The sequence below is a fragment of the Engystomops pustulosus genome, chromosome 2, assembly GCF_040894005.1.
Source record: "Engystomops pustulosus chromosome 2, aEngPut4.maternal, whole genome shotgun sequence".
NCBI lineage: Eukaryota > Metazoa > Chordata > Amphibia > Anura > Leptodactylidae > Engystomops > Engystomops pustulosus.
Window position 1 is genome coordinate 137,662,555 of NC_092412.1, and position 65,569 is coordinate 137,728,123.

The window sequence follows — 65,569 nt, forward strand, 5'->3', positions numbered from 1 at the left end:
AACCCAACAGATGGTAACACTCTGGGTGTACTGGGAGAAGGGGAAAAGCGGACCCCATGTCCAATTTTGCCATGAGAGCACCTCGTCCCACCTTGGGCAGCAGAACCACTGCCCTGTCAAAAAATATGTAAGACACTGACGACTCCTCGAGAGAGATGCCATCATTGACAGACACACCTTTAGAAAAAAAAAGATAATGTATGAGCCTAAACTTTCCCTGTTCCTTTTTGAGGACAACACCCAAGGGGGAAAATGCTTAAATTGCAAAACAGAGGGTAATGAAAAGGTCCCTCGATTCTGCCCAACGCCATTTCCTTACCTATCTTTTCCCTCAACACTATGGGGTGTTCTCTAGCTGAACTTAAATTGTCAGCTAAAGAACCCTCCCTGGACAACTGAAATGGTATAGGAAACCCAAAACTAAAACCAAAATGTAGGTCCTCCGATCCCTGTGTATTATGATACATGGCGAGCCACAGCTCCATCGTGGCCACGCTCTCTAAAGTCTCTTGGCTTAAGGCTTTGTCTGGCTGTTTACCTGCTGGCCTAGAACACTGTACTGAGGTGGGAGAAGCAGGATGAGCATTCGTGTTTATACTTACAGAGGCCGAAAAATCTACAGTGCCCTTTGTTGTACAACCAGCAGGCCCCTGGAAGCTTAATGGCCACTTCCCCAGAGGTAACTGCTCCAGTTACAGTGGCAACTAGCTGAAAGGGGGGTTTCTGAGCTACCATGAGGCGCAACCATACATCGGCAGCCTTAACCCCCAACCCATGTCAGGATTCAGGGCCAACCTCTTCCTAAAGTCCTCGTCGTAGCGCCACCAAATGGATCCACCATGTGACTTAAACGAGTAAATTACATCCATATATGCAAAAAGCTCCAAACAACGCTCCGGATGCTTCTGAAGCATACCCCTCCCGCCACCTCCAAGCACCATAAATGGTTGGATCCGGTTATTGATAGTCTTAGCTACCATCAGACCACACTCGCCTCTCCTAGTCTACCATATGCTGATCTACCGACACTAACAACCAAACATCAACATACGCATTGGACTATATTTTTTCCTTAACCTAGTTATCCAAAAGTGACCCCAAGGGGCTAACCGCACAATATACTGAATCTTTATGCACATCCGGGGGGGAGGAGAGGGGGAACAGCTGATGGCGCAACTGCACCAGGGCACTTTTCTAACACCTGCTTCAGAAACAACAAAATTTCGGAACCAAAACTAGTCCCTTGTTCCCCGCCTACCCAAGCATTAGTAAATGGAAACTCACCAGCCACTGCTGCACCAGGAGGAACCACTGGTGACTAAATCACAGCTGGAACCACCAGAGTAGATACCAGGCCGACGTCCCTGGACCGACTGTGGTCCCTCCTCCACCTGTGAGAATCTGGAACCTCTGCTTCCCTCTTTCTTCGACGCACCGCAGAGTCGCGGCGCAAGCGCCTGCGTGCATCCCGGTAGGACGATGATGAAAATTACCTGCTGCTGTTCCGCCGTGCTGCAGGCAACGCTGACACAGCAGATGCGCAGGGGAGGGATCTATAGGCGGGGCTGAGGTGAACGCACCACCCGACTGCACGACAGTAGCTTGTGGGAGGGTTACCTCTGATACCACTGAGCTGCACCTTCTGTGTCTGCTGATGAAGTATCTTAAGATGAGGCTGCAGTGCTCTGTTGTGCCCCCATGTTGCACGCTGGCAGTGGCTCTAGAAATGCGGAAGGGCTGCTAGGTGTGGCTGGAAGAAGGGGCAGGGCCGACACCGCACCAAGAACTGGTGTAGGGATCTGGGCAGCACTGCACCAAAAACTGGTGGAGGGATTGATCTAGCCGGGAGAACCAGTAGCGGGGCTAGGAAATGGCATGCGGCTGCCGGAAACTGCCGGAGGCTGCGGCCGAGTTATCGGCGCGCTGTGATGCGCACAAGCATTTTTCCCCCTAGTGTGAGGCACGGCCACCGGGCGGCAGCGATAAGCGAGCTTGCTGCCAGCATCGCAGGCACTGAGGCAGCCACAATCTGAGCGGGCAGGAACAGCTGGGAAAGCCATCTTGTCCCCTCCTGCTGTATGTGGTCCCTCAAGGCCGCAGTTGTTCGCCCATAATAATAACCTGGCTGTACAATGCACCAGGACTAGAGATGAGCGAACATACTCATCCGAGCTTGATGCTCGTTCGAACATTAGTGTACTTGCAACTGCTCGTTGCTCGGATGCAGTTAGGGATAGAGCTGCTGCTGGTCAGGGATATCGTTAGGGTGTTCTATTAGATTAGTGTTAGGCAGGAGTGATTCTACAAGAACCCAACAGCCCTTGTTAGGGCTACAATAGCGTTATTATTTTTTTTTTATTATTTGCTTGTGGCTGGGCTTGCTGGCACTAGTAGTGCAGCTACTACCATATTGTGACGAATATGCAGGGAGACTTGTGAACGTTATTTTTGGCTCTTAGTGACACACATATCCATTTCAAACAGCTAAGTGGGACAATTTATTGGGGGTTTGATTGAATTAGGCACAGTCTGCCGATTTTTTTTTTTTTATCAAAAGTGAAAGTGAAAGTCACAGCATAAAATCCTTTTGTGTGCTGTCAGTGGTGCAAATGCAATTTCATCTAGCTTAGTCTGCCTGCTACTGTTTTGCAAGCTAGTCTCCAGAAATCCCAATCCACATTCTCCGTATACGCTTTTTTGTTCACATTAGTACCCGGACATACAGCAATCCGCATTTCGGTTTGCTTTCTGATTTCTTCTGCGTGTTTCGTTCATAAAGAAATATTAAAAAATGCTGCCCCTGCTGTTTCCTGTCCATTTCCGTGGTGTTTCCATCATTTTCTGAGGTTTCCAGGTTTTTGGCCAAGCTTCCCTGTGCAGAGCCTTGGTCCCCTTGAAAAATGCTTGAGTCTCCCATTGACTTCAATGGGGTTCGTTAATCGAAACGAGCACTCGAGCGGAAGTTTGACTCGAATAACGAGCACTCGAGCATTTTAGTGCTCGCTCATCTCTGACCAGGACCCGATCCAAATACACACTCACCTGACAGCTTCCAGGCGAGGGCAAAGAGGAGGGCAAAGAGGACTGGTAAGCTGAGAGGGTGGGCTAGAAAGGCTAGTAGAAGGAGGGGGAAAGGGAGGAGGTAGACCATCATACACCCCCCCTGAAAGTGCAACACCTCTATTAACCTCTTATATTAACGAAGGCCACCCCCAGTCAGAGGGTTCCATCCCTAGACATTCATTTTCAGCACACAGTGGGAGGGGGAAGTGTTGTTTGCACACTGTTACAACATATGCAGCTGCAGTACGGAGACTCTATTGGGGCACCCAGAGTCTGGGGTATATATAATAAAATAATTTTATAATATAAGAGGATTTCCACAGTCACAGTGCCTGGATCTTTATTTGTTATCCATGGCCTCCTTCCTTCTAGAATTAATCTCCACCTGCTATAGTGAGATTACATTAGGCAGAGGAAGGGGGTAGAATATGATGGGGGCAGTTCAGAAGCGGAGCACACATTGGGGGGCAGAATATCAGTGGGAGCAGACCTGACACAGAATATGAGGGGGAGCAGACCTTGGGCGCTGAATATATGGGGGAGTATACCTAGGGGCTTACTATGAGGAGGGGGAGCAGACAAGGGGGCTGGTTATGTTGAGGGGGGAGCAAACATGGAGTGCTGACATTGTGAGGAGATAGTAGAAGACATGGGTATGGCTGTATGAGGAGAGCAGCATACATGAGGGGCGGTTACTGTGTGGAAGGGGGGGCATGGGGCTGCTGACTGGGTGTTAAGTAAAGGGACATGAGCATACAGGCAGTAGAAGAAGAGGACACTGGGGTGCAGGCCTAGATCAGTTCCCTAAGCATAGAGGTTGTCACGGGTGGTCCCGCGACCCATATCGCGGGTTGCGGGCTCACCCGTGCTCCCCGGGGCTCGCAGGCGCAGTGCCGGCGCGACTCACCTCTCCCCGCTCCGGAATCGCTGCTTGGTTCCGGACACGCGCGTCCCCGCCTCCTAGGGTGCGCGCGCGGCATCTTCAGGAAATTTAAAGGGCCAGTGCACTGCTAATTGGTGCACTGGCTGATCACTTTCCCTTTAAAAACCCTGCACCTTCCTTACACTCTTGCCGGATCTTTGTGCCTCACAGCCTAAGAGAAAGCTATTCTGCAATTTGCCTGCGATTCCTGCGTTCCTATGTCTTCTGCGTTCCTGTGTCTCCAGTGTTACCTGATCTCCTCCGTGTTCCTGTGTTACCTGAGCTCCTCCGTGTTCCCGTGTACCAGTGTTCCTCCGTGTTGCTGTCCTGTGTGCTGTGTTCCCGTACGCTTCTGCTTGGACCTCCTGTTGCTGACTCTGGACCGGACTCTGACGTTGCACCTCTGCCGCCTGCCCTGACCTTGTGCCTGGACTTTGACCACGAGATTGTCTGCCATGTCTGTACTTCTACCTTGGCCGCCACTGCAGACAAGTCACGCCTGAGGAACGACCTGGTGGTACCACGCCACAGCTTGACTAACCCAGCGGGCTCTGCTGTAAACCGGGTACCACTTAGACTCCGGTCCCAGGTAGTTGCTTACGTCATTGTCTGCAGTGATCCAGAGGATCCACACCTGGAAGCCTGACAGAGGTTTTGCACCCTCAGCTCCTGGCAGCTCCTTCTGGACCATAGGTTAGGCCACAAGCAACTCTGGATCCTGAGAAGGTGAGTAACCACTCAACAACAGGTACAGAACCCTTGTGGTCCATTATCCCATTACTTACACCATTGTAAGACCATCAGATCATGAAAAATATCAAAGTTTATACCTCTAAAAGTAAAATCTGAATAATCACTTTTAAAACTTTTATACTCAGGTTTCTAAGCTCTTCTGTGTACTATTTTTGGTACATGAAGGTAATGTGAAAATCTACCATCAATTTGACATGATACTTTTGATGGTAGAAGCTGTGATTGGGATCTTTTGGTGATTTTTTTGGACTTACTCCTGTGCTGCAGCTCCTTTATTTGGACTGAGACATTGCAACTTTCGATATACTATTACTGTATCCAATAACCTTCACATGAATGCAATCATGTCAGCAGATTCTCCCTTATTTGTACAGGGAATGATAGACTCCTCTCCACATGCTCCCCAGAATTTTCTCACCTATCTCGCATGTTTAAAAACAACATATTCCCTGTAACTGCACAACATATCAGGATTACATATAATGTCTATACACAGATAAGTCAATCCTTATTTATTATTGATGTGCTTAAATCACCACAAATCTGCTGCCAGGATTACTTTAAGCTCTTATTTACCAATGATAAAAGTATTTAAAGGAAACCTACCATTTGATTTGATACATTATGAAACAAACATACCATGAGTATGCTGTAGCTACACTGATGCAGAAACATATCTTAATTAATCCCTGTGCTGAGAGGTTTTGCTGAAAAACAATTATAAAATTATGATAATGAAGCTTTGTGGCTTCTGTGCTGGGCTTGGCGCTTTTCCCTTCATACTGCACCAGAGTATGATGCAATCAATGTTCTCCGTGCCAGGCAGAACAATCAATTGCTGCACTATCCCCCAGCTGCTGTGTATGAGTGATCCAGCTGAGGTTTATTAGTCCTGTCTTGGCTGTTCAGAAAGCTTGTGTGTAATGTGTGCAATGTGGATCCATCTTTTCCAAGGTCCTGATTTTTATAATTGTTTTTTCAGCAAAACCACTCGGCACAAGATTAAACAAGATATGATTCTGTATCAGTGTAGCTACAGGATTTTCAAGGTATGTTTGGTTCATAATGCATCAAATCAAATTTCCTGGAATGATAATTAAGATTAATGTTAAGGTTATACTTGGAAGTGCATTTACACATGTTGGAATTTATATATTGAGCTCAATTTCAGGTGCTGTATTTATGGTATTTGTACATAGGGGGCAGTATTATAGTTTTTATATTCTTGTATATGGGGGCTGAATTATAATAGTTATCTTCTTGAATTTAGGGGGCAGTATTATAGTAGTTATATTCTTGTACATAGGGAGCAGTATTATAATAGTTATCTTCTTGTATATAGAGTGCAGTATTATAGTAGTTATATTCTTGTACATAGGGAGCAGTATTATAATAGTTATCTTCTTGTATATAGAGTGCAGTATTATAGTAGTTATATTCTTGTACGTAGAGGACAGTATTATAGTAGTTATATTCTTGTACATAGGGGCAGTATTATAGTAGTTATATTCTTATACATAAGAGCACTATTATAGCAGTTATATTCTTGTACATAGGAGGCAATATTATAGTAGTTATCTTCTTGTATATAGGGGACAGTATTATAGTAGTTATATTCTTGTACATACGTGGCAGTATTATAGTAGTTATATTCTTATACTTAGGGGGCAGTATTATAGTAGTTATATTCTTATACATAGGGGGCAGTATTATAGTAGTTATATTCTTGTACATAGGGGGCAGTATTATAGTAGTTATATTCTTATAAATAGGGGGCAGTGTTATAGTAGTTATATTCTTGTACATAGTGGGCAGTATTATAGTAGTTATATTCTTGTACATAGGGGCAGTATTATAGTAGTTATATTCTTGTACATATGGTGCAGTATTATAGTAGTTACATTTTTGTACATAGTGGCATTATTATAGTAGTTATATTATTGTACATAGAGGACAGTATTATAGTACTTATATTCATGTACAATGGGGACATTGTTATAATAATTATTTCCTGGTCTTCCTTCAGGCAGCACAAGGGAAACAATGAGACTAGGTTACCTAGGTACAATCACATAAAGACACATTAGCAAGCAATGGTTAATTAATGATTCAGACTTCCTATAACAGGCAAAGAGAAGAAAAAACAACTTGTATTTTTTTATTTCTCTAGGAAAATCATGGAGACAAGACATGGATTTCGAGGTCCCTATGACCTACTCTTTTATGTGCTGTACACACTACATTGGAGTGTCCCTCTGTACTATGATTTTGCTTTTCCTAGGCAATGGTCAGGCACACGACCATTAAGTTGCCTTTTCTTCTACTTATCTGGAGATGTTTTCTGAGTGCAGGAGTGCATTTCGTTAGTTTCCATGACTGCAGATGTGCCGAAGTATGAGCGGTATGTACTGAGTGTATTTTGTGCTGGAAATGGTGTGCTGTCCAAATGTGATGTGGTGACCTCTCTGGGAGTTTCTTCTTGTCATGCTCCTGTTCGGCTCAAGCGCTACCGGAAGTGACTTTTTCAGTGGCCGCCATGACTTAAGTCTGCATCTCCAATGTATGTGCCATTATGCTTATATGTGCGGTTATCCCGGGCTCTGCTGTAAACCGGGTACCACTTAGACTCCGGTCCCAGGTAGTTGCTTACGTCATTGTCTGCAGTGGTCCAGAGGATCCACACCTGGAAGCCTGACAGAGGTTTTGCACCCTCAGCTCCTGGCAGCTCCTTCTGGACCATAGGTTAGGCCACAAGCAACTCTGGATCCTGAGAAGGTGAGTAACCACTCAACAACAGGTACAGAACCCTTGTGGTCCATTATCCCATTACTTACACCATTGTAAGACCATCAGATCATGAAAAATATCAAAGTTTATACCTCTAAAAGTAAAATCTGAATAATCACTTTTAAAACTTTTATACTCAGGTTTCTAAGCTCTTCTGTGTACTATTTTTGGTACATGAAGGTAATGTGAAAATCTACCATCAATTTGACATGATACTTTTGATGGTAGAAGCTGTGATTGGGATCTTTTGGTGATTTTTTTGGACTTACTCCTGTGCTGCAGCTCCTTTATTTGGACTGAGACATTGCAACTTTCGATATACTATTACTGTATCCAATAACCTTCACATGAATGCAATCATGTCAGCAGATTCTCCCTTATTTGTACAGGGAATGATAGACTCCTCTCCACATGCTCCCCAGAATTTTCTCACCTATCTCGCATGTTTAAAAACAACATATTCCCTGTAACTGCACAACATATCAGGATTACATATAATGTCTATACACAGATAAGTCAATCCTTATTTATTATTGATGTGCTTAAATCACCACAAATCTGCTGCCAGGATTACTTTAAGCTCTTATTTACCAATGATAAAAGTATTTAAAGGAAACCTACCATTTGATTTGATACATTATGAAACAAACATACCATGAGTATGCTGTAGCTACACTGATGCAGAAACATATCTTAATTAATCCCTGTGCTGAGAGGTTTTGCTGAAAAACAATTATAAAATTATGATAATGAAGCTTTGTGGCTTCTGTGCTGGGCTTGGCGCTTTTCCCTTCATACTGCACCAGAGTATGATGCAATCAATGTTCTCCGTGCCAGGCAGAACAATCAATTGCTGCACTATCCCCCAGCTGCTGTGTATGAGTGATCCAGCTCAGGTTTATTAGTCCTGTCTTGGCTGTTCAGAAAGCTTGTGTGTAATGTGTGCAATGTGGATCCATCTTTTCCAAGGTCCTGATTTTTATAATTGTTTTTTCAGCAAAACCACTCGGCACAAGATTAAACAAGATATGATTCTGTATCAGTGTAGCTACAGGATTTTCAAGGTATGTTTGGTTCATAATGCATCAAATCAAATTTCCTGGAATGATAATTAAGATTAATGTTAAGGTTATACTTGGAAGTGCATTTACACATGTTGGAATTTATATATTGAGCTCAATTTCAGGTGCTGTATTTATGGTATTTGTACATAGGGGGCAGTATTATAGTTTTTATATTCTTGTATATGGGGGCTGAATTATAATAGTTATCTTCTTGAATTTAGGGGGCAGTATTATAGTAGTTATATTCTTGTACATAGGGAGCAGTATTATAATAGTTATCTTCTTGTATATAGAGTGCAGTATTATAGTAGTTATATTCTTGTACATAGGGAGCAGTATTATAATAGTTATCTTCTTGTATATAGAGTGCAGTATTATAGTAGTTATATTCTTGTACGTAGAGGACAGTATTATAGTAGTTATATTCTTGTACATAGGGGCAGTATTATAGTAGTTATATTCTTATACATAAGAGCACTATTATAGCAGTTATATTCTTGTACATAGGAGGCAATATTATAGTAGTTATCTTCTTGTATATAGGGGACAGTATTATAGTAGTTATATTCTTGTACATACGTGGCAGTATTATAGTAGTTATATTCTTATACTTAGGGGGCAGTATTATAGTAGTTATATTCTTATACATAGGGGGCAGTATTATAGTAGTTATATTCTTGTACATAGGGGGCAGTATTATAGTAGTTATATTCTTATAAATAGGGGGCAGTGTTATAGTAGTTATATTCTTGTACATAGTGGGCAGTATTATAGTAGTTATATTCTTGTACATAGGGGCAGTATTATAGTAGTTATATTCTTGTACATATGGTGCAGTATTATAGTAGTTACATTTTTGTACATAGTGGCATTATTATAGTAGTTATATTATTGTACATAGAGGACAGTATTATAGTACTTATATTCATGTACAATGGGGACATTGTTATAATAATTATTTCCTGGTCTTCCTTCAGGCAGCACAAGGGAAACAATGAGACTAGGTTACCTAGGTACAATCACATAAAGACACATTAGCAAGCAATGGTTAATTAATGATTCAGACTTCCTATAACAGGCAAAGAGAAGAAAAAACAACTTGTATTTTTTTATTTCTCTAGGAAAATCATGGAGACAAGACATGGATTTCGAGGTCCCTATGACCTACTCTTTTATGTGCTGTACACACTACATTGGAGTGTCCCTCTGTACTATGATTTTGCTTTTCCTAGGCAATGGTCAGGCACACGACCATTAAGTTGCCTTTTCTTCTACTTATCTGGAGATGTTTTCTGAGTGCAGGAGTGCATTTCGTTAGTTTCCATGACTGCAGATGTGCCGAAGTATGAGCGGTATGTACTGAGTGTATTTTGTGCTGGAAATGGTGTGCTGTCCAAATGTGATGTGGTGACCTCTCTGGGAGTTTCTTCTTGTCATGCTCCTGTTCGGCTCAAGCGCTACCGGAAGTGACTTTTTCAGTGGCCACCATGACTTAAGTCTGCATCTCCAATGTATGTGCCATTATGCTTATATGTGCGGTTATCCCTGGCTGTTTGCCAGGTGTATCTCTTTACAATATTGCTATGCCTGCATTATCCGCCAGAGGTTGGGGCGGGTCGTAGTTGCAGCAGATTTTTAAGTTTTGGTGCACTCTGCCTCCCACTTGGACCCCTATGTACTTTCCGGCGCCTGGTTGGTGATCACTCCATAAAGATCTCTAGATGACTCTTGTTATCCTTTAAGATCACAGCTTTCTGCTGAACTTCGAGAACTCTCAGTTAACCTCCACTTGGGTTCTTGGGTTTTGTAATGGATTCCTTCAGCTGGAAAATGTTCCTGTCCCCAGAGAGGAGTTAGTCCACTCAAGAGGTGATTATCAATCTCACGTCTTAATTATCAGCCTCCATCAGAGAAGCAATAAGTGTTTTGGGGGAAAATGACATCATCCATAGATGCAGAACCATGGGCAAAAGCTTGAATGAGGTCTCTTTAGATAGATCTATTGAAGACCTTGGACCATGGCAGAAGATGTCTGGAAGACCTTGTCATTATTTCACAACAAACCCACCTGGACCTAGAATCATGGTTGACTTCCTCTACTCTCCTCAACAAGGTCCCTCTTCCCCAGAAGGTCCTCACCATGAAGGCCTCTTCCTGGGGTTGCGATGCACATGTAGAACCACATTGGGTGTGTTCCAGATGGAAGAAATCAAATCTTCTCTCTACGAATTACAAAGAACTGAAGGCAGTCAGCTTGGCTCTTCTGCACTCTCCCTCACTCTCCCAGTCTTCTTCAATCGGACTGGGTGGACCGGGAGCCAGGGGCGTAACGATCGTGATCACAGAAGAGGCAACCGCGGCTGGCCTGTTGCCCACAGAGGCCCGCACCTGACCCCTGCCGTTAACTTGGCGTAGCACATTTGCCACCCTGAATTGTGACAGCCGTGTGCCACCCTGTTCCAGGGAATGGACTTTTCAGCATCTGGTCCGTGTGCTGGATCATGGGGGCCAGCCTACCCCTATCAAATAATGGGATCCAACTGGGATGCATCCTAGCCTGTCCCACCTGCCTCCATCACGCAAGCCAATGCAGGCGCGTATAATGACGGCACTTGTGCTGGATTCCCAGAGAAGAGAAAGTGCAAAGGGGGAATAAGGTAAGTATTTTTTTGTTCTTTGTGTTCTTTGTGTTTTCCCACGAACATAAGTTAGGCCCTATCCACAGGATAGGGCCTAACTCGCTGATCGGTGGGGGTCTCATTGAAGAGAGACCCCCACAGACCACAAAAACGAGGGGTCCAATGGGGTCCCACATACCTCCATCGGACCCCAAGTCGATCTGTCAGAGTAATGGAGCAGGCGGCAGCACATGACCGTTCTGCTCCATTAATCTCTACGGAGCTGGCGGAAATTGCTGAGCGCCATGAAAAGAGGAAGTATTATAATGATAATATTCTGATCTCATTGATATGCTGACTTACCTACATGACTGCTTGACTAACCTAGTGTTTTATTCTATTAGCCAATATGTTCTTCCTTGAGCATTAGCGTTTTCTTATATCAAAAAAATTTGTGCCTGTTTTGCCTGCTTAGCGACCAGTTATTTATGTAGCTATGTCTAGCAGCTCACTAACTCTATCGTGGGGCCACTTTTATTTTTTCCTTCCAGGGCCATTTTAATTTCCCAGTCAACCCCTTCCTGGTTCTATAACTAAGTGCCCCTGGTTTATCATTCTTGATTTTTGATTTCCCTTAAATGGCACCTGTCTCCAGAGTTCTATTTTTATCATGGCACTGGATGCTATAGAGAAAGTACTGTATATGCCAAATATGCTTTTAAAAAATATCTGTTATAAAGTGTTTGAAATAAAGTTTACCTGGTAATAAATTTTACCCGACTCACAGCCAGTAAGCCCCAGAGAGGAAAATCTCAGATGACTTCTACTGTATAATATCTTCACTGCTCTCCTGGCTTGTGCCCCTCCTCTGTATGATAATGTATCAGCTCACTGCAGACAGACCATATCTCCCTGTGCAAGGAGAACATGTGGGAGGGATAAGCATGCACAAAGGGAAAGATTGTCGGCAGTGAACTGACACATCATCAGGGGGAGGAGGAGCAGGAGCCAGGAGAGCAGTCAATATATTATACAGCAGACAGAAGTTGTCATTTGAAGCAACTTGTCCCCTGATACAAATGGCACTCTGGTTCCATTTAAGCAGTAAATATAAATTGGGCTATAATTTTGTACCCTAAAGACTACTAACATTTATTTACCACCTGGCTGTCACATGCATATAGGGGAATAATTCTATAGTTGTCTTTTATATAACCACAAAAGTGTTATTATGTTATTTCAAAACACACATGATTGTGAATTATAAAAACTTTTAGCATGCAAATAAACAAACTTGAAATAAAAAAAGAGATTGATGCATCAAATGATAAATAGATTGATGAAAAGGGCATGCTAAGTAGTGATCGAAGACAAGATCCTACAAAAATTGATAGTGTAAGGTATAATAGGTGGAAATAGTCTCTCTTTCATAACAATCATGCTGCTTTAAGAATCTTCTATACAAAGAATGCAGGAATGAAATACATGTACTTCTGTATAGAAAAAGGATTTGTGAGCCTGTCATGTTTTTTAATCGAGTCTGAACACAATAGTGCAAGCAAACTAAAAGGCTCATTACAATTGAAATTTCTTAACACACAAACAATGGATAATAAAATTGGCTATAAACTGTCTTCCTTCCCCATGTGTCATAATAGTTGATGAGATTATTCACTGACAGTGTTCTGAATTTAGTGATATATAAATCTCCTGTAATCATTATGTTCCTATTTAATGCTGCAATACACCCAATGCACCTGACTAAATCTTTTCACAAGGTACCACTCCCCAAAAACAAAGTAAAAGGGAATTCTTTGTTATTAATTAACATAATGGTAAAAGGTTTTAATGTGAAAATTATGTAGAAAAGTAGGAAACAAAATAAAATGAGTATAACCTTCTGTCACAATATGTTTAATGGAATCATAGAAGAAATTGAGAGCTCTATTCACATTTACATTATGGTTCCCATTAAAAGCATAAACCTCAAAGCAGTGCTGAATGCGATGGGCAAACAGTTATGGAGGGCTCCACTAAAGTGTCCCTCATGTTAATAGAAAAATTGAGCCGCAGGCATATCCATAACTTAAAAGGGGTGCTTTAGGGATCCTGCAAAAACTCCTGAGAGTGTGGCTGTTGTCACCAAAAAAAAAAAGTGTAATTTCCCAACAATGGCTCTTGGTTCCAGTTCTTCAGCACTGCATGTGGGTCCATAAGTCCACATAGCAGTACTAGACCATGGACTACCTCCCAAATAAAGTAAAAACTTAAAGGCACAGGTACAGTTTAGGCCCAAATATTCGAGACTTTAGTCATACAGATACTGAACATGGGACATTAGAAAACACAGCTTCTTTTACCAATATGCTTCCTATAAATATTTTTTGTATCAGAAAATATAAGCAGTGAATATTATAAATTAAGGATTACAGCATAGCAATGAATGTGTAGAGATTTATAGTCAGATATAATGTTTGCCCTCTACAAAAACAGCAACACTTTGTGGTTCTGTACTTGTAATTAAATTATAAATATTATACCCTTGTTCCCAGAAACCCTTTAACTGTACGTGAATGCTATTCAATCTCTTAACCTGTGGTATTTAAAAAATAAAAAGAATATTTATCTATGCAATTTCCTAGCATTTAATGCAAAAAAAAGAAACTGTAATACATACAGGAAATAATCAGAAGAACTTAAAATGTGCATTGAATACAGAAAATAATTACCGGTAATAAGAGTTCCCATAAATGTACCGATAATGTGTAGCATTATCTGGTTGACTTCAGCACTGATGCATTCACTGAAAGCTGTATTTGGTCTGTGATTCACAGAGCATGTGCTGGCCAGATTTTATGGACCAACCAACAGTTCAGGGGGAGTGGGACTCCATGCATCAAAGTGATACATAGTGCAAGAAGTGGCCATGTGTATCATATATCAATTTTATGATGATTTCATGTGAACATGGGACTATGAGTTATGTATGAACCCTACACATGTTCATCTATTACATTTAAGAGGTGTTAGGCCCCTTTCACACTTGCGTTTTCAATGCAATTTCAATGCGTTTTTCACGCGTGTTTTCTGCGCGTGAAAGGACTCAGGACTAAGCTCTATCTTTTCTATGGCAATTGATGCGTGAAAAACGCATTGCACTTGCATTGCACTTGCAAGTGTCTCAGAGTGCAATGCGTTTTTGATGCATCTCCATAGACTTGTATGGTGCGTTTTTGCGTGTGTGCGTGAAAAAAAATGCAAGTCTGAAAAGGCCCATTGATTACAAGTTCTGCGCGTCAAAAGCACACGCAGAAAACGCGCATGAAAAACGCAAGTGTGAAAGGGGCCTTAAAGTCACTGTTCATTTTTCTTATAAAATTGTACACATTGGGGAGGGGGGGGGGGGGGGGCTAACCATGGAAGTGTGAAGTCGTACACAACCGAGCTCCTCCGTACACCCTTCCAGAGGGACAGACTCCCCACTGTACAGAACATCAAGTCCCTATACTCCTCCCTACCCACAAAGGAGGATATGTCACAATTTGCTTCTGAGATCCTAGCTGATCTGCTCTCTGATGTTACTACTACAGTAGATGACCTAGATCAAGCACAATCTTCTATTAAACTGGGTTTGGAGATCATGCAAGACACGATTCAACAGCACCACATACAAAAACGTATGTTACAGCAGTATATGGATGATATAGAGAATAGGAGCAGGCGCAACAACCTGTGCATTAAAGGTCTACCCGAATCTGTCCAACTCGCAGCTCTGTTACCCACCGTTACTAAAATTCTCAATGGGGTCCTGGGCTGGACCCATATCATGCGCATAGAAATTGAGAGAGCTCACTGAGCCCTCCTTCCCCCAGATCCGAATGCACAGAATCCAAAGGGAAGTAGTGTGCCAAATCCAGTATTAGTCCCTTAACCCCTTACTGATGCGAGCCCTCCCCAAAACCGGTAAGTCCTTGCTGCATATTGCATATGTGTGTAGTATGGCAGTACATCGTAGGATCGAGTACGAAAATGCCGATCAAAATATAATTTCACTGCGTTTAACCCCGTAATGGAAAATAGCGCCCAAAGTCAAAACTGCACTTTTTTGCCATTTTGAAAAGTATTAAAAAATTCTATAAAAAGTGATCAAAAAGGTTGCATTGCCCTAAAAATGGTAACATTGAAAACATCATCAAAAGTTGCACAGAATGACACCACCCACAGCTCCGTACACAAAGTTTGAAAAAGTTGTTTTTAATTTTTGTAAAGGTATGAAAACATCATAAAAACTTTACAAATTTGGTATCCCCGTGATCGTACCAATCCAAAGAATAAAGTAGCCGTAAAATTCAAGCCCACAAGAAAAAAAATGCAAATGCGTTTTTTCACCATTTTCACTGCAGAAAACAAGTTGTCACAGAGAAACTGGGGGCAGGTGGGGGGGGGGCACTACAGCTGGGGGCAGCCAGGGGGGGGCACTACAGCTGGGGGCAGCCAGGGGGGGGGCACTACAGCTGGGGGCAGGAGGGGTGAACTAGAACTGGGGGCAGAAGGGAGTGAGAACTAGGGGGCAGAATTATAGTAATTATATTATTGTGCATAAGGGTCAGTATTATAGTAGCTCTATTCCTGGACATAGGGGGCAGTATTATAGTAGCTCTATTCCTGGACATAGGGGGCAGTATTATTGTAGCTCTATTCCTGGACATAGGGGGCAGTATTATTGTAGCTCTATTCCTGGACATAGGGGGCAGTATTATTGTAGCTCTATTCCTGGACATAGGGGGCAGTATTATTGTAGCTCTATTCCTGGACATAGGGGGCAGTATTATTGTAGCTCTATTCCTGGACATAGGGGGCAGTATTATTGTAGCTCTATTCCTGGACATAGGGGGCAGTATTATTGTAGCTCTATTCCTGGACATAGGGGGCAGTATTATTGTAGCTCTATTCCTGGACATAGGGGGCAGTATTATTGTAGCTCTATTCCTGGACATAGGGGGCAGTATTATTGTAGCTCTATTCCTGGACATAGGGGGCAGTATTATTGTAGCTCTATTCCTGGACATAGGGGGCAGTATTATTGTAGCTCTATTCCTGGACATAGGGGGCAGTATTATTGTAGCTCTATTCCTGGACATAGGGGGCAGTATTATTGTAGCTCTATTCCTGGACATAGGGGGCAGTATTATTGTAGCTCTATTCCTGGACATAGGGGGCAGTATTATTGTAGCTCTATTCCTGGACATAGGGGGCAGTATTATTGTAGCTCTATTCCTGGACATAGGGGGCAGTATTATTGTAGCTCTATTCCTGGACATAGGGGGCAGTATTATTGTAGCTCTATTCCTGGACATAGGGGGCAGTATTATTGTAGCTCTATTCCTGGACATAGGGGGCAGTATTATTGTAGTTCTATTCCTGGACATAGGGGGGCAGTATTATTGTAGTTCTATTCTTGTACATGGTTTGGGGTCACCGCAACATGAGGAACTGTATTGCGGGGTCACAGCTTTAGAAAGGTTGAGAACCACTGCCCTAGGGCAGTGATGGCGAACCTTTTAGAGGCCAAGTGACCAAACTACAACCCAAAACCCTGCTTATTTATCGTGAGGTGCCAACCAAAAATTAAAGCAGTAATTTATTGCTCCCTGTTCAACAACTTTCAAGCATATTGGCCTCTAAAGACAGCAACACAGTAGAAAGATGCAAAATTTATCATTTTAGCTTCTTTCCAGTTTCCCTCTGTACACAGAGAATTGTGGGGCCAGCATGAGGTTCTCCAAAAATAACTCATCTAATTCTTTCTTCCTACAGTCCCAAGTAGCGAAGTCAGTTTCAAAATATGACTGAAACCAGCATCTTTTAAGTTGCTTGAAACTGCAGGAAAATTCTTTGAGTCCTGTCTGGTGTGCTGGGGCGATGGCCCGGGTGCCCACAAAAAGGGCTCCAAGTGCCGCCTCTGGCACCCGTGCCATAGGTTCGCCACCACTGCCCTAAGGGGTCTGAAAAATAGAAAAAAAAAAGTTTAAATGAACCTTTGAGATCACCCTTTTCCCAGTAACTTTTTTCTTATCGGAGGATTCAGGAATATGTGCTGGAGGAGTGTGAACTACTCTATTTTGTGAGTGACATATTGGAAGAAGAATGACACACGGAAGCAAGAGAATCGGGAGTTCTGATCACAACTTATTTTCTAGGTTTTACAATTTGGGTTTACTGGATCAACCCTTGACCGTTTGTAGCTCCATGAGAGAGGTGTGCAGCACAAAGTTGTTATTGTTGTATTTTTTGTTTATGCAAATGAGCCCGAGGAGCTCTACGCTCACAGTCCTTCACCCTGGTGGCAGATGTCCTTTAAAAGCTTTTAAAGTCTGGTCAGAAAGGGGTTAAAATGGTTTACTGTACTGGGGAAATATCACAATAGTTTGTTTGGTATGCTTGTACAGACACCGATTTTCATTTCATAAAAAAAACTTTTATAGGGAAACTACTTTTTATTGAAGACAGCTGTAAGCCATCTTGTCACTTGTATAATTCACCAACAGGCAGCCAATCATCCTACATAGTAAATCTGGATGCCATAGGAAGGCCTACGGTTTCCAGAGAAACTGTCACCCTGCGATTGCAGATTGCTCAGGAGAGGGAGACCCAATCCTCAAATTCCACCAGTAGACCCATGCGTTATTATGGCCTCTTTCAGACAAACGGAATTGTGACCAGTATCCAGCCGCACAATTTCCGTCCCCATTGTTGTAGTGAGCAAACGTAATCCGCCCCAGAGAAATATAGATCAGGTCCTATATTTTGCTGCATTGCGGCACTGGCCACTCACTTCTCTATGGCGAGCGGAGAGCAACTCCTCCTCTCCCCGGTGCATGGATGTATGCTTGCCCAGGCAAAAATACATTTGTCTGATTGTACCCTTAGCCTGAAGCCCCTAATTGACATATGTAAAAAAAAAAAAAAAAAAAAAAAAAAAAACCCTGTATGGGTTGTAACTAAGGGGTTATTTTCCTTCTCACAAGGATTCTACAGATTAAATAAGATGTGAAGAAACAAATCCATTTATAATTTCAGGTTTGAAGCAGAATATATTCTAGAATGATTGTCTTATGTTACAGGTGTACATTCAAGTAATAAAAAGCTGTAGTACAATGCATATTTAGAAAATACTGTAAATACTTCTATATCAAGGATTTCAACATAAAAAAGACAAACATACATAAACCTTCACTTTTTACATGAAATTTTATCAAACATCATATGAAAGCAGGAACTTTAGGTATTCTCTTTATACTGTCAGTAACCAAAATAGGGAAAGGAGTTGGGGCAATGAGTAGTTAAGTGGCAATGATAACGGAGGGTTTTTGGTAATGTTAGTGTTAATCCCGCCAATAGCCTCACATGGACTCATGCTGTATAGATGTAGGACGGTGCATGTAACTGATTTACACAAACATATGGCAGCCAACGAGAGGGAAGAACTGAAATGACAAGATATTTGTTTATGCAGTCCCCCACCCCAAATATGGTGGTCACCAGCACATTATATAAATAAAATTAAAGCATGAAGAAAAAAAAAATGCTTCCCATTTTCTTCAATAAAACTAAAACATACAGTAAGTGCAGTTTTCAATGAAGTGCGATAAGATAGGTGCATATAATATGAAATGTATGGTGTTGAAATACTGTATAGACCTAAACGTGAATACTAAGAAAAACTAGGATCAGCTGGTGGCCGAACAAAGGAAATTGACAGTCACAGGTCAGTCAGATGACTGAAATAACCGCCTTGCTACAGAAATCTAAGGTTTAGTCTAAAAAGTCAGAGAGCTAAGCATGGAAGACCATAGGCCTTGGCTGCCCACCACTGCATTCCCAAAAATATATCTGACATTAGTTAACCCGGAATTTATAGACCAGGTTACTGGTCTGGTACATTGAAAAAAGTTAAATACTGGTACAAATGTAACATCCTCAATTCCAAAGCGCAAACTGCATATGCAAGTTCTCTATGGGGGTTACAATGGAAAAGTTTCCTTTTCCCAAACTTCGTAAGCCACAGCATACCAATAGATTTAAAAATAACTCATTGGTCATCTTTCCTCCAATATTTTCTACAATATAAGACATGTTAAAGCTTTGGTTTTTATGGTCCCATGTCAAAAAGCATCATTTTCAGTGATTTTATTTGCAGGGACTATTGCACTGAAAAATGGAAGCAGATTTTATAAATGTCAGAAAGTAAACAGTTCGTCTCCATCTGAAGGGTTCAGCTCTACTCTGTCCCAAGTTGTGGGAGAGAAGCATTCGTCAGGCTGGATATCATTCTCGGTCACTCCAATGTCAAGAACCTGAGGATTGGTCCTGGACTCTGCAAGTCTAAGACAAGAGAAAACTTCAAGTTAATAAATATAAAGGCCATTTTACAGAAGTTATACCACTAAACTAACAGCCCCTCAGGTAGAGTATGAAATATCCCTTCTAGAATTCTCATGTTCAAAACGTAAATATGGGCACATACTGGTTTTTTTCCAGTTAAAGCAAGCCAATTCTCAGTTGTTTGGAGGCAACAAATACATATAACACAGGACTGGCAAACCAGGCAATGCCACACTCACAAGCAGCATATTAAGAGTGCAGGCCTCTGATGTGAAAGAAGCAGTGTTAAAGAGGGTGCACTTACTGTCAGAGCAATAAATGACACCAAGCCATGAGAATAGTCAACCGCATAACAATCCAGCTTAATATAATAGAAATACTGACTGTCCTTGTGTTACCTACAAGACAAGTAGAAACCTAAAGATCCAGAGTTGAATTTGTATGCAAGTAGATTATTTTTTCCTTGAGTTTCAACTATAAAGCCTTGTCAGTGACAATTGGATTTTGTGCCATCATGGGAACAAGGATTAACAAAACATTGTAGCCTGGGACTAAAAGCAAAGCATCCAGAGTTGCACAAGAGGTCACAATGGGCAGAAAGGTCTGTCTGTAACTAGGGGTCAACTAAGTAGGATGGCCTCAAGTCAGGGACCACATGTATCGACCTCCAAAATATTACCTTGAAAATGCCTCATCAAGACCATCATCAAGTTCCTGCCAAAAGAGAGAAAGAGCAAACAAAAAAACAAGTTTAGTTAATTCAATTTACATTGTAGAAAAAAGCCATCATATATTATAAAGTAAAATGGTGGGCAAACATGATTAATAGTGGGTGTGTGTGTCCAATGACAATATCATCCAAAACAATATAGACTGCAAAAAAAAAAAGGAAAAATTAAAATTCTGAACCAACATGCAGCAGCATTATTCACTATGTATTCAACACACTTGATTATTATCACTATGTTGACAGTCCCAGGGGGCCAAAAATGTCCTTTTTGTAGACCCACCCTTTTCAAATTCCTCATTTATAGCATAGACAGAATTCCAACTGAAGATGGAACCTTTTTTAGAACACCATGCACATGACAACGGTTAGCTTATCTCCCTTTGATCGCAGATCATGCTGAGATCTTTCCCCATAAATCTTAATGAGTGGTCAATATGATTGCCATATATGGCTTTCAGACAGATGTAATGCTTCCTTAAATTACATTACTAGAACTGAGGTTAGATGGCATCCCCCAAAATACTGTGCGGTTCTTTACCCTTGACACAATTTCACAGATTTTTCTGATCTTTTGGACATCTTTTCAATTGAGTGCAAGTATCAATATACACACTTAGCATAAATCCTAAGGTTTAGGATGAATCTTACTTACCCACATTACATTGTTGTTCTCATTGCGGGCACTTTGTTCAAATATATCCTCAAAATGATTGTCAACAGCATTAAATGTATCCAGGGTTTTCGATGCCTCTTCCAAATCTAGGAGATTACCTGTAGCTATATGTAGTTAAAAACCATTAATTAGAAACTTAGAATTCAGGGCCAATTTATAGCCAACCAGTTAAAATCAGTGATCAGAAACAGTAATTGTTCTGTGGGCATAAAGAGGCCATAACTTTAAACACAATTCTCTATAGTAACACAAGTGATAATACTAATAGATAACAATCTCTTTAAATAGTAGAGCTTTATTCCACTGCCAGGGATTAAACCATGTAGAATGCACTCAAGGGAGGTTTTAACAAAATTGATGTCAAGCTTTGTACTCAAAGCAATGCACTAGCTCTGCATTGTATCAATAGAAGGACCTCTGATATATTTTAGGTACACTTTTTTTTTTTTAAAAGTAACTATTTAGGAGAAGAGAAATTTTAAAGAAACTGAAAGGAAAACATTTGGAAGTCTGGGTAGTTAAACATCTAATAAAATTAGTACTTTCTTCTTAAAAGGGATTGTCCCAAATATTTAAGTTATCCCATTACCAAAGTACAATGGATAACTAGCCATTTAGGGTCAACTACTAGGATCCACACCAAATCAATCATAAGAGAATTGGACTCATTGGGTGGAGCAGCAGGAGAAGCATTGCACTCTTCTAAATTAATTGTCTAAGCAAAAACCTGTGGTTGGTCATTTTAGCAATTCCCAATACAGGCTGAGTACATGCTCATCCTTCTAATCGACCCATCAGTGAGAATGGGATCCCTGTTTTCTGGAGTGCTGGACTACTACTGATCAGCTATTTAACCCCCATAATACAACCATTAACATTCACAATAGCAAATGCAGAGTATTTGTATATAGTTGAACGTCATTTTACAGTTCTACAGCCCATGCAAGAAGAACTACCAGGCATTTTATACAGAGGTGTGGAGCCTCATTGCCTTGTAGTGCACTCAACTCTAGGGACCATTTTTGCACCTATACCATGTTTAACAGACAAGGTAAAGTTTTGTATCCTGAGCATTCAAAACATTGATCAAGTCTGCTGACAGACTTGAAGGCAAGGTGCCACTAATCATTCCAGAAAGTTCTTATATTGTAAAATCTAGGCAGTTGATTTATAATTTAAAAAAAAAAAAAAAAAAAAAAAGACAGATAATCCTAAGAAAAGTCATACCTATCGCAACATGACTAACTGAAGGATCAATCTGCCCGCCCATTTCAAGCAAACTTACCCAAGATATAAGACAATAGAGGAGATGTAGAAACATTGCAGGGCATTGTGAGCCCCTCATATTAGCCCTATTTAACATGCATTTAGAATAAGACACTAATGTAGGTGCTGGGTTTGTTGCAACATTACAACTGGTCCATACCACTTGTAAATTCACACTGCATTACTTCTCTAAGAATGCTAGAAACTATAGTTTTGGAGCAACAATTTAAGAATACAAACATACCTCCTTTAAGGCTCGCGATACTCGATGACCCTTCTGACTGAGAACTACTTGTGCCCTCACCATCAGAGCCAGCCTTTTCCCTCTTCTCTTTACCTGCAGAAAAATACTAATTTAAATACCTACTTGCCAAACATGTTGAATAATGGAACAAATACGCACATTAGGAATTTTTATCCATGTACCATGAGTTTTTTTGAAGATGGGACCCCATCATTTCAACATGTTGCATCATCCACATGCACTCTATTGCTGGCAACAATCATGTGACCCTTCAAGAGGTTGGGACAAGCTAGTGACCAAATTTCCCAGCCTCATTCTCCTTTTAAGGATTCACAATAACTCATGGACAACAGGTTACACACCGCTAACACACTGCTGTATAGTATCACCCTGAGTCATGTAGTGTTACCCGAATGGTACCTGCTCAGGCAGGCACAAAAAGGGGAGCCTAAGGTTTTAAAGTCCTTAAAGCTGTGCTGGGATGGGTTGGATTTTCTTTTACATAATTTCATTAATTTACCACTTTATATACACAAGTCTAATAAGCCCCATGCTCAGCAATTTATGCTTATGGCAAGTGTCAGTTTAATAAGAATCTAACCATGTCAGAACTTTATACGTACCATCTCTGGAGACTTGCCAGATCTCAAATGCCACTTTAAAAGCTTGTGCGACTGTTAAAGTAACTGCTTGTGCCTATTAAAAGACAAAGAGGTCCATATACACCTCATTAGTTTAATACAAAGAAGCACCCTTTCCCTATTGTCCATTACATGCTGGATTGCTGCAGTCACAAGCCAAAGGGTACATTCCTACTACGAGCAGGACATTATGAACCCAGCGTGCCTTCTACAGCTAGATATCCTACACTTAGATGCTGACTGTATAAACACTTTTTGGGGCACAGTGCAGTTTCCCTACTCTGATTGCACACTGATAAATTATGTATGAAAAATAGTTTTTAAATGGGTACACAAGAAGATTTAATACAGCTTTGTTAACCCCCAAAACAAACACGTCTTGTGTGTATGAACTCAAAAGGACACCGAAATAGAAGTCAAGTTTACCATTTTCCGCTTTGTACAGAGAAATGCGTGGCATTCCAAGGTCTCATTCTGTTGGCTTTGAGCAATGTAGGCAAAGACTTTGTCATGTAACTTATCGGCTGTACAATACGATATTCTGAAAGAAGAGGGCAAATCCAATTATACAAATTTACACAGCCTGAAAGACGGAAGAACTGACTAGCAAATATTATAAAAGATTAATTCAATAATGGTAAGATATAATAGGCTCCATCATACTTCTCATACAGAGGGCCTCCTGGTGGATTACACAACTTATATCTGCCCCACTTCCCCCGACCAAAAAAAAAAAAAAAAGCATCTTGTGTTATGGCCAAACTAGAAAAGACATTCATTCAGCATTTTCAGAAAATAGTGTGTAGCATAGGCAATACCTTACCTATAAATTGACACATTCTCAATCAACTTGTTGGTGACACTGTCATGAAGGATTATGCCCCTGGGAGTTACTTTTAAAAGCACTTTCTGTAGCTTCTTCCCGCTTGCTTTGGCCTTAAGATGTTGAGAAACAAAAAGGAGTTGCATAAACACCATTTTTAACCAAATATACCATTACATTGGCTTGTCTGAGAGTTTATACATCAAGATTTTAACTTCCTCTCTCCCTAACTTGCAAGAAAGCAGATAATTACCAATGATATAACTTTTCTTATTACATGATTCCCACTGCCTGCCAAGAAACAGTATGCAAGATAAAGTAGAAGCCTTCACTGTGTAAAGCAGTGAACAGCAGATTACCAGATTTACACCAATCACTAGCTGGTAACAGCCAGATGTACTGACGACTACTACATAATACAGTGGGGTGAACACGCAAGCCCTCATATGGTTAGATTAAAGGAAATCTACCACTTAGAAAAGATCAATGTAAACCAAGCCAACTCACATTTAACTGATGGAAATCTGATGCAGGTGATACTCTTTATAGTCCATAAAACCTTGTAATATCTTCAGAAATTGTTTTATGCAAAATAGCCCAGTCCTTTAATTTATTCACACCTTTCCCACAACAGCACATTGAGGTCTGACACTGCCGAGAGTCTGGGAGGGATAGAATCGGAGCAGGAGGCGTGGATAAATTAGAGGAGCGCCAACCACCCTGTGTGATGTGCACAGGAGCGCCCCATGCCAATTTCTGAAGAAATTAAAAGTTTTTATGGAAGCGTCTGCATCAGATCACCAGCAGCTAAATGTGACAGTGCTTGGTTCACATTAATCTTAACCAAGTGGTAGATTTCCTTTAATAGAAATAGAATTATGACTCTTAGAAGTAGGATGGGTAGAAACCAAAGACATCAAAAAATAGCTGCATGATGAAAATTAGTAAAGCACCAAATTCCGCAGTGCTGTACAGATCATGTTTTTTGAATATAGGTATAAAAGACATTACAGAGTAACATAATCAGTATAATTGGATGTGTAACCATTTATCAGCAGGCATTGTTAGTCAGTATGGTAACATTTTGGTGACAGGTCTAACTGGGGGGGAAAAAAAAAAAAAAAAAACAAACAAACATGAGAAAGTAGTAAAAAAAAAAAAAGCTTGTGCCTTAAATGGCTTAAAGTAGTTAACCACTTTACCTCTTTTTTTTGTAATGTGTGTGCACGCAAGTGTTGAGGAAGCATATTAGGCAATTTACCAATATACATCTATTAATAGTTTTGCATGGCTTTCCTGATCTGTAAAGTGAAGCCTCCTGTCTTTTACCTCATCAGCCAGACATTCCTGTCCATAAAATGGCTGCAGATAGAGATTTATGAGATATCTGCTCATGGACGGAGATTTATATCGATTAGTTACATACACATAACAGAAAAACAATTTGAGGTAAAGTGGCCATCCCCTTTAACTACTGTACAGCCCTGGAAGTGTATAATCCCAAACAAAATCCATAGCAAGTGTTAAATACGAAATGCAAATGGAGTAGATGGCAAACAGTATTTCATGTTTGATTGACTTCCTGTAGCTGCACAAATTATTCTTGGCTGTAAGAGAGTTTTCTTCCTTTCCCTTGCCAAACAATGGAAATCTGGAGGTATTACACACATACTGTTGCTACAATCCTCTTCACCGCAGCTGCAGATAATTCTTCCCCTTTTGGTTGTTCTACCAAGGTCATGCCCAAATACTTCAGATGAAACAGCATTCCCTCTAGCAGAGTTTCCCTGGTATCTGTCCAATTTTCTGGAAGTTCTAGAAAGAAAACAAATATTTGTCAAGAGCCACTTTATTTCCCTTGAATGCAAGGGACCTGGAGTAAAAAGAAACATACAGTGTGATCATAGTAAACACATTTTATGGAACAGCCATCACCGCGCTTTAGTAACCTGGATTAGTAAACTGTAAAGCCAACAGGCAATAGACACCCCTCCCTGCAATTTTTAGTTGGCCTCGGGACAGGAAGAACAATTCTAGACTTGTTCATTACACAGTGGTAATAAGGTTATTCCACAACCAGTTTTACTACTGGAATGCACTGGAATACCCAGCATAAAAATATTGGGCATTTATCATAAAATTCAGAACTGCATCTTGGGAGTACAGCCATCACAAAATAATAAAACCTGAATAAAGCTGTATTTGTTTCTGCAAATTAAACACTTTTTAAAACCAAAAAATTATTAACTGTACACGACTATTGCAGCACAAATCCTAGAAATTCAAGGCATGTCGGTCAATTGTTCTCCAGAAATGTGAGCTGTCCCAAACTCTGGCCAGAATCACCACCACCATGAGAAAAATATACAATATTAAAATTACAACTAGCACATAGTGTGCCAATCTTAGTATTCCCCCATCCTCTAATGTATGGAACACCAGATTTTATAAAGAGGTTTCAGCCTCTTCAATCCAGTGCAATGCTAAGGAATGCCATTTCAGCTATAACCTGCAATATAGCAAATTTGTCAAGATTTATGGACACATGCCAGCTACTGCAACTTCTCATACATTGTACACCAGAAAACCTGTATGCAAGCAGGGCTGTGGAGTCAGGATAAAAAGGATCAACTCCAAAAATATATAATAAAAGTGTTACAATTAGTTCACTGCAGTATGTGTGTGTTGAATATTACCCCCCCCCCCCCCCCCATTTAGAATTTGAGGAAATTATGGAATGCCCTACAAATGTATGTTCTATTCCTGATCTAAGGATGCAAGCTTTTAGTTGAGATGAATGTCACTGCACTTCTAGAGTGTTAAGGAACACTGGATGAAGGAAGGATGGTCCAGTGTACGTTCGCTCTGTATCTGGCTTTATATTTAGTTTGCTTTTCCTCTGGGTTCATGTTTGTAGAGGTCAGCTGCTCTGGAGGATTCTATATGAGTGTTCCCCTCGTATTTCTGAATTTGATATGTTAGAATAACACACCATAAAGTACTAAAGATATAGAAGCCAAACCTTCATGTTATCAAGTACTGCTAGAGTGCAACATTATTATGTGAAACACTTCATGAGCCGTTTCCAGAAAAAAAAAAAAATCTGATATTGAAAGTTCAACTGTTCATCAAAACTGATCAATTCCTCTATATCTGCATATTGTTAGAGCACAAGAAGAGGTGAGGGCGGCACAGTTAAGTAGTCGGATTAAGATCCAGGTGGGTGCAAGCTCTATGGGCCCGACTCAAGGTAGATCCAAAGAAGACAGCAGCACTCCGTGGTTATTAATGTTTATTCATGCACCAGTGGCAATACAATGCAACGTTTCGGCTAGCTCCATGTAGCTATTTTCAAGCGCTTGAAAATGGCTACATGGAGCTAGCCGAAACGTTGCATTTTATTGCCATTGGTGTATGAATAAACATTAATCACCACGGAGTGCTGCTCTCCTGCTGTCTTCTCTGGATATTGTTAGGGATGTTGCCTGTCTGGTTACAGCACTACCACCCACATCAGTGTAGAGGCTGTTAAGAGCCTTAAAATAATTTGGAGGCGATACAGTTTCTTCGATTACCTCAAGTCTGACATTCCAAATTCATAGACTAAACAATTCAGTACGTTTGCTGAAAACAGTTTTGCAAAGTTACAATTTATCAAAGTTATAGGATTGTATTTAACACAGTTAATAAATGCTATGACATACGCATTAACTGTTAATTTTCATTTTAACCAGGAAAATCCCTCTTCAGCTGATGCATTGCTTTTTATAACGAATGCGTTAAATGCCACGAGTAAAACGCACACTCAGCGAGACAGAAATTGAGTCCACAGCTTGGAATACAGGGCATGCTACTGTAGATCTGCCCCAGTGTTTTATGGCCAACAACAAGAATGCTGCTCAAAAAACTTACTTCAACCACCTACCCATCCAGTCCAAACAAAGCTGATCTACTCCTAAAACTAACCTGCAGTGGTGATTGTGTGTAGGCAAAGTATTTGGGCACAAAAATAAGTAAAAAAAGACTTGCACGATTTCCATCACAGGGAAGAAATCAGATGTCACTTCAAAACAAAGTTCAACTAGGTCACAAAAACAGTAATAAACAAGTAAAGGTAAACAAAGGAAGGCCCACAACATCATGAAAGGAATGATCCATATTAGTCATTAGAAGGACAACAGTTCAGAAATATGTGCCCCGTTTAATGTCAAAGCTTCCAAATAACGCTTCTTCAGAAGCCTATTAAAAGGTTTCCCTGGAATCTCTCCAACCGACTGCAATATTACGATGGCTTGCCCGGCTACGAGATTTATCGCCTATTCAGCCCTTAGAAGACCAGCTCAGAAACCATATTCAGCAACCATCCGTGCAAGATTTACAGTAGGTAGGGCGTAGCGTGGGTGCCGGCCAGCCACACAGTGTGGTGTAGCGTAATTGCCAGCCAGCCACACAGCTACAGTGTAGCATTGTTGCCGGCAAGTCACACAGGTACAGTGTAGGGTATTGTAATGTAGGTGCAGGCCAGTCACACAGGTACAGCGTAGTTTTGCATAGTTGTAGGCCAGGCACACAGGTACAGTGTAGGGTAGCGTTGTTGCAGGTCAGTCACAGGTACAGCGTAGGGTAGTGTAGCTGTAGGCCAGTCACACAGGTACAGTGTAGTGTAGTTGCAGGCCAGTCACACAGGTACAGTGTAGCGTAGGGTAGCATAGTTGCAGGCCAGTCACACAGGTAGAGTGTAATGTAGGTGCAGGCCAGTCACACAGGTACAGCTTAGTGTAGCGTAGTATAGTTGTAGGCCAGTCACACAGGTACAGCGAAGGGTAGTATAGTTGTAGGCCTGTCACACAGGTACAGCGCAGGGTAACGTAGTTGTAGGCCCGTCACACAGGTACAGCACAGTGTAGTGTTGTTGTAGTTGCAGGCCAGTCAGTAAGAGCCGAGAATTAGGCAAGTTTAGGGTTTGGCTAAGGCATTAGATACTTTACATGGTAACACCCCGTTCCACATAAACACTGCCCAGCTATATATCCCCCCCCCCCCCCTGTCAGTGAGAACAGAACAACAACCCGCGCCTGCGTGTCCCGGGGAGGAATGCCGAGTCCATACACATACACCGCTCTCCCCCTCCCGCCGCCTGCACTCACTCTTGTGCCGCCCTCCTCCCCACGACTGTTTGGCAAGGCTGGGGCTCCTGATGATCGCCCTTCCCGCAGACTTGAGCGCGTCCATCCTTCCGAGGGCGATCACGACTTTCCGGCAAACAACTTCACAACTTGTTGAAAACTTTTCGCCTTCTACCCCCCTCCCTCCCTGCAGTCGATGAATGATCACGTCCGTAGGAGGAGGTGCTATTTATGTAAATGTGGTCACCTGACCTGGTCGGACACGCCCCTTCTTAATAGTTCCCATTAGACCAATTGTGGCGTAAGCTGCTGCGCTGAGGTGCAATGTGAGCGAGCAGAGGCTCAGGCAAGGCGCACACCTGAGTACAGCTGCCAGTGACGTGCCTGAAAGTTCAGCTTCTACAAGGACGAACTAGTATAATGTGCGGCCAGGAGACCCGAATCTAGATATAGGGCACAGTGATGGTCAGACACAACCAATACGCTGCACTACAGCTATCTGCAGAATGGCAGCAACATACACCAGCATTAGAAACCAAACCAAAGAAATAAAAACAGTTTGATAAATGCCCACGATGGTGTGTCCTGGTCAGTTCTTTTTGGCCGCGGTCACATGGTGCGTTAACAATGCATTTACATTAACGTTTTGTTAATGCATACGTTAGATGGGTATTCTCAGCTGGGCATTCGCATTTAATTAAATTCATTTGTCATAAGTAAGCATTTCTTCAATTAGATGCTATTAACCCCTTAAAGACGCAGAGTATTTTCGCTCATTTCTCGCTCTCCATCTTCAAGAATCCATAACTTTTTGATTTTTCCGTGTACAGAGCTGTGTGAGGGCTTATTTTGTGAGTAACAAATTTTACTTTCCCGTTATGTTATTTATTATTCCATGCCATGTAGTGGGAAGCCGGAAAAATAATTCCAAATGTGGAAAAATTGAAAAAAAACTTGTGGGCTCAGTTTTTACGACTTTCACTCTGCACTCCAAATAACACATCTACTTTATTCTTTGGTTCGGTACGATTGCAGTGATACCAAATGTATACAGGTTTTATTGCGTTTTAATGCATTTTTAAAAATTAAACGAATGTGTACAAAAAAGAGGACTGTGCAACATTTTGATCATTTTTTATTACATTTATTATGTCATGTAAAAAGGTGTAAAAGTCACGTTTCGGACATTTGGGCACCATTTCCCGTCTTGGCGGTCACCACCGTCAATAACCGTGATTTTTACTGTTTATTATGTTTTATATCAGTTCTAGGGAAAGGGGGGTAATTTGAACTTTTAATATTTTATTAATTTTTTACAATTTTTAAACTTTTTTTTCTCTTTTTTTCACTATTTCTTAGACCATCTACTGTACATTAACCCTATATAGTTAGATCCTTCCTATCATATACTGCAATACAACTGTATCGGAGTATATGTCATTTCTGCATACTATACCTTACAATGAGCCACTGACTCATTGTAATGGATAGGCAGAAGCCATTCAGCCTCGGGTCAGACGAAGACCCGAGGCTACCCTGGCAATCCATTGGAGGTAAGATGGTGGCTCCCATGCTTCCAGTGCCGCCCGGCGACTTTGTCGGCAACAAAGAAAAAGTTAACACCCGCGATCGGTGCAAGCACTGACCGCGGGTGTTTGCGATGGGTCTTTGCTGTGATATGCAGCAAAGCCCATCTCTGTATGAAGAGGGCTTACAGGTTACATACGTGCTGCATACGGATGAAAAACACCACGTATATACAATCTCATACAGCACTGAAATACGGGACTGGAGAAATCACGCATTCGTGTGAATGCAGCCTAAAAGGAATAGTTTAGGTATAGTCTCCCACCTGATCTAATGTTGGTCATATAGGTATTCCAATGGGTGGCAAGTATTATATTTAAGGCTATACAAATGTGTGCTGAACTCGGACCACATACAAGAGACCACGTGCATCCATAACACAAAATAGCAACCAAATGTTTGAATCTACACTTTTTCACCATTTTCCAGCCGTAAATATTTGAATAAAAAGTGATCAAACAGTCATATAGGTCCTGTATTGCATCAGTTTCTGAGAAAGTTATTGGCCTCATAATTTGTCAGAATGGTACATTTTTTTTTTACTAAAGAATAAAGAGGAGTTGTCAATTGGAGCACACAGTGAAAGACAGAGCCCACAAGAAAATTATGCAAATGTGTTTTTTTTTTTTTGCAATTTCACCACTTGGAATTTTTTTCAAGCTTTGTAGTATATTGCATGGAACATTAAATGGTGCCACTAAAAAGTATGATCTGTCCCACAGATAACAAGCCTTTATAGATGTTTTTAAATGAAATAGATCACTGCTTGCACTGGCTTCTTGAACTGTAGCTGGATGAGCAGCCATTGTGTCCCAGCGGTCCAGGAAAGGACATTTCCATACTCTTTATTTGGATTTATTTTGAATATTTTTACATTTTTGGGCACATGTCCAGTGCCATCTTTGAATATTTGCTGACCAGCATTCTGCATTCAACTTTCAGGACACCAACATTCAGCATTCAATTTCGCTAGAAGAGCTGCTCATGATCAGTTTCAGGTAAGTGTCTTTTATTGTTTTTCTTTTAAATAGTTTTGATACTTCTAGACACACTGCAGATATCCGGGACGCTGCCATCTTAATCTAGAACTATGAGGCAAAACTATGAGGATGCCAGATTCATGATTTCTGGCGCCCATTCTTCATGAATATGGCGCCCCCTGAGCTGCTTCAACAGAGTGCAACACTTTTTTGGTGCACCTTAACATGGCAATTTAAAATCTTTAAATCTGGTGCACGGTCCGACTAAGCACAGGGACGACCCCTCCAGTGCAGAAATTTGTGTTGCATAAAGAATAGTGCAACATGCTCCACAAAGTTTTGTGTGCGCCACAAATGTGTCTCGGATACTTCTTAGATGCATGTGCAAGCAGTTTGCACTAGAAAGAATGTGCAAAGTCTGAAAGAAAACTGGTGCAAAGACTTTAGTAAATGTTTCCCTATGAGATTCTCTACTGATAAGTGACACATGTCTGCTGTCTACAGTGCTGAAATCTAAAGCTGCCAGTAGTCAAAATAGAACAATCTAGGCCACATGTCATGTGATGAAACTAGCAACAGAATGCAAATATGGGAAACAAATAATGGAAAAATGTTGGCCATCTGATTGCTGCTCATATTTTTTTGCATTCTCATAGACTAATGGAGCTAAAAAGTGCAAATATGGGCAGGAATAGGACCCTTTGCCAAATTATCGTCTTGGGTCAAGACCTTGGATTTGGGCCTGTAACGAAAAAATGACCATGGGCATAACTCCATTAAAATACATTAGGACATGTGGAAGCTATAGATAAAAAACGGCGGACAGTGGCTGTTTTATTGTACTGTACTTCCATAGACTTGGAGAGACCATACCGCAAAAACATTAAAAAATAGTATATGTTTTATATTTTATATGTTGACGTCTGATGGCCAGTTCACAGTATAGTGAGAAATATGGTAACTAGAAATGTAGCCCTATTTCCTATTAAAGTCAATGGGGCTGTTTTTTAGGCACAAAGAAAAACTTGCGGTGGCCGTGTGCATGAGGGTTCTTGAGCACTTAGGTGCAACATATAGGTCCAAAGTATGCCAATCAACCAAAAGGTGGTATAAGCAAAACTATATTTTTTAAAAAAATTACCGAACAAAATGGCTTTTTTCAACTTGGTACATCTTCAGCTGTGGGAATTTAAGAAGATTAGACTGGAAGAAAAAGAATTTATTATTTGCCCTCAGAATATGATCTGTAACACATTCTTATAGCATGACAATTGACTGCCATCTTGCACTTCTATCACTATTACCATCGCTTCATATCACACAGTGGTGATAAGTAGTCAGGACTGAATTTTTATTCTGGAAACCTATGCAACATTGTGTTCTGTGGAGCCTTTGTTTCTCCAGTCTGCACAATAGAAACTGTCTTCCACATGTCAATGGTCTCTCTATATAGAGCCTTGTACTATAATTATCCCTTTTTCCATTACTAGAATGATCCATTATCCAGCTCGCCTGCTCTCTACAATGGACAGTTGCAGTGTCTTACTATTCATTAACATTTCTATTTTACATAAATGGTTAACCACAAGGTTTTATTCTGTTTTGATTCACTTTGTGTAATCACATCTCAAGTCATGAGCGTGCCTTAATCATTGAAAATACTTTAAGGCCATATCAGTCTGCTCATTTGTCATGAATATTGTGCAATGAAATGTGTGGTTTTGCCGTACCTCAAGTTCAGTTATTACCTCAAAAACCCTAGACAAAACCCTAGCATAATCTCTTTTTTGGTACTTTCGCAGCAGCTGAAAAGTTTTGTTAGTGTACAATGTTCCTGCGAAAGCTCTGTCCTGCTAATGGTTCCTTGTACAGTAATCATTACTGCTCTAGAATGTTGAAGTAATCCTTCGTATTCATCCAAAAATCTTGGATTTCCTGGCAGCACATTGTCACCTGCATAAATGCTGGTACCTTTAGACTATATATCTGCTTTGTAGCAGGCCTTATGTTTCCTAATTTGCCTGGATAATTGGTATTCATTCCTTTAGACTAGTTGTTCCAACAATTCAGTTCAGCAGTCTAGGTACGGTAAACCTCGCACGCACGTGAAGCGAGTTTCTTAGAACAAACATACAACATTTTTTATGTACTTTTTGAAGCCAAAAGCATGAGTGTATTTACACTTTAAAAGTGTAACTCTACATCAAGGTGCCCTTAATGATGTATGAAGAGGGCTTGCACCCACTACTAAAACCAAACATGCAAATCTTTTTATGGCTGAACTGGAAAGTGCATACCTATCTACATGCACCACAAAACCCATGAACTCTCTCTGTTACATTGATATCCATGTGATCATCAGGACTACAGGCAGTGCAAAGATCATAGGGTAGCACTAACAGGGGGTTTGGTAGTATGGGGGGGGGCAGTCATTGTGACTACTGGGGGGCAGCTCAGTGACTACTGGGGACAGCCCTGTGACTACTGGGGTGAGCCTGTGGCTGCTGGGGACAGATGTGTGGCTCCTCAGGGGGCAGCCCTGTGACTACTGGGCACAGCAGTGTGGCTACTAGGGGCAGCAGTATGGCTACTGGGGACATCCCTCTGATTACTAGGGACATCAGTGTGGCTACTGTGGGGGCAGCCCTGTGACTACTGGGGGAAGATTTGTGAGTACTGGGGGCCACCCAGTGACTACTGTGGACAGCAGAGTGGCTACTGGGGGCAGGCACTGACTACTGGAGACAGCCATGTGACTACTGGGGACAGCACTGTTGCTACTGGGAGCAGCAGTTTGGCTGCTGGAGCAGCACCATGGCTACTGAGGTCAACACTGTGGCTGTGTGCATGTGTATCTTCGGTTTCCTGTACGGCTTCAACACCTAATCTGACAGCTCAAACCAACCTATGTATTTATTGTAAGCCAGAATGCTGTCTGGCTTGGGGGCATTGGTGGAAGTACTTCGTAGAGGGGTGAGGGTGCTGGAGTCCCCATGAATTGTGGTCAGAACAAGGACATCGCCTTTGTCCTTATACTTGACCAACATCATGTTCTGATTGCTGAGTGCCTTGATGTCCCCCCTTTCTAAGTGGTTGCCTAACAAAGGTTCCAGGGGACCCCTATGTTTTTTGCGTACAGTGCCGCATGCTACAGAACCTCTGGAACTGAGGGATTGGACTAGGGGAACACTGGGATAAAAAAGCAAGCTTTAGCTTGTTGGTTGCAGTGCATCCAGTATGGATTGTGGTGAGACATCATCTCAGTGAGGTAATATGCACCCAATCTCTCGAGTAGCGACAGAACCGCCCTCTCTAACCTCATGTCTAACAAAAATATCATAATTAAACCCGCTGACAAAGGGGGTGCTGTAGTGATACAAGACAAAGACAAGTACACCAACGAGATATTGTCCCAATTAAGTGATACTACTATTTACAACAAGCTAGACAGGAACCCTACCAGTAGAATTGCTACCGAAATACAAAAAGTTTTAGACAAATACACCAATCTGGGCATTATCAACTGGGACACACGTAGATTCCTTACCAAAACTAACCCAATAATCCCGGTCATCTACACATTGCCCAAGATCCACAAGAATCTTAACAATCCCCCTGGTCGCCCCATTGTTGCATCCACTGATTCGATCCTCTCACCATTATCCATTCTATTAGAAAAAATCCTCACTCCACTGGTAAAAACCACCAAGTCTTTCCTTCTAGATACTTCAGAATTCCTCAAACTCATCAAAGACATTCACAGACTACACCCTGATACCATCCTTGCCACATTTGACGTCAATAGTCTTTACACATCCATCAGACATGACCTGGGCATAGTGGCTGTACAAAGATTACTCATTTGAATGAATACCAACAATCCGAAATAGATTTCATCATGGACCTTTTACAATTAGTACTCACCGAAAACTACTTTATGTTTCAAGACACCTTTTACATACAAAGACAGGGTACCGCTATGGGCTCAAACGTAGCCCCTCCCTACGCCAACACATATATGTCAGACTTCGAGGAATCCTTCATCTATCCCAACCACATATTTTTAGAACATTGCCATATTTGGAAACGTTATATAGACAACATATTCTGCGTATGGGAGGGCACTGAAATTTCACTGCTAGAGTTCTTACACTACCTCAACTCTATCCGACCCGAACTACAATTTACCATCCATCACGATCCCAACAAAATACAATTCCTGGACACACTGGTCAATAAAAACAGCGATGGCACTATTTGGACTGACATATACACCAAACCCACCGATCGCAACAACCTGCTACACTTTACCAGTTATCACCCAAAATCCACCAAAACCTCACTACCCTTTTCCCAATTCAGTAGAGTTGAACGCATAGTCAGCAAACCGGAACTAATTAATAAACGCCTTAAAGAGATGGAAACCAGGTTTACCAACAGAGGCTATCCCACGAACACCCTAGACATCCATAGAACCCGACAACCACGCCCGCAACAAAATAAACCACCACGAATTCCCTTTGTACATTCATACCACCCCTTTGCATATAAAATCCACCAATCTATCAGAAAACATTGGTCCATCCTCAAAAAGGGGCATCCATCCGTGGTTGAATTCCAACATCCATTCCTACCATGTTTTAAGAGACCCCCCAATCTAAGAGACAAACTTGTGAAGGCTGACTTAGGTACAATAACAAAAGTACCCCGACAAACTTTTCTACAAACACCCAAGAAAGGCACTTTCCCATGCCGGCACTGTGCCCAATGCACCAATGTACACAGAGGTGACTCATTCACACACCCACTGTCAGGCAAACGATACCCGATTAGAGGATATTATACCTGTGACACAGATTACTGTATCTACCTCATCAAGTGCCCATGTGGCCTTGGCTACATAGGCGAGACAACACAAAAGATACGTGACAGGGTGTCTAAACACAAATCTACCATCCGCCTCAACAATATATTGCTCCCCATTCCAGCTCATTTCTCAGAGGCCAGACACTCCATTAACCAACTCACATTCCAGATCATCGAACAGATCGAGACACCAAAAAAGCGTGAATCCTATTGGATTCACACACAACAAACTCTGCAACCAGATGGACTCAACCGGGACTACAATATACAAAGTTTTTGTTGAATGCTTATCTTATTGATACCTATATCTATATACCTGACTTTGGTCTGCCCTGACAGCCAATACCCTTCTGTCATCATTTTCTCGGTCATCATATTGTTTTCCTCCGAATGTTGATCAACCAGCCCCCCTCCCCTTTACTAACTAGACATATACTATACCTACATCTCTAGATACTTACCCATTCTTCAAATCGCTACCGCGATGTCTCTTCCTCCCGGTCCTCGCCTATTACGGCCTGATTTTCTTGTGCGCATGCGCGCACATGCGTTCCAACAATGGAACGCATACACTACAACTTCCGGTCGGCAACCGGAAGTACTCCGGCCCGAAACCGGAAGTCCCCTCCCACCACCTCCACGGAGGCTTTTACAGACGCCGGCACCACGAGATAGACAGCACCTCTTTCCCAGAGCGGCTACGACCGCAATTCCTGCTCCTTGGTGCTCCATGGCTATATGCTACCACCTTGATCCCCACTACAATAATACAAACCGGTAAGCTTTCTTCTTTCCTTTTCAGATTGTGTCATCCTGACCAGATTTAATATATGTACCCTGTGACTGGAGATCACCATCATACGTTCCTGCCTCTCACAACGTAGTCTCTTCCATGACAAGCTGGGGCCTATCTACCTTCTGCACGACTACACAACCTTGTTAAAGTTTTTCTTGATCTTGTATTTTACGTCATAATATTGTAATAATGATGTTATACTCCACAATATAATTATTATGATTACACACACGTGCTGTGAATATCAGAATGTTTTCCGCACAATTTTGGAGTTTGTGTAAAAAATAAATTTAAAAAATTGCTACAGTGTGACTGGAGTTCCATAATTTCTATACGATACAGTGTTGGGACCCTCTCCAGAGCACCTGGACCCTCCATTCCAATCAGTGTGCAGCAGAAATCAGAATCTTACTGAGGTAATATGCAGTCATGGCAGTTACACATCAATACTATGATAACAGAGCAGGGCAGTCTGTTACATCATCACTGGGAGAAGAGGATAAGAGGGAGGAACAAAAACTAAAGGATCATGGAAGTTGTAGTTTCCAGTGGCAGCCATCTTGGTGATAACTTTAGAGAGGCCATAACATTTTTTGAATCATAAAATCAAACCATTTAAGCTCCATTTTGTGACTAATGACATTAAGTTTTGTTACATTCATCGATTTATAGCATTAAGGGTTTTTGTATCAGATGTTCATATTCCCGGAATACCCCTTTAATAAATTCTCATCAATAAAATATAAATGCCCCAAATTGAAGTACAGGCAGTCCCCGGGTTACATACAAGATAGGTTCCATCGATTTGTTCTTAAGTTGAATTTGTATGTAAGTATATTTTATAATTGTAGATCCAGACAGAGTTTTTTTTTGGCCCCAGTCACAATTGGAGTTTCAAATTTTTTGCTGTAATGGGACTAAGGCTTATCAATAAAGCTTCATTACAGACACCTTACAGCTGGACATTTCAGCCTGGGACTATAGTAAAGCATTCAGAAAGCTTCACCAGAGGTCTCAGTAGGCAGAGGGGTCCGTCTTTAACTAGTGGTCGTCTTTAAGCCGGGTGTCTTAAGTAGGGGACCGCCTGTATCTGTAAAGAGCATCTCCTCCCGCCAAAAATAAAACCTCATGGGGCAGATTTACTTACCCGGTCCATTCGCGATCCAGCGGCGCGTTCTCTGCACTGGATTCGGGTCCGGCCGGGATTTAATAAGGTAGTTCCTCCACCGTCCAGTAGGTGGCGCTGCTGCACTGAAAAGCATTTTAACGCGCCGGAATTCACCGAGGCCGTCTGAGTGAAGGTAAGCGCGTCTCGAGCGACACATTTTCCGTTCTTAAATGCGGCGGTTTTTCCGAATACGTCTGGTTTTCGTTCGGCCACGCCCCCGACTTCTGTCGCGCGCATGCCGGCGCCGATGCGCCACAATCCGATCGCGTGCGCCAAAAGCCCGGGGCAATTCAGGTACAATCGGCGCAAATCGGAAATATTCGGGTAACACGTCGGGAAAACGCGATTCGGGCCCTTAGTAAATGACCCCCCATATGTCCACACTACCAAAAATATTACAATTTTACACAAATAGCCTCTGAATGGCACTCCTTCTCTTCAATGCTTTACCGTGTGCCCACACAGAAGAATACCACCACATATTCTTCTGACACACAGGACAAAAATGGGTGACAAACTTTGCAGTTCGTTTTGGCATTTTATCCTTTGTGAATGTATACAGCTTTTGAAAAATAGATTCATTTAGCCAAAAAATTGAGAATTTCATAATTGCACCACCATTTTGTTTTAACCCATGTGAAACACTTTGAGCAGGTCCCTCAAAACATGAGTCTTGGAGATCCTCATTAAAACATGAAAAATTGCACCTGCAGTTATAAGCCTCCTAACATTCTATTTGTTTTGTTCAAAAGATTTTTGAAGTTTTGTATTAAAGTGTATTAAAACATAATAAAACCTACGGTATATAAATTTGGTATCTCCGTGATTGTACACATAGATTAAAGGGGTGGTATCATTTGGAGCACACAGTAAAGCCCTTAAAAACAGAAACACAAGAAAATGGTGCAAATACATTTTTTTTTTCAATATAAGAGGATTTGGATTTTTTTTCTAGTTTCCCAATTCATTTCATGGAATATTAAATAAAACCACTAGGAAGTACAATTTGCTATGCAGAAAACTAGTCCTCATACAACCTTAAAGGGGTATTCCAGGAATCAGCATAATTCATATACAAATGGGTCCTTAAAATATAAGCTCCCTTTAGCAAAAAAATGCTGTTGCCATACACTCTAATGAAGAATTTAAATGCTACTGGCCCTTTAATCAGTCCGTTAATTTCCTTTGCGCGGTCAGTTGCAGAACATACACAGTACAGAAGATGGCCGCTGGTTACATGTCCACATCACATGTCCTGCACCTGCCTGGGCAGGTCATGTGATCACCACTATGTTTACCTATAGTCGGTTGGTTGCAGTGCATCCAGTATGGCCAGTGTTTTGGTGATGGCAGTTACACATCATTACTATGGTAACAGAGCAAGAAAAACTGTTAGATCATCACTGGGAGCAGAGCATAAGGTAGGAGGAGTTACTGAAAACTAAAGGATCTTGGGACTTGTAGTTTCCAGTGGCAGCCATCTTGGTGATAACTTTAGAGAGGCCATAAAATTTTGGGAAACATAAAATCATACTATTTGAGCTCCATTAAGCTTCATTTTAAGCTCCATTTGTGACTAATGACATTAAGTTTTGTTACATTCATTTATTTATAGAATTATGGGTTTTTGTATCAGACGTTCATATTCCCAGAATCCCCCTTTAAGCGGTTTTGAAACCTGATTGGAAACCTGATTTGAAACTCGGCTTGTTCTTACATACCAAGTGGATGTTCAGACAACCTCCTAAAATAAATTCAAGCTAATGTATGGTAGACGCATCTGTACAGCCATATTAATGGGGTCTTAGACACATAAACAACTATCTTCAATATTTCTAGGGTAAAACTTTTAACTTCTTGTTCCTGCCTACTGCAGTACTATACATATACTAAGTGCTGATGCTGGAGGTCTAAGGGAAACTCATCTGTTAGTTATTCTGGTTCGAATGCCAGGATGATGTGTCCTGTGATTACATGGTAGGAATGGCAGCAATGTATATTTCTGCTGAACGAGGCAACCCTGGAAATGCCACACAGTTGCTAATTGCAGAGGAAGCTGGTTTAGGGACATCTGGCCTTCTGCTGCTTTTCAAAGTCGTGTTTAGCAGAATAAAGAGGTTTTCTTGATTCGCCTTTTGATAAGAACTTAGTAAACAAGCAGTAAACAAGTTTTATAAAATAATAAATGAGGGATTTATTTGTTTAAAGGGGTATTCCCACAAAGACAAGATTCTTAAATATACAAAATTACACATTCTCTAATTCACTGTTATTAACAAAAATACAGCATTTCACAATTATATTTCCAGCCTGTCTCTATCATTCCTGGTGTATACAATTTTTGTTGCCCTGGGATCTGACCGTAAATTTTAAGATATTTGTGGTCGGTCAGGGCAGATTCTTCTCATGAATAGCTTCTCATGCCTGCTCGAGGCAATGTAATTTCTGCCCCTCCCCCCTGCATTACAAGACCAGCTCACACACAGACACTTCCAACATTGTGCACAGACTAACTCTGCAAGCTACAAGCAATAATTTCTTTATCTGGGGAGGAAGGGAGGTACTCTGAGTGTGTTATAGCTCAGATGTAGCAGAGCTGAAGTATGTCATTGTGTGATATATGCATCTCATGGATCTCATCATCTCTCATCTCTGAGGGGTTTCATCTCTCTATTTCTATGTGCCACATATTAGTACACTGTTCAGAAGCTAAATAAAAGTGTAGATAAACATGTACCCTGATAATTGTCAACACACAGCATCTCACAGCACTAGAAGGATCATAAAATGTCAGCTTAAAGAGTCCCGACCCACACTCTGGAATTTTCCCATCTCTGAGTTATAGGAGCTAAAACAGCAATAAAACTTCACATTTTTAGTAAGGGATTAGAAATAATCCACAGGATAGGGCCTAACTTGCTCATTGGTGGGGGTCCCAGTGATGAAACCCCCACAGACAACGAGAATGGTGTCTCATATGGAGTCCGAGGTACTGTACTTCTATCGGACCCCTCGTTGCTCCCCGAGATGAAAGGAGGAGACGGCCTTGCATGTCCGTTATGCTCCATTCATCTCTATGGAACTGACAGACATTGCCAAGTGTTGCCAAGTTTTCACGTTAGTTTTGCATCAGGTTGGTTTCAAACAAGTGAGTTTATCTTCTGGAATGACTGACCTTATTACTGACAAGCTGAACAAAACTGTCATGCTGGGTTCTATTTAACATCTCACTACGGGACGGTTATTGTGGCAAACACACGTGCAGCAAGTTTGACTGAACAAATTTGGTCATTCAAAATTTCATCCATTTTTTAGGCAATGTTTCCGTTAAAAACAGACTGCACTCGGATGGTGTTTCTGTTCTGTCTGATTTTTTCCACTGACCCACAGACTTGTATTGGGTGTTTTTCACACGAATCTCTTGCAAAAGTAGAGCATGATGTAATTGTGCCCAGCAGGGATAAAAACATGTTTTTAAAACCCCCATTAAATAAAATGGGTCTGGACGTGAAGACCCCATTTGGATTTAGCAACCAGAACAACTGAAATGAACTCACAGGGGGACATTAACCCCTTAAGGACCAGGCCCTTTTTCGTTTTTGCGTTTTTATTTTTCACTCCCCACCTTCAAAAATCTATAACTTTTTTATTTTTCCATGTACAAAGCTGTGTGATGGCTTATTTTCTGCGTAACAAATTGCACTTTGTAGTGATGGTATTAAATATTCCATGCCGTGTACTGGGAAGCAGGAAAAAAATTCTAAATGCAGTGAAAATGATGAAAAAACATATTTGCGCCATTTCTTGTGGGCTTGGTTTTTACAGCTTTCACTGTGCACCCCAAATGACATGTCTATTTCATTCATTGGGTCAATACGATCACGGGGATACCAAATTTGTATAGGTTTTATAATGTTTTCATACATTTACAAAAATTAAAACCTCCTGTACAGAAAAAAAATTCTTCATTTTGCCGTGTTCTTGCGCTAATAACTTTTTCATACTTTGGTGTATGGAGCTGTGGGTGGTGTCATTTTTTGCGACTTCTGATGAAGTTTTCAATGCTTCTATTTTTAGGACTGTTCGACATTTTGATCACTTTTTATAGAATTTTTTCTATTTTTCAAAATGGCAAAAAAATGCCATTTGCGACTTCGGGCGCTATTTTCCGCTACGGGGTTTAACGCAGTGAAAAGCGGTTATTATATTTTGATAGATCGGGCATTTTCGGACACGGCGATACCTATTGTGTTTATGATTTTTACTGTTTATTTATATTTATATCAGTTCTAGGGAAAGGGGGGTGATTTGAATTTTTATGTTTTTTTAATATAATTTTTTTTTTTTTACTATTTTACAGACTCCCTAGGGTACTTTAACCCTAGGTTGTCTGATTGATCCTACCATATACTGCCATACTACAGTATGGCAGTATATGGGGATTTTGCATACCATCTATTATAATGTGCAGATCGCACATTATAATAGATAGCCTCGATCATGGCAGCCTGGGATCTTTGTGTGATCCCAGGCTGTCATGGCAACGGATCGCCGCTCCCCGGTGACGTCACGGGGAGTGACGATCGGAGCCAAGATGGCGGCGCCCACGCTTTGCCGGCGGCAATCAAAGGGTTAACACCCGCGATCGGTGCAAGCACCGATCGCGGGTGTTAGCGACGGGCGTTTGCTTCATTATGAAGCAAATGCCCGGTGAGTATGAAGAGGGCTCAGCCTGTGAGCCCTCTTCATACTCCCCCATGCGCAGTAAGACGTAAGGGTACGTCTTATTGCGCTATGGGGTTAACATAAAGTGTCGGTGTCTGCATTGGCTTTGTTACCGACCTGCTCTCGGAAAGAAGATATACATTTAATATTGTGAAGCTGTGCAGAGACATTTCTGGTGCCGAGACAATTTTGTGTCTTTGGGACCAAAATGTTTCCCAAAAACCAGAAATGTGTGCAACAGTCGGAGAACAGGGAACAGTGCCATAGCACTGTTTTGTGTCCCTGCTAGACCGAATTTCTTATGGTCTACTTTCCAGTTTACAGTGCCCAAAAATGGTTGTGACACATATTAAGTGTGTTTGAGTTTCCTCTCTGCCAAAGCCATGCCCCCTTTTGGAGAAGAGTCGGAGCAGGCGGAAAAAAGTCATTTTTTCTGGTGCCGCCAGCAAATAAATAGGTCGTAGAGCAGAACATGCGGTGAGAGCGCCACAAAACTAGCGGAAACGCCATAGTAAATGTCCCCCATCATGTCAATTCAGGTTGCATTTAACAGGGAGTGGCATTGCCCAATTGCAAATGCATTTCCACTGAAATGCATGAGATTGGTAACGAGCACCAGATGCTTTGCATTGTTTATATGCAAAGCATATGGTGCTCATTCCCGATCACATGTATTTCAGTAGAAACACGTATGAGATCAGGCCAAGCCCCTCAACCATGGCGTATGAGTTGTGTTTTGAAACAAAATTGAAAAGCAAAGTATGAATGCAGTCTAAATCATGCTGACACTCAAACTGACTGAACTTTGACCTATGAACTTTGAACTTTTTACACTTTCTCGCTCACACACTAGAATCCCCAATGGCATTTTTTTCAAATCTGTGATTTTTCACTGAACCCATTTCGGCTTATGGACACGTACAGATTGGTTTTCCTCGTAGCTGCGCGCCGCACACAACAGGGTAGGAGGAGTAATGTGGCTACTGGGGCGTGGAGTAGCCGCGCTGTGTAGCCTCGTGCCGGCTACTCCACGCCCCAGTAGCCGCATAACTAAATTTACATATTAGGTCAATAAAGTGTACCAAAAGTTAGCGGGGACGTGAGGATTAGCTCTAAAAAGAGCTATCCTCACGTCCCTTACATCCACCTACCACCCGATCTACCTTTATAGGTAGATTCGTGGTGGTAGGTTCTCTTTAAATTGATTTTTCACTGATGCCTTAAGCCGGCGCCACACAGGGCGCTTTGTCTGCGCTTGCAAACGGGCCTCGGCCCGATCGCATCAGCGTTTCTATGGAAACGCCTGCGATTGGGAACGAGCCGCCGGTGTTTCGCGTTAAATTAACGCAAAACACCGGCGGCTCGTTCCCGATTGCAGGCGTTTCCATAGAAACGCCGATGCGATCGGGCCGAGGCCCGCCCCGGTGGGCGCGATTTTGTCTGCGTTTGTGTTTGCAAGCGCAGACAAAGCGCCCTGTGTGGCGCCGGCCTTACTGAACCAACATGCCTGGACTGAACTCAACATGTCAGTTCAGTCCAGTCCAGGTTCAGTCTGGGAAATATCTCCACAACAGGCTTTTTGCTTGTAGGCAAGCAGCCTTATTCTACTTGTAAACAAACTATGCTTTTCAAGGACTGTGTTTCAACCATGTGCCGAGTCCAGTCAGAAAAAGTTACGCGCACTGGAGGAATTTCATCTGAACCAGTTATTTTGGACAAAACTCAATGGAAGGAATTTATTGAGACAGTCTCAAAATTCCTCCCGCCACTGGTCCTGCACTTATATTCACTACGAGGTTGCGGTCTATTAGTGAATATGGCCGCAAACTCCGATCCTTATACCAGATTGGAACTGGTGAAGTTTGTTGCTATACTTTTCCATCGGAGACTATAGTAAATGTGACGGACAGGTGTTCCCGCCCTGCCCAGCTCCGTTCTCCGCCCCAGCACGCCCATCGTGGGGAGAGGGAGATTTATATGGTTGCTTTGCCAGAAAACTGGCAGAGAAGCGATAATGAATCTTCCCCAATATGTCAGTTCTTACAAAGTTTGGTCTAGGAAATCCCTCCAGTGCACAACCAGGGCTACAAAAACAGATATAAGATTACCACTAGGACTAAAATCAGACCAAAATTTATCACTGTTTCTACGCCAGTTTTCTGACAGCAACCACGCCAACTCCACACCATGTGGGCAAGGAGGGGCGCAGAGAGGCGCTTTAACCGACAGAGTGGGCGTGCACAGGGGGGAAAACTTCATAATTTTGAAAAACTTAAGCCTCTTGATGTATCTGGTGGAACGTTGGGGGGAGGGGAGGACCAATGAATGTCAGATTTTCTAAACACAACATATTTCCTTGGAGAGAAATTCACTGCATGCATTAGTTTAGTCCAATGAAACTCAGATGACTAGGTCCAGACAAACGGAAAGTCAGACAGAAAACTCATCTACTTTTTACTGACCAAAACTGATGATGTCACAAATTTACAAATTTAATAAGGTCAGTTGCTAGCATACCATTGAATAATATCATGTTTTTAATCAGTAAAAAATGGACTAGTTTCATTGCAGCTTCTGATAGATTGCTGTTCTAGTTCTAGCCTTGTACTAACCGGCTGTCGGATCTTGTAATCTGATTGTCTTCCACGTTGTTTTCTAATTTTCATTTATGATTTTGACAGCTCTAAGTTAATCCCTTTTTCAGCAGGTCTTAGCTACAGAAAATATTTTTTTTAGTTTTAGCCTTGTGTGGATGTACCCATATACTAACACCGCTGTAAAAATAAAATATTACTTAAAAAAACTAATATGCTGTGTATTTCTATTGCTGTACTCAATATGTATGCCCTCCCTGAGCTGGTGAACACAGCTTTGCTCTTGTGTGTATAGTAATATATGATAATGTAAGTTCACCCTACTGAACTGTAAATACTTATGTGCAAATCATGAGAAGCCTCTTAGCTATCCATTCACTGCTATGCAAACAAAGGCATGTTATTAACAGTCCAGGGGTACAATTTGCACAGTGCATTGTACCATTAACCATATAATGCCATATATTCTTGAAGAATTAGAATTTATAAACTGTAAAAACAGATTTTGCATGGTTTTTGTTTTAGCATTTTTGGTAATGTAAATTGTTGATGTTGTATGTTGTGGTACATATAAATCTGCTCCCTATGACTTATTATTTTTACATCCTTATTTGCGTAAATCTCTGCTTTGAGTTTTATGTAAAAATGTATGTTTTCATTGCATTTTGGGTTTTTCACAAAGTTTCATGATGCTGGTACAGGCTTTCATCTGTTAACCAATACAAATGCAATTGCCAGGTTTGCTTTCAAAAAATATATAGGTTTTATGGGTGCCTTTAATTGCTGTATATTGCAGGTTGTGATTGTAGTAAAATTTCTAGCTGAAAGGCAGATTTTTTGTTTATTTTAGTTTTAGAGATTTACTGTATATACTCGAGTATAAGCCGACCCGAGTATAACCCGAGACCCCTAAGTTTACCACCAGCCCCCAGTAGTATACAGCCAGCCAGCCCCATGTAGTATACAGCCAGCCAGCCCCCAGTAGTATACAGCCAGCCCCCAGTAGTATACACCCAGTCCCCAGTAGTATACAGCCAGTCCTCGTGTAGTATACAGCCAGCCCCCAGTGGTATACAGCCTGCCAGCCCCCAATAGTATATAGCTTGCCAACCCCCATGTAGTATACAGCCTGCCAGCCTCCAATAGTATACAGCCTGCCAGCCCCCAGTAGTATACAACCATCCCCATGTAGTATACAGCCACCTAACCCCCAGTAGTATACAGTCTGCCAGCCCCCAGTAGTATATAGCCTGCCAGCCCCATGTAGTATACAGCCAGCAAACCCACAGTTTGCCAAGCAAAATAAACACACATACTCACCCTCCGGCTCCTCGATGCTTGGCGCGGCTCCTGGCGCTCATCTTCTTTCTTCATCAGCGGCGATACCGCCGCATCACAGTGTGCACCGGCTGGCAGATCACATGGATGCATCTCTGCCGGCTAATACAGCATAGAAAAGATAGAAGATGAGCCGCGAGGAGCCACGCCGAGGATCAGGGCGCCGGAATGTGAGTATGTAAGTTTTTTTTTTTTAATTGACTCATGTACAAGCCAAGGTGAGGTTTTCAGCACATTTTTTGTGCTGAAAAACTTGGCTTATATACGAGTATATATGGTATGATGATTTATTCATGTAAACCTATGGCTCAATAAACTCAATATCAATAAACTGTACACATGTTCATCTATTACATTTAGTTGGTGTGAAGCAAATTATTTTCTGTTTGAGGAACATTTTTTGCCATCAAAATAAATATTTATGCATTTTTTTAAATTTTAGACTTTGAATCAAAATTGCATTAAGGGGCCTATGTCTGTAAACTCCTCAATGAAACTTTGAAAATAGGGCAAGTGTCTCCTTTGGGGAAATATGTGGTTTGTTGGAATTTGGTATAATTCGTTATGCTGTAACATGGGAGTTCCTGCTGACGCATGCAGCCAGGCTCCCGCACTTCTGTCACCGTTGACAGTTGTCACAGTGACATCAGTGCAGGATCTAAGTGCACATCCAGGGACAGCAAATACCCCCCGATCTGGAAGTGCATTTATGTTTAGGGTAAAATCACTTTTCTGTCCTGTACTTCACTAACTAGCTATGAGATAAAGGTGTTTGATAAAGTATCTAATGACTTAAAGGAAACCTACCACTTGATCCCGGACGAAATGGCCTCCTCACACCCCCCCCTCTCAGTTCTTTAACACTGACCCCAGGACATATTTTGTTTATATATTTTATATTGTATATTTTATAATCTATAGAAATGTGGCTTCGGCTCATCTTTGTTGTGTTCCTCCTCCTTGGACCAAGAGCTGGTGACATCACACACTATGGCCGCCATGTCCATTTGTCATATAATTTAAAAACAAAATCAGTCTTAAAGCCATAATAAATGTGTTGTGAGTCACTTTTTTTGTGTTTTTTGTTAATTCCGACATTTTTTTGGTAAAGGATTGTGGTTTTAATATGTATCTGTCATATACATGTCCAGCAAACAGCACAACTACAAACAGACTTGGCGCTAGCTGTCAGACTTGGTAAGGGGTTGTGAACTCTCGCTGCAATATCGCTGCAGGCTACAGACCTGCCTTAAGAAGATATACCGCCCTGATAAGTGTGAACCTGCTATCAGGAACTTTCAAGAGACCCTCAGAGACCCTGCAAGTTAATAGGGAGTACTTACTTCATCTGGCAGCTGCTGAATGGTGAAGCGAACAGGTAAGATGAAGTCAGAGACATACCAGCATACACACAAAAACACATGGAGACACACAACAGTACAGTCTAAACAGGTCAAAACCAAGATGGAGACCCATAGAATGGAATTACTAGATAGAGGTCAAGTAAACATAGCAGAGGTCAGATACACAGAATAGCAAGTAATAACTCAGAAAACAGGAAAAGGTATGAGGAGACAAGTAGAACAAGCAAGGTGGATTGGAACTGTGGCAGGTATATACAGGAGCTTCTGGATGCCGCTCTAAGCAGCTTACTGGATGACCATATGTCACTCTAGTAACCATTGCTGGACAGGGCTTGTCTGCAGAGGAGTTGGGTGTAGTGTAAACAATCCCAAAAAAGCAACCTAGCCACAGTTTACACAAAAAACACTGTGGAGAATCAACACCTTCTAAGCTGCCTTCAACGGACAGAAGACGATGCTAGCACAGATGTTACAGTATCTTAACCTCTCAAAACCACTACAATGCCTATTCATGTCCTAATTGGTTTGTCCTAGTCCACATTCCATTAAGGAGCTAATAGGCGTATTGTGATCCTGGGGTGGATCATCTTCTACCATCCTCCAAATACCATAAATTAACATAATTTTGGCCTAAATTTCATTTTTTGCAACTTACTCTACAATTAAGAGTCCATAAAATTTTACCAATAAATTCCATATAAAAAATTCTACTCAATCCGCAAAATACAAACCAATATATGGCTTTGACTATGCCAAAATATGCTCTTTCAAACAAGACATGTTCAAAACTCTTTGTAACCCACTGTAGAATTACTGGAGGGCTTTTGGCTAGCTTCCTTTTGAATGCTTCACAAACCATGTGGACCAATAAATGATCAATTTCCCAGATTCAAAAGTAGGAGATTTCTCAATTAGGTTAGTGAAGAATATATCACTCTTCATTACTCAACATTTACCTACGATATTATGTACATGCACATCCTTTAAAAAACAATAACTGAACATACAAGAAATAAAGAAACAATAATTCTAGTGTTCACTGCTATAATATGTGTTCATTTCCTATGAATCAGTCGTACTGATGTTAAGTAAGTGTTTTAATCTAAGATGCGCCTGTTGAATATTTCACCTCTTTAATTAAAGCCTGAGTTTCTCCCCTGTCGTGATTTGTTTAGTATTGTTTCCTTGATGTAGTACAAAGAATATAAGATTAGCGTGGTTCCTTTCTATGTTAAACAATGTTAAATAGTTGTTATTACTTTAATTGTGTGTTTACAATTATGGTACATCTTTAATATGGTGTTGTACTTTACATATTTTAATATAATAGGGCTAATTTACTAAGGGCCCCACGGACCGCACTTTCATCAGACATCCTGATTGTTTCCGTTTTGCGCCGCTGGGACAGGGATTTAAAATAAGTTTTTGGCGCACACGATCGGATTTTGGCACAATCTCGCCAGCTTTCATGCGCCACAAATCGGGGGGAGGCGTTGGCGGGCCGTCAGACGATCCAACGGATTCGGACAAACCGCAGAATTTAACTTGAAAATTGTGGCGCAAGCCAAGCACTTATATACACCGGGAAGAAGAAGATGAACTCCGGCGGACCTGATCACGGAAGTGACGTATGCAGAATATCGGGCCCACGCTTCTAGTGAATCGCGGCAGACTTCATCCTCGTCGGACATTCTGGATTGGGGATCGCGCAGGGACCGGGTAAGTAAATGTGCCCAGTGTGCCTATTGACAAGTTTTGTTAGGACTTTTTCGGACAATTTTAAAAATCGAAGCTGACATACTCTTTATGCACAGTACAATTCTGGTTGTTTTTTGCATCTATATATAGTAATATTGACTGAATTCAGGTGTTTTATTTTTACTAGTTAACTTGGATGTTCCCCAGTTCAGCACACTTCCATAAGTGATGTCTATGTCCGCGATATGTTTCTCATCTCTTTTTGTTCAGTACATTTATTGTCACTATACTTTTATACCAGCAGGTTAAATATTGGCAGAACATTGATTTATGGTATATTTGTATTAGCTACAAGAACATATTTATGTGTATGTGTGTGAAATTGTCACTAGTGCTCCCGGGACCCATATTACGGGTCGCGGGCTCACCCGTGCCCCTCGCTTCCTGCAGGCGCAGTGCCAGCACCACTCACATGTCCCTGCTCCTGAATCTCATCCCCACTCCGTGCGGGTGCGTCTCCGTGTCCTAGGCAGCACATGCGACGGCTTTTGGAAATTTAAAGGGGCAGTGCACCATTAATTGGCACTGGCCATTTTCCCAAAAGGCTATTTAAACCTGCTTCTCCTTTCACACCCTGCCGGATCTTTGTGCCTCACAGCCTTAGAAAAAGCTCCCCAGCAATATTCCTGCGTTCCTGTGTCTCCTGCGTTCATTTGTCTCCTGCGTTCATTTGTCTCCTGCGTTCCTGTGTCTCCAGCTTTCTGGTGTGTTCCCATGTATCCTGCGTTCCTGCTCCCGAGTTCCCGTGTCCTACATTCCTGTGTTCCTGTGTCCCATGTGCCTGTGTTCCTATAATAATAATTATAATAATTCTTTATTTATATAGCGCACACAGATTACGCAGCGCTGCACAGGCATGTCAAATTGGTCCCTGTCCCCATGGGGCTCACAATCTAAACAACCTAACAGTATGTTTTGAAGTGTGGGAGGAAACCGGAGTACCCGGAGGAAACCCACGCAAACACGGAGAGAACATACAAACTCTTTGCAGATGTTGACCTGGGTGGGATTCGAACCCAGGACCCCAGTGCTGCAAGGCAGATTCCTGTTCCCATCTGCCTGTACCTCCCGTTGCTGACCACAGATTGGACTTGATGTTGCATCTCTGCCGCCTGCCCTGACCCTGTGCCTGGACCTGACCACGAGTCTGTCTTCCGCTAAGGTACCTCTACTGAAGACCAAGTGACAGGTATTGGCTAGTACCACCTCCTGCGGAGGTCCAATGGATCCATGTGTACCGAAGCCTGACAGCAATGTGTATATGTGTATTCTCCAGTGTAATGTGTTTAGATGCGGACATCAATGAGGGTTTTGGTGTATGGGGCCCAGACACAAAGTTTGCACCAGGGCCGTTTACCAGTTTTGAAGTTATGCCACTGCTGATTTGTGTAGATGATTTCTTTTGTGTACAGGCGGTCCCCTACTTAAGAACACCTGACTTACATACGACCCCTAGTTACAAACGGACCTCTGGATGTTGGCAATTTACTGTACTTAGGCTACAAAAAACAGATATAACAGTTACCACTGGTGTCTACAATGAAGCTTTATTGCTAATCCTGGTTCTTATGACAACCCAACATTTTTAAAATCCAATTGTCACAGAGACCAAAAAAATATTTGGCTGGGGTTACAATGATAAAGTATACAGTTCCGACTTACATACAAACTCAACTTAAGAACAAACCTACAGTCCCTATCTTGTATGTAACCCGGGGACTGCCTGTAGTTAATCCCTTTTTTTGAATAAATGATTTATTTGCCATTTCATAAATGTAGTACATTATTTTTTTCATAAAGTTATAGTTGACGGCTTGTTGTTTTTGCAGAATTAGTTATTTTCATTGTAACCATTATGGGTTATGTGTGTGACTATTTGATAATAATGGGGTAATAATGAATTAGGTGTATATTAGTTGGTATTACGGATACCAAATATGTTATGGTTACTATTTTATTTAATCTTTTGATATAAGATAATATTTTCAATGAGAAAGGGAGGGAAATGGGGGATTTTATATTTTTGAGCATTTGTTATGATTTTTTTAATACTTTTTATGGACACAGCTCCAACCTGTGCTCCATAGTCTTCTATGAGCAACCAGATGAACAAAACTCAGAAGTCCATTTGCAATTCCAAGATTTGCCAATCATGGGGGACTTACAGTATTTACAAATGATGAAGTTGGGCCATTTTCCTTTTACTATCACATTTCTACTATAAGTGTTTGTCGACTTTGTGCCCCTAATATTTAAGCAGATTACCATTTATTGCTTACCCAATATACAAGTGTGAATAGTGTCTTAAACAAGCTTGACAAAGAACTCTGTGTAAAGTTCAAAACGTGTCAAATGACTATTATTTCTTCCTGAACAATAATCATTACTTTGTCTGTACTACCCTTCATCTGTATTAATTAACTTCTAATAAAGAAAATTGAATTCTTAGGACACTGGAACTCTATTTTGTTTTTTGATTTGGTAATCAGTCGGATGCTCTGGGTAGCCTATTAAAGACTATAGGAATACATTTGAGCTATGGTAAGCATGCACCATTAGATTTCATAGGTTGGTGTATGTTATCAAGCATGTGGTATTTACAGTTGTTTTAAAATGAAAATGCTAACCCACACAAATGGTAAAGCAGCTGGCTTTCTCACATTCACGACAAGAGAACCAGCTTATTCGGCTGACAGATGTCTTTACTAATTATATCGTTGCACTGAAGCTTTCTCAGTAGGAAAAACCTTGCTGACTAACATTATCTTTCATGGGACGTAGTTGACATGATAAATGGAGGATTGCACTTAATAAAATGATACATTAGGTTATTCCAATCCATCCCCTTCTTTCCTTTTTCTTATTTATTTATTGGCAGCATATCCCAGAGCCATATAGAAAGATAGTCATTAGTCACATCAGTCCCTTCCTCAGTGCAATTAGTTTCCATGGCCACTGGAGCTTACAATCTAATCCTGTCTCAAATATACACACATTAGAAACAATTTCAGAAAGGGAGAAACAAGCTGCCACTATCTAGATGAGAATTACACAAAACATTGAAGCCCCATGCCAATGTTGTGTTTTGATAATTTTGCAATAAATGTTATGTTAGTAAAGATAGAGATCAAGAAGTGAACTAACATAACAGTTAAATCTGGCTAACATATAGGTAGTAGGTTGACATCTAACCAATTTATTTATACATAAGCATTTCAGACCGAATATTCTATACTGATATGTGAGTGGTTATGATGGAGGAGGCTTGCAGACATCAATGACTACAGTGAATACCTACTGTCCAGACACGTTATAAGAGACAAAGCCTGCCAAACAGCAAATAATGCATAGAAAATAAACACCACATCAACAAAAAATATTTTTTTACACAAATAATACATTTTACTAATAATTCACAAGCATGACATATATATGATCACCAGGACATAAAAGCAACCCATGAAAAAACAATCCCAGGTGTACATAGGTACAACACTACTCCTGATCAAATAACCAGATAGTATAATAGGCAAAAGGCATTATATACACCAATGAATGTGTCCTGTAGTAACGGCTAAAATCTTTATCATATATAACATTTAAACTGCATAGTGCAAACAACCATGAGAAGAAGTGCTAAGTGCATAGAATAAACACATACAATTTTATACTGGCAATAGTACCCCGTATACAACAATGGTCACTGTAAGCCCAGTTAAGGCAATACCCATCTGTAAAAATAGCAGACTATAAAGTGCACAGTGCTGTGGAATTCACATTTACCAACCGGACTGCATCATGAACAGGAAAAATAGCGGTATACCACTATACCACTATGTGACTCGGGCCCAACCTTAATACCCAAGACACATATTTTTGGATCATTAGGTATCTGAATAAATAATATTAATTGTAGTGTTTTGACTACGTCTCTCCAGTATCGACACCGGTGCACCAAATCTGCATCAACCAGATCACATTTAGGAATTTCTTATTCTTATGTATCTAAAAAGGGTTCAACGACTTAGGAGTGTAAAATACTGCAAAATCATTTGGGATATAATATAGGACACATCTGAAATCATAATCAGAGAATATTCATTCATTGAGAAATCCATGAATTCTTCTTTCCATTTGTTATAACTCTGAATTGATGGACATCTCCTATTCAATATCTTCAGTGGCTGATAATTCTTTGCCATAAAACCTCTCCGGTTAACATGTTGGGATATCATTCTAAACATAACATGTTCATCCTTCTTAAAAATGGACCACACTGAAGGCATACCTCAATTGCACATAGTAAAACCAATCCATAGCCCTCAGACCATATTCAGAACACAGGTGCTTATTTACCAAGGGTCCCATGGCCGCATTTTTGTAGTTTTTCCCGACTTTTCAGGAATCACGCAGGGGATTGTGTCGCACACAGTCGTTTTGTGTTGCAGTCGCACTGGCTTTCACGCAACACAAATCTGGGGGGGGGGGGGCGATCCGGCGAATTCGGACTATGCGCGGGAGTTAATATTTAAATTTGTGTCACAAACCATGCACTTACATGCACCAGGAAGAAGATGAACTCCGGCGGACCTGATCGGGGAAGCGACACATGCAGGAAATCTTCATGAATCGCGGCAGAGTTCATCCTCTTCGAACGGTCCGGTTCGGGGATCACGCAGGGACCGGGTAAGTAAATGTGCCCCACAGTCTTCAAATGATTTAAATCCTCTTTCATCTAAAACCTGGTGAATATATAATACCCCTTTATCCGTCCATATAAGTCGATTTTCTAAGGGACCTAAAGTCCATCTATTAAATTCCCATATAGGTGTCTCATCAAAAAAAAGCCTTTGGAACCCATAGTTAACTTCATCTGCTACCATACCCATTTCAACATAGTGAAAATTGGAAACTTATTTTTAAACTCAACCTTCTCAGTAGTGATAGAGGCATAACTCAGTTTGTCTTGTGCCCTGTTCCTTGTTTTCACCCCACACTGTACCCCCACCCTTTTAGTGTCCACCTTCCCAGGGCCAGATTAAGGGTCCCCGCTGTATGGAGCACCTCATTTAGGATGGGGCCCCCCAGCTCTGCAGCCGACGTGGGGCCCCCTCCCACAACAATATAAGTAAAAATATACCACATAGTTATACTGTTTCAAAGCTCTAGAGATATTAAAAACCAAAAAATACTATTATAAAATAATGATACCACAATACTGTTACCAATTAAAAGTACCATAAGACCAATATTCCAAACAATAGCACTACAATATCCAAATAATCGCTCCAAACTGCGACCCACAGCATCACCACAACATGAAAAAAATACCAACATCCTGATAATGAGCACAAGACTCTGTACACAGACCAGAATTAACAATAATTTACCACATATAAACTCCATTTACTGATGATCTTTACCGCCATATTGTTATTATACAAACACCACCGTGCAGAGAACAATATCACTAATGACACCTCTGTACAAGGCCCAAATAATAACATTACATCATGATTATTACCACTACATAATAACTGGATAATACCGCAATACTATGTAATAACCTACACACACAGACCAGTATCTACCAGCATATAGTGGCCATATAGTAGTAGATACCAGTCCTGCACAGAGGCAGCAGTGTCATCCAATGACTTACAGGTGACGTCCCTGATGTTGCCTTCTTTCTGATCTTCCATGAGGCTTCTTCCAGCCATGACTCATCTCTGCAGGTTTATAAAACAGACATGGTTGGCATAAACCTATGTACTCCTCACACCTGACCCTCAAATACAAAAATGACCACACTGTACCCCCACATATATCATATATACCCCTCACACCACAACTGACCACACTGTGCCCCACATATATCATATATACCCCTCACACCACACTGTGCCCCCACATATATCATATATATCTCTCACACCACACTGACCACACTGTGCCCCCACATATATCATATATACCCCTCACACCATAACTGACCACACGGTACCCCACATATATCATATATACCCCTCATACCACAACTGACCACACTGTGCCCCACATATATCATATATACCCCTCACACCACACTGACCACACTGTGCCCCCACATATATCATATATACCTCTCACACCACACTGACCGCACTGTGCCCCCACATATATCATATATACCCCTCACATCATAACTGACCACACTGTACCCCACATATATCATATATACTCCTCACACCACTACTGACCACACTGTACCCCACATATATCATATATACTCCTCACACCACAACTGGCCACACTGTGCCCCCACATATATCATATATACCCCTCACACCACAGCTGACCCCACTGTGCCCCCACATACATCATATATACCCCTCACACCACAACTGACTACACTGTGCTCCCACATACATCATATATACCCCTCACACCACTACTGACCACACCGTGCCCCCACATATATCATTTATACCCCTCACACCACTCACTACTGACCACACTGTGCCCCCACATATATCATATACACCCCTCACACCACAACTGACCACACTGTGCCCCACATATATCATATATACCCCTCACATCACAACTGACCACACTGTGCTCCCACATATATCATATATACCTCTCACATCACAACTGACCACGCTGTGCTCCCACATATATCATATATACCCCTCACATCACATCTGACCACACTGTGCCCCACATATATCATATATACCCCTCACATCACAACTGACCACACTGTGCCCCACATATATCATATATATCCCTCATACCACAACTGACCACACTGTGCCCCACATATATCATATATACCCCTCACACCACACTGTGCCCCCACATATATCATATATATCTCTCACACCACACTGACCACACTGTGCCCCCACATATATCATATATACCCCTCACACCATAACTGACCACACGGTACCCCACATATATCATATATTCCCCCTTATACCACAACTGACCACACTGTGCCCCACATATATCATATATACCCCTCACACCACACTGACCACACTGTGCCCCCACATATATCATATATACCTCTCACACCACACTGACTGCACTGTGCCCCCACATATATCATATATACCCCTCACATCATAACTGACCACACTGTACCCCACATATATCATATATACTCCTCACACCACAACTGACCACACTGTACCCCACATATATCATATATACTCCTCACACCACAACTGGCCACACTGTGCCCCCACATATATCATATATACCCCTCACACCACTACTGACCACACCGTGCCCCCACATATATCATTTATACCCCTCACACCACTCACTACTGACCACACTGTGCCCCCACATATATCATATACACCCCTCACACCACAACTGACCACACTGTGCCCCACATATATCATATATACCCCTCACATCACAACTGACCACACTGTGCTCCCACATATATCATATATACCTCTCACATCACAACTGACCACACTGTGCTCCCACATATATCATATATACCCCTCACATCACAACTGACCACACTGTGCCCCACATATATCATATATACCCCTCACATCACAACTGACCACACTGTGCCCCACATATATCATATATATCCCTCATACCACAACTGACCACACTGTGCCCCCACATATATCATATATACCCCTCACACCACACTGACCACACTGTGCCCCCACATATATCATATATACCTCTCACACCACACTGACCACACTGTGCCCCCACATATATCATATATACCCCTCACACCACACTGACCACACTGTGCCCCCACATATATCATATATACCCCTCACACCATAACTGACCACACTGTACCCCACATATATCATATATACTCCTCACACCACAACTGACCACACTGTACCCCACATATATCATATATACTCCTCACACCACAACTGACCACACTGTGCCCCCACATATATCATATATACCCCTCACACCACAGCTGACCCCACTGTGCCCCCACATACATCATACATACCCCTCACACCACAACTGACTACACTGTGCTCCCACATACATCATATATACCCCTCACACCACTACTGACCACACTGTGCCCCCACATATATCATTTATACCACTCACACCACTACTGACCACACTGTGCTCCCACATATATCATATATACCTCTCACATCACAACTGACCACACTGTGCCCCACATATATCATATATACCCCTCACATCACAACTGACCACACTGTGCCCCACATATATCATATATACCCCTCACATCACAACTGACTACACTGTGCTCCCACATACATCATATATACCCCTCACACCACTACTGACCACACTGTGCCCCCACATATATCATTTATACCCCTCACACCACTACTGACCACACTGTGCCCCCACATATATCATATACACCCCTCACACCACAACTGACCATACTGTGCCCCACATATATCATATATACCCCTCACATCACAACTGACCACACTGTGCTCCCACATATATCATATATACCTCTCACATCACAACTGACCACACTGTGCTCCCACATATATTATATATACCCCTCACATCACAATTGACCACACTGTGCCCCACATACATCATATATACCCCTCACATCACAACTGACCACACTGTGCCCCCACATATATCATATATACAGTATATAGTATACAGCCAGCCCCCATGTAGTATACAGCCAGCCAGCCTGCCCCCATGTAGTATACATCCAGCCAACTACCTGTATTATACAGCCAGACAGTCCCCATGTAGTATACATCCAGCCAACTACCTGTAGTATATAGCCAGCCCCCTGTAGTATACAGCCAGCCCTCATGTAGTATACAGCCATCCCCATGTAGTATACAGCCAGCCCCATGTAGTATCGCAGCCAGTCCCCATGTAGTATCGCAGCCAGTCCCCATGTAGTATACATCCAGCCAACCCCCTGTAGTATAGAGCCAGCCCCCTGTAGTATACAGCCAGCCCCATGTAATATACTGCCAGCGCCATATAGTATACAGCCAGCCCCCTGTATGCCAAGCACATTAAAAAAAAAATGTAATTCTCACCGTCTGGCGATACTCACTCACTCCCAATCCTCGGCTCCTCTTTTTTCTTCTATTTGCTGTAACAGTCGTCAGAGACTCTTGTGAACAGAGAAGAAATAGAGAAGAAAGAAGAGGAGCCACGCTGAGGGTCAGGAGCTGCGCCAAGGATCTGGGCGCTGGAAGGTGAGTATTACGTTTATTTCTTTTAATTGACTTGTGTATAAGCCGAGGTGAGGTTTTTCAGCACATTTTTTGTGCTGGAAAAACTCGGCTTATACACGAGTATATGCGGTATATATGTTGCCCCCCCAATTAATGACTTAATTTTTATTGCCCCCTTTAATTAATTAATTCACCTATTTATAGCCCTCTCTATTATACGGTGGTGCCCCATGAATTTTAGAATTTTTAGCTGGTCACCTTAAGTAAATATTTAAAATACATTTACTTAATGTACTGCCCCCATCAATGAATTATCTAATATAGTGCCCCCCCCCCCTCGCCTTGTGAACTATTTGTGATCCCTCTTGATAAATGCTTAACAACTCCATGCCGTAATGCTACAGCACGGAGCGCTAAGAATCTAATATACTAGAATGAATACGGGAATAATAATACTAAATTATTTGATATGTCCCCCCACAATGAATTATATGATATGCTGCCCCCCACCTCAAAATGAATTATATATTATATTATATGCTGCCCACCTCAATAAATGATTTCATGTTCTTCTCGCCGACCACCAAACCCCAAATGAATGCTTTTATACAAGCCCCCACCATGTTTTTACTGCTGTTTGATAAAAAAAAAAAATTATACTCACCTCTGGCTCCGCAGCTTCTATCTTCTTGCCGCGTCTGGGCAGGAAGGGGTGCGCGGCCGCGTGATGGCGTCATCACGCGGCCGCGCAATGGCGTCATCACGCGGCCGCGCAGCCTAGTTCCTGGAGCGATGTGCGCCGGGGTTGTTCTTCCGGCCACATCGCTCCAGTAATAGTGCTCGAGCGGCCAGAAACGGCCGCATCGAGCACTATACAGGGACGGACGGGAGCTTCCTGTCCGGACGGACGGAGGTCCCTGCCCGACTGCCGAATAGAGGGTCGGGGCCCGTCGGTAGGCCCAGCAGGAGACTGAACATTGGCTCTCCAAGCTGGACCTCCGTGGTGCTTACAATCTCATCCGGATCCGCAAAGGTGATGAGTGGAAGACGGCGTTTAACACCCGTGACGGGCACTTTGAGTATCTAGTGATGCCCTTTGGACTGTGTAATGCCCCTGCTGTTTTTCAGGAGTTTGTGAACGACATTTTTCGGGACCTTCTTTATACTTGTGTCGTGGTCTACCTCGATGACATCTTGGTGTACTCTACCAGGCACACGTACGACAAGTTCTAGGTCGACTTCGTGCCAATCACCTCTATGCCAAGTTAGAAAAATGCCTGTTTCACCAGCACTGCCTTCCCTTCCTTGGTTACATAATTTCCAACAGAGGCTTCCAGATGGACCCCGTGAAGCTGTCTGCAGTTCTTCAGTGGCCACGTCCAGAGCCATACAGAGGTTCCTGGGTTTGCGAACTATTACCGTCAGTTTATTCCCCATTTCTCCACTCTGGTGTCCCCAATCGTGGCGCTCACCAAGAAGGGTGCCAATCCACGTGCCTGGTCTCCAGCTGCTGAAATAACCTTCTCCAAGTTAAAGTCTGCTTTCTCCTCGGCTCCCGTACTCTCTAGGCCAGATACGGACAAACCCTTTCTTCTGGAGGTGGACGCATCCTCCATAGGAGCTGGAGCGGTGCTCACTCAGAAAGGGCCCAAGGGCCGAACTTTGACTTGCGGTTTCTTTTCCAAGACTTTTTCCCCAGCTGAGAGAAATTATTCCATTGGAGACAGAGAACTATTAGCCATCAAACTTGCTCTTGAAGAATGGCGATATCTTCTGGAGGGAGCTCTCCATCCTGTTTGTGTGTACACTGACCACAAGAATCTTCTGTACCTCCAGACAGCCCAGCTCCTGAATCCCAGGCAAGCCCGGTGGTCTTTGTTCTTCTCCCGCTTTGACTTGCTGATTCATTTTCGTCCGGGAGACAAGAATGTCAAGGCTGATGTTCTGTCCCGTTCGTCAGATGTTGTTGGAGATGAACCAGTTCCTCGGCACATAATTTCTCCTGATCAGCTTGTTGTTGCAGCTCCGGTGGACCTTCGGCAGCTGCCTCCTGGCAAGACGTATGTTAGACCTGCTCTCAGGAAGAGGATTCTGTCTTGGGGACATTCTTCTCATCTGGCTGGGCACCCTGGGGTGCAACGCTCCTTGGCCCTCATCTCCCGCTATTACTGGTGGCCAGACCTGGTCAAAGATGTTCGGGAGTTTGTGGGATCCTGCTCCTCCTGTGCCCGCAATAAAGTCTCTCGTCTCAAACCGGCTGGACTGCTCCTCCCGTTGCCGATACCCAGTCGCCCGTGGTCTCACGTGGCAATGGACTTTGTTACTGATCTGCCTGTCTCCTCGGGCAATAGTGTCATCTGGGTGGTGACGGACCGGTTTTCCAAAATGTCCCATTTTGTTCCCCTACCAGGTCTTCCGTCTTCACCACAGCTTGCCAGTTTGTTCTTCAATCTTCAAACATATCTTCCATCTGCATGGCCTTCCGCTTCACATTGTGTCCGATCGAGGAGTCCAGTTTGTCTCTAAATTCTGGCGTTCTTTATGTAACCAACTGCAGGTCATCCTTGACTTTTCTTCTGCTTACCACCCTCAGTCGAATGGTCAAGTAGAGAGGGTGAACCAGACTTTGGGCTGCTACTTGCGCCACTTCGTCTCAGCCCGTCAAGACAATTGGACTGACCTTCTACCTTGGGCTGAGTTCTCTTACAATTCCCTGGATCTACTGGTTCTCTGGATCTACTGGTTCGGCTCCGTTCTTCGTGGTCTATGGACGTATTCCTCGCCCACCTCTCCCGCTGTCTACTCCCTCTGTTGTCCCTGCGGTGGAGGATCTGGTGCAGGATCTCAAGGCTGTTTGGGACCAGACCCGCCAGTCCCTTCTACGAGCTTCAGACCGTACCAAGACCCAGGCTGATAAAAGACGTCGAGCTCCTCCTGTTCTCTCTCCTGGTGACAAAGTATGGCTATCCTCCAGATACGTCCGGCTTAAGATACCCAGCTATAAACTTGGGCCCCGGTTCCTTGGCCCCTTTGAGGTAATCAAGCGCATTTATCAAGTGGCATACAAGCTCCGCCTTCCTCCATCTATGCGCATCCCGAACTCCTTTCATGTATCCCTCCTGAAGCCAGTCGTCTTGAACCGCTTCACCCAGCAATCCCCTCCTCCGGCTCCTGAGGCTGATTCTCCAGATGTATATGAAGTCAAGGAGGTTCTGGACATGTAGTTCGTAAGGGGTAAGCGGTTCTTCCTTGTAGATTGGAAGGGGTTCGGGCCTGAGGAGAGATCCTGGGAGCCTGAAGAGAATATTTTTGATCGGACTCTCCTCCAGAGGTTTCTTGGGACCAAGAAGAAGAGGGGGAGGCCGAAGGGGGGGGGGTACTGTCACGGGCACCCCCGCGATCCACACCGCGGATCGCGGGTGCACCCGTGCCTCCCTCCGCTGCCCCGGTCCCGCTCCGGTGCACTCACCTCTCCTGGCTCCCGCTCCCGTCCGGACTAGGTCTCGCGTGCGGCCCCGCTCCCTAGGGCGCGCGCGCGGCACTGTCTCAAGATTTAAAGGGCCAGCGCACAGGTGATTAGTATTGGTCATTTCCTGTTTTGTATATAACCCTTTGTTTCCCATCATTCCCTGCTGGATCTTTGTGCCTGTTAGCCTTAGAGAAAGCTTCCTAGCGAGTATTGCTGTGTTCCTGCGTATTCCTGTATTCCTGCGTATTCCTGTATTCCTGCGTTCCAGTGTATTCCTGTGTGTTCCCGTTCCTGAGTCCTGTGTTGCCGTGTTACCTGTGTTCCTCCCTGTTGCTGTGTGCCTGTGTTCCCGTTCCCTCCTGCCTGGACCTCCTGTTGCTGACGCCTGCCCTGACCCTGTGCCTGGACCCGACTACGAGTTTGTCATCCGCTAAGGTACCTCGACCTCGGCTGCCACCGTGGGCTAGTCACACCTGGGAACGACCTAGTGGTATCCTGCCGCAGCAAGTCCAACCCGCTTTGCGGCGGGCTCTGGTGAAAACCAGGTGCCGCTAGGCTCCGGTTCCGGGTGTTGGCTAGTTACATCTCCCGCGGTGGTCCAGAGGATCCACTGATCCTAACACGCCTCCATGTTCCTCCAGTGTTTCCAGACGCCTTTGTGTCTCCTGTCTCCAGCGTTCCCATACGCTTCCTGCTGTGCCTTCCAGGGCTCCAGTCCAGCAGTGTATCAAGTCCGTGCCAGCGTTACCAGTGTTCCTCCGTGTTCCTGCTGTCATCAAAGGCTCGGACTGTTTCTTGTACCTTGGCTGCCACCGCGGGCCTCATACCATTTCCCACAGTCCACTGGTCCACAGACTCCTCGCTCCAGACTTTTCCCATAGAGACTTTCCTCCCGGGTATTCCTAAGTACCTTCTGTCGTCTGTGTGACCCGTTACAGCAAGATCCGGCCATAGACCTCGCCAAGGCCATGGATACCATCATGGACTGTTCCAAGGAGTCATACCAGTTGCTGACAGATGTTCTCGACCTGCAGTCTCATCTGATTTTTCTTGGGGAGAGGATCTGAGTAGGGTTTCCACCCTGCTCCAACAGCTGCTAGACTCCTAGGTACCACAGGCTCCACTGCCGCAGCTTCCCAGTGTTGCTCATGCATTCCAAGAGCCACTCCACTCTGTCTCCATGCCTCAGCCGCTGTTTGATTGCCAGCAACTACAAGTCCGGCTTCCATGTAGGCCTTGCTTGGCTCCGTTGTTCCAAAAGCCGGCCGCCATGCTTCCTCAGCTTCCAAGCTCTACTCCGGTTTTCCAAGAACCACTCCAGCCGGCCGCCATGCTTCCACTGCTTCCAAGCTCTCCAGAGTCTCTGCCTTTCCCAGAAGCCTCTCCAGAGTCTCCAGCTTTCCCAGAAGCCTTTCCAGAGTCTCCGGCTTTCACAGAAGCCACTCCTGAGCCTCCGGCTTTCCCAGAAGCCTCTCCAGAGTCTCCGGCTTTCTAAGTAGTCACTCCAGCCTCCGGCTTTCCAGAGCTGCTCCAACCTCCTGCTTTCCCAGAAGCCTCTCCAGAGTCTCCGGCTTTCCCAGAAGCCACTCCAGCCTCCAGCTTTCCAGAGCGCGCTACAGCCTCCGCAGCTTCCCAAAGCTGTTCCAGCTTTCCAAGAGCCGCTCCTGCCTCCGCAGATTCCCAGTGCTGTTCCGTCTACCCAAGAGCCACTTCACCCTCCGGCCGTACTGCTTGCAGAGGAGTCTATGCAAGTAAGCAGAGTTTGTCCTGTATCTGCTTTCCTCCTCAGGTGTCCTGTCACCAAGATAAATTGGAGGAGGGGAAAGAAGAGGCTGAAGAAGAAGAGAAGAAGGGCCCTAAAGGTACTGTCACGGGTGCTGAGTGCCTGTCCCCCTCCCCCTGCCCGCACTTACCTCTCCTGGCTCCTAGCTGTGCTCCAGTCCAGGCCTCCTTCCCTGCAGGCCGCTAGGGCGCTCCGGACTTCTCAAGGTTTAAAGGGCCAGCGTTCTCCTGATTAGCGCTGGCTAATCTGGCTCATCCTTTATAATCCAGCACCTCCCTTCCTTCCTGGCCTGATCTTCAGCATTCTATGGAACTTCCAAGGTTTCCACACCTCACTTCCCACAGCAGTTCCTGTTGATGTGATTTCCCATCAGCGTTTCCAGACGCTCCTGTCCTCCAGCATTTCCAAACGCCTCCGTGTTCCTCCAGCTTTTCCAGATGCCTCCGTTTCTCCTGTCTCCAGCGTTCCCATATGCTTACTTCTGTGCCTTCCAGGGCTCCAGTCCAGCTGTGTCTCTAGTCCGTGCCAACGTTACCAGTGTTTCTCCTTGTTCCTGCTGTCATCAAAGGCTCCGACTGTTTCCTGTACCTTGGCTGCCACCGCAAGCCTCATACCATCTCCCGTGGTGGGAGATGGTACTTTATTTCGTCTGTGTGACCCATTACAGCCCCATTATCTTTTCCCCTCCCATTGTGGCCTATCATGCTTTCCCTAATTGGACACTTAATCACCCTCACCCCTCTACACTGCTATAAAATGATAGGAAAAAAATTACATATCTCTTCTGTTTCCTACACAGTAGCTCTCTTCTGTGCCACTGCTGTGTGTCGCCTTTGAATTCGACAGATG

The 65,569-nt window shown here is 42.6% G+C and overlaps 1 protein-coding gene and 1 long non-coding RNA gene across 2 annotated transcripts; one reads left to right on the forward strand and one right to left on the reverse strand.

The window, feature by feature from the left end:
* Window positions 1-18,281: 18,281 nt before the first annotated feature.
* Window positions 18,282-29,310, reverse strand: LDLRAP1 (low density lipoprotein receptor adaptor protein 1). Its single transcript, XM_072136652.1, has 9 exons — window positions 29,117-29,310; window positions 25,642-25,784; window positions 23,970-24,082; window positions 23,573-23,687; window positions 23,129-23,201; window positions 22,506-22,598; window positions 20,975-21,099; window positions 20,272-20,306; window positions 18,282-19,592 (listed from the first exon to the last, which is right to left on the reverse strand). Exons 1-9 carry the CDS (start codon window positions 29,199-29,201, stop codon window positions 19,448-19,450), a joined length of 927 nt encoding a protein of 308 aa, XP_071992753.1. The 5' UTR covers window positions 29,202-29,310; the 3' UTR covers window positions 18,282-19,447.
* Window positions 29,250-37,526, forward strand: LOC140118570 (uncharacterized). Its single transcript, XR_011853215.1, has 3 exons — window positions 29,250-29,946; window positions 31,625-31,680; window positions 37,331-37,526. It is a non-coding gene; the product is annotated as an uncharacterized lncRNA (long non-coding RNA).
* The last annotated feature ends 28,043 nt before the right edge of the window (window positions 37,527-65,569 follow it).

What these genes read in the sequence shown, in the direction of transcription:
- LDLRAP1 (XM_072136652.1), bottom strand. Translation starts at nt 29,201, where the DNA reads ATGGACGCGCTCAAGTCTGCGGGAAGGGCGATCATCAGGAGCCCCAGC. An exon ending in CTGGCAAGTCTCCAGAGATG is followed by an intron (nt 22,599 to 23,128) that starts GTACGTATAAAG and finishes ATTTTTCTGCAG; the next exon opens with GTAAAGAGAAGAGGGAAAAG. An exon ending in TATCGCGAGCCTTAAAGGAG is followed by an intron (nt 21,100 to 22,505) that starts GTATGTTTGTAT and finishes AACTACATATAG; the next exon opens with CTACAGGTAATCTCCTAGAT.